Source organism: Lolium perenne, chromosome 4 (assembly GCF_019359855.2).
Source record: "Lolium perenne isolate Kyuss_39 chromosome 4, Kyuss_2.0, whole genome shotgun sequence".
Classification (NCBI taxonomy): Eukaryota; Viridiplantae; Streptophyta; class Magnoliopsida; order Poales; family Poaceae; genus Lolium; species Lolium perenne.
Window position 1 is genome coordinate 23,643,753 of NC_067247.2, and position 69,960 is coordinate 23,713,712.

Consider the following 69,960-nt stretch of genomic DNA (forward strand, 5'->3'; position numbering starts at 1 on the left):
ACTTGTTATATTGCTTTGCATTGACGACTATCTATGAGATATACATGTTACAAGTTGAAAGCAACCGCTGAAACTTAATCTTCCATTGTGTTGCTTCAATGCCTTTACTTTGAATTATTGCTTTATGAGTTAACTTTTATGCAAGATTTATTGATGCTTGTCTCGAAGTACTATTCATGAAAAGTCTTTGCTTTATGATTCAGTTGTTTACTCATGTCATTACCATTGTTTTGGATTGCTGCATTCACTACATATGCTTTACAAATAGTATGATCAAGTTTATGATGGCATGTCACTCCAGAAATTATCTGTGTTATCGTTTTACCTGCTCGGGACGAGCAGAACTAAGCTTGGGGATGCTGATACGTCTCCGACGTATCGATAATTTCTTATGTTCCATGCCACATTATTGATGTTATCTACATGTTTTATGCACACTTTATGTCATATTCGTGCATTTTCTGGAACTAACCTATTAACAAGATGCCGAAGTGCCAGTTCCTGTTTTCTGCTGTTTTTGGTTTCAGAAATCCTAGTAACGAAATATTCTCGGAATCGGACGAAATCAACGCCCAAGTTCCTATTTTCACCGAAAGCATCCAGAACACCCGGGAAGGACCAGAGGGGGGGCACTGGGCCCCCAGACCATAGGCCGGCGCGGCCCAGGCCCTGGCCGCGCCGCCCTATGGTTTCGTCGCCCCTTCGACCCTCCTGCACCGCCTCTTCGCCTATATAAAGCCCCTGGATCGAAAACCCTGATACGATTGACGAAAACCACAGAAACCTTCCAGAGCCGCCGCCATCGCGACGCCAAGATCTGGGGGACAGGAGTCTCTGTTCCGGCATGCTGCCGGAACGGGGAAGTGCCCCCGGAAGGCTTCTCCATCGACACCGCTGCCATCTCCACCGCCATCTTCATCACCGCTGCTGCTCCCATGAGGAGGGAGTAGTTCTCCATCGAGGCTCGGGGCTGTACCGGTAGCTATGTGGTTCATCTCTCCCATGTACCTCAATACAATAATCTCATGAGCTGCTTTACATGATTGAGATTCATATGAGTTTGTATCACAATTTATCTATGTGCTACTCTAGCAATGTTATTAAAGTAGTTTTATTCCTCCTGCACGTGTGTAAAGGTGACAGTGTGTGCACCGTGTTAGTACTTGGTTTATGCTATGATCATGATCTCTTGTAGATTGCGAAGTTAACTATTGCTATGATGGTATTGATGTGATCTATTCCTCCTACATATGCATGAAGGTGACAGTGTGCATGCTATGTTAGTACTTGGTTTAGTTGTATTGATCTATCTTACACTAAAGGTTACTAAAATATGAGTATTGATCTATCTTACACTAAAGGTTACTAAAATATGAGCATTATTGTGGAGCTTGTTAACTCCGGCATTGAGGGTTCGTGTAATCCTACACAATGTGTTCATCATCCAACAAAAGTGTAGAGTATGCATTTATCTATTCTGTTATGTGATCAATGTTGAGAGTGTCCACTAGTGAAAGTGTAATCCCTAGGCCTTGTTCCTAAATACTGCTATCGCTGCTTGTTTACTGTTTTACTGTGTTACTACTGCTGCAATACTACCACCATCAACTACACGCCAGCAAGCTATTTTCTGGCACCGTTGCTACTGCTCATACTTATTCATACCACCTGTATTTCACTATCTCTTCGCCGAACTAGTGCACCTATTAGGTGTGTTGGGGACACAAGAGACTTCTTGCTTTGTGGTTGCAGGGTTGCATGAGAGGGATATCTTTGACCTCTTCCTCCCTGAGTTCGATAAACCTTGGGTGATCCACTTAAGGGAAAACTTGCTGCTGTTCTACAAACCTCTGCTCTTGGAGGCCCAACACTGTCTACAGGAAAAGGAGGGGGAAGTAGACATCAATCCATATGCCTCAACTCATACTTTCCAAATACTTAATCCCATCTTTATAACCACCCATTTACGCAGTGGCGTTTGATGTAATCAAAGTACCCTTCCGGTATAAGTGATTTACATGATCTCATGGTCGAAGGAATAGGTAAATATGTATCGGAAGCTAATAGAAAATTGAACTAAATGACGTGATCTTATGCTACGCTTATTTGGGTGTGTGTCCATTATATAATTCATCCAATGACATAACCTTGTTATTAATAACATCTAATGTTCATGATCATGAAACCATGATCATCTATTAATCAACAAGCTAGTTATACAAGAGGCTTACTAGAGACTCCTTGTTGTTTACATAACACACATGTATCAATGTTTCGGTTAATACAATTATAGCATGGTATGCAAACATTTATCATAAACACAAAGATATATAATAACCACTTTATTATTGCTTCTTTGGCATATCTCCAACATGATGCTCCGGAGCTGGTGACGCAATACAGGCCTATAAGTTTATGCAATCTGATTTATAAAATCATCTCTAAGATGCTGGCTCTCAGATTGAAGGCTATTCTTCCTGATATCATCTCTCCCTTGCAGAGCGCCTTTGTGCTAGGTCGTTTCATAACAGAAAATGTTCTGGTGGCCTATGAAAGTATCCATATGATCAAAAATAAAAGGGTTGGTATGAATGGTGCTTGTGCAGTGAAATTGGATATCCATAAGGCTTATGATCGTGTTGAGTGGATTTTCTTGGAGAACATGATGAGAAAATTGGGTTTTGCGGACATATGGGTTTCCCTTATGATGGCATGTGTTAGATCCGTGAGATATCAAGTTAGATTTAATTCTGAAGAGACTGAGATGTTTGTCCCAACTCGAGGTCTCAGACAGGGGGATCCTCTCTCCCCTTATTTGTGTTGAAGGTCTTTCTAGTTTGTTGCTGTACGAAGAGGAAGTTGGTGGTATCGATAGGGTTAGGGTGTGCAGAAATGCACCGTCAGTTTCACACCTTTTATTTGCTGATGATTCCTTTATTCTCATGAAAGCAGATATGAACAATGCAACTTCACTACATCAAGATCTGAATACCTACTGTGTAAATTCAGGTCAGTTGGGGAGTTTGGCAAAATCAAGTATCTTCTTTTCGCCCAAGACTAATGCTTTACTGCGAGCTGAAATATGTGAGGCTCTCCATATTGACACGGAGGCTCTCTTAGATAAATATTTGGGGCTTCCTGCTCTGGTGGGAGCGGACAAAAATGACTGTTTTGAACACTTCATTGAGAGGATTATTCAACGAATAAATGGGTGGAAAGAGAAATTTCTATCTATTGGTGGTAAGGAAATTCTGCTCAAAGCTGTTGCTCAGCCTATCCCTGTTTATGCAATGTCTGTCTTCCAAATTCCAAAAGGCATATGTAAAGGAATGACTGATGCAACTGCAAAGTTCTGGTGGGGTGATTATGAGAATGATAAGAAGATGCATTGGCTAGCTTGGTGGAAAATGTGTTATCCAAAATGTGAAGGAGGCATGGGTTTTCGTGATTTCCATTCATTAAACATGTTTGGTGTTTGATTAGTGATCCTGATTCGTTATATGTGTGAGAGTCCTTCGGGCTAAATACTATACTCATGGTGATATTCTGAAAGCTTCCCTAAGGCAGGCTCTTCATTCACTTGGCAAAGCATTGTGGCAGGACTGTCCACTTTTAAAAGAGGATATATCCTGAGAGTTGGAACGGGTGACAATGTGGATATCTTCCAGGATCCTTGGATTCCGTCGAGTCCTGACAGGAGAGTTCTTACTCCTAGAGGCCAAATAAATCTGAGGAAAGTGAACGAGTTAATTGATCCGTTGACAGAGACATGTGATGAAGGACTTCTCCGCCACTATTTTTTACCCATTGACATTAATCGTGTTATGTAGGTCCCGCTTAAAATCCATGGGTTGGATGATTTTGTAGCTTGGAATTATAACAATAATGGTTGGTTTACGGTTCGCTCAGCATACCACCTGCAATGGAGGTATACTTTTGGCCATAACCCAGTTTGGAAGTAGCTTTGGCGCTTACAGATTCCAAGCAAGATCAAAATATTTGCTTGGCGGGCACTGCATGGTCTGATGCCTCTCAAATCCATCCTTGCAAACCGCCATGTTGGAACGAGTGGACAGTGCCCAATTTGTCAACAGGCCCCAAAGGACATTCTACACCTTCTTTTTCAGTGCCAGCCTGCAAGTGTACTATGGTTATCCTTGGGTTTGAATCACATCATTGAGGACACCATGTCTGTATGTCTGTGGATCGGGCGGGGTTGACGATTTTGGAGCATATTCTGAGAATGGATAACAACTCTCTCCCTGGCTTTGCTTTTGGCCTGAAGGAAACGATCATTATTTCATGCTGGTACTTATGGTGGATCCACCGTTGCAGAATGCATGATGAGACGGTGCCGCCCATGCATCATTGCAAGATGGCGGTGTTGGCAATTGCAGCTATTTCGGCTAAGGTTGGGAAGAAAAGAAGTCCGGGTGAAACTAAATGGTGCAAACCTGACATTCGGCAGATTAAAGTTAATGTCGATGAGGCATTCTATCCTGATTCCTCCTCGGGTTCGGTTGGAGCTATCTTAAGAGATCATTCGGGGAAGTTTATATCGGTGCTATCTTATTTCCTTCCTCATGTTTCTTCGGCGAGGGCAGCTGAAGTCATGGCGATGAAGGAGGGACTTGATCTGGCTAATAGGACGGGATGCTCTAACATTGTGGCGGAGTTAGATTCGACGGAGATTGTTGAAGCGTGTACTAGAGAGATGACTTGGTTTGATGAATCAGCTGCAGCCTTTGCAGACTGTGTGGATCTAGCTACCCTTATCGGCCAGGTTTATTTCAAGCATTGTCCTAGAGAAGAAAATAGGGCTGCCCATATGTTAGCTAGCTACGGCTTTTCTAGTAAATCTTCTTGTAATTGGTTCGATGAACCCCCTAGCTTCCTCTTACCGTCTATCCTGAACGATGTAACGATACTTTGATGTTGAGCCAGCAAGTTTTTGACGCACTCTTTTTCTCACCAGGGTACCTAAGGGGACTAGGAGGTTTTTAATGAGGCGGCTTGCTGGCTGGGTTATATATATTTAATATTTCAAAGAAAAAAACGAGCCGTCTGGCACAGCGTGTCTGAAGCCGGAGTTACCCGGATCGTGGTGCGTCTCGCCTGCGTACGTAAGAGATTGGCTGAACTTCCTTTAGCTTCTCCGACTCGGTCATATGGAGAAACAAATCATTTTTCCTTGGAGGAAATTAAAGATACTATTGATCATATGGAGAAAAATAAAGCACCTGGTCCTAATGGCTTTCCCATTGAGTTCTTTCAATCTTGCTAGGAAATCATTAAGCTTGATATCTTGCAAGTTTTCAATGATTTGTTTGACCACAAGATTGATCTTGACAGAATCAATTATGGAGTTGTTACTTTAATCCCTAAGTCTGATGATGCTGATGTCATTCAGAAATTTAGGCCCATTTGTCTGTTGCAAGTCTTTTTCAAGATTGTAACAAAAACCTTGACTGTTAGAGCAAATCCTGTTATGAACAAGCTTCTCCTGCCCTGCCAAACAGCCTTCATCAAGGGGAGATTTATCACAGATGGGGTGATGCTGCTTCAGGAAGTGTTGAGAGAAGAGAAATATAGGAAAAACCAAGGTGTGGTGCTGAAAATTGATTTTGAGAAAGCTTATGATAAGGTAAATTGGGGATTCCTGTTTGACTGCTGTAAACAAAAAGGCTTTAGTAGCAATTGGCTGACTTGGATTAAAAAAGTAGTTGCTGGTGGGACCCTCAGTGTCAAAGTTAATGACACAATGGGCCCATATTTTACTAGCCATAAAGGAGTCAAGCAAGGAGATCCCTTTGCCCCATTCCTGTTTAATATGGCAGCCAACAGCTTAGGAAAGATGGTTCAGTTAGCTCAATCCAATGGTTTGATCACAGGCCTGGCAGAAAATCTTGTGACCAATGGTATTGCAATCCTTCAGTATGCTGATGACACCATTCTTCTGATTCAGGATGTTGCTCAACAAGCTGTGAATTTGAAATTGTTGTTGTACATTTTTGAGGCTATGTCTGGTCTGAAAATCAACTTTGAAAAAAGTGAGGTGTTGATGATTCTGGAAGATGGTGACAAGCAGAATTTTTATTCAGAGTTGTTCAATTGCCAGAAAGGCACTTGGCCCATTAAGTACTTAGGAACTCCTGTTTGTGCCAGAAGAACCTCTGTTTCTGAGATGAAATTTCTGGGAGAAAAAACCAAGAAAAAGATGAGTGGTTGGATTGGCAACTCTATGTCTATTGGTGGGAGGTTAGTCAAGATTGATGCATGTCTGTCCAGTACTGCTGTATACCAGATGTCTCTGAGAATTTTGCATAAAACAAATCTAGAGCAAATGGACAAGCCAATTAGATCCTTCTTATGGGCTGGTAGTGCTGATAAGAGAAAGTATCATTTTGTTAAATGGAAGTGGATTTGCAGACCTAAACAGAAAGGTGGCTTGGGAGTCAAGGATTTGTTCAAATTCAACATCAGCCTGATGTGTAAATGGTGGTGGAAACTAGAACATAGTATTGGTCCTTGGCAGGATTTCATGAGAGCAAAGTATCTGAGAGGCAAAGGTGTGTATTATGCTAAACATAGACCTGGAGACTCCTCTCTCTGGTCTGATATGTTGCAAGTCAGGAGTATTTATCTCTGTGGCAGGAGAATGAGAGTTGGGGATGGTGAACTGACTATCTTCTGGGGTGATTCTTGGTGTAGCATTAGTCCTCTCAAGGATATGTTCCCAATTCTGTTTTACTGTTGCTGAGGCAGCTGATATGGGCTGGAGATTCACATACAGAAGATGGCTGACACCTGATTTGATCATCCAGGAGGCTGGTCTGATTCGTTTGATGAGTCAGATTAACTTATCACAGGAAAAAGATTCTCCCCGCTGGAAGTGGTCTAAAAGTGGAGAATTTACTGTGAAATCTGTGTATAAGCATTTGTGCAGGAATGGTTTGGATAGATCTTTTAAGCATCTCTGGAAAAGCAAGATACCACTTAAAATCAAAATCTGGCTTTGGCTAATTTGGCATAATGCCATTGCTACAAAAGATAATCTGCTCAAAAGAGATTGGTCTGGTAATCCAACTTGCCAGTTTTGCAATGCACAGGAAACAATCAATCATTTATTCTTTGGTTGCTCTGCTGCCAAGTTTGTCTGGAGCACTGTTGCTACTGCCATTAATTCTCCCACGCGCCCTGGGAGTTTCTCCCAATTTTTTTGGTGGTTTCCCCAATTTGTCCCTGCTAGCCGCAACACTCAAATTGCTGGACTTGCAGCTATATGCTGGTCCATTTGGAAACTTAGGAACAGAGCCTGCTTTGAGAATAAGCTTATTAGTTCGCCTGCTGAACTAATCAATTATGCTGTTGTCTTTATGAAATATTGGTCAGGTCTCCATGGTGAACAAGATGCTCTGGAGCTCCGTGCTGGTGCTGACGGCTTGCTAAGGCTTGCTACGTCTGTTGGAACAGATGGAGCATCTTCTGGAAGTGCTGATAATGGAAATCGCCTTCGTCTGGAGAATAGGAGCCCTGATGACAGAAACCCTGATGGAAATCATTAAGAAGATCCTCCTGGTGGAATTGCTGCTTCTGAAGTTGCTGTCTAGCTTTCTGTTAGCTAGCTGTTTTACTTTTGCCCTGGCTGTTATCCCTTGTGCTTTAGGCAGAGGTTTTATGTTCTGTAATACTTATAAACTTGTTCTAGTCTTTCGCCTGAACGCTAGCATTAGGCGGCGATCCCTCCCTGTGTGTGTCAGAACCTGGTGTATTTTCGTTATCTGATGATAAGGAAAATTCGATCCTTTTGGATCGTTTGAAAAAAAAAGCTTCTCCGACTCGGTCTCTGGCCTCTGAACGGTGGCTAGTTCCCCATCAGCAATACAAATACCTCCACCCAACCCACTTGTTTAGGGTCTGTTTGGATTCAGCCCACACGCGCCCTGCCAAATCCTGGGCATGCCAAATATTTGGCGAACGGTTTCGTCGCCGTGGTCTGGCCAAGCCACGGGCTGAAAAAGTAACGGGACGACCAAATAATTGGAAAGGCCAAGAAACATTGGCTTTCATCCAAACGAACACCCAGGTCCTGAGTCAACGCCAAAATATTGGTTTGGCAGTTGTTGGAAGCAATCCAAACATACCCTTACTCTCCACCACCGAAACAAACAAAGCAAACATACGCGGCTCCATCGATCGATTAGAGAAACACTCAACGAGCAAACCAACGCGAGATTTTTTTTTTGAACACGGAGCGCCCCGAAGGGCGAAGAAGCTTCATTAAAACAACCAGTGGGTGTACAACATATTACAAAGGACCCCATGAAATAGAAAAATTACACATAGGTCCCTGGCATTTGCAGAAAGGGCCTCACTAAGAGAAAGGAAAAAGCAATCGAGCCCTTCTCTTTCCCCACCGACGAGCAGGAGATCAGCCATGTCGCCGTCGAGCTCCGAAGCAGGGACAAAACCACTTGCTTCCAAGTTGGCGTGGGATGCGACCGCCAACCTCAGAAAGGGCCTCCGGAGGAGGTTGAAGATTTGCCAGGCTTCACTGGCATAGATAACGGACGGCATATTTACCGCCGATGTGGTGCTCCAACAAGGTGCTTCTATAGGACTCCGGCGCCACCTCCTCAGCACCGCCACTCTGCAGCCTCCCTTGCCCATCGCCACCATGACGCCTGGAGTTTGGGAGAGAAGAAGAGGAGCCAACGTTGAAGAAGCAGCAAGGCCATACCGAAACCACGACAGAAAATCGGGCTCGCCATCAAACCCGAAGGGCCTGCCACGGACTCGGGGAGGCGTGTGTTGAAGATGGCGACTTCGGCGAACCCAGAGGAGCTTATTGGGGAAGTCATCCTCATATCCTCCCCAATCTTTGTCCATCCACCATGGATGAGGTTGGAGAAGTGGAAGATCTGGACTTTGGTTGCTGCTCCAGCACAGCCAAAGCAGATGACGAGGAGGGAAAGGAGTGGCCTTATTTCTGGAGATGCCACGCCTCCCCTTCGCCGCCTGCCACCGCTCCTGCCACCATAGAGAAGCAGCGACGAAGAAGAAGACCTGGGCGGGCCAGATCTGGCCAAGAAGATCCCACCACCTACTCCAATACTCCACAAGGGTAGCAGAAGTAGAAACCCTAGACTACCATATACATCAGGCCAGGCGCCTCTCCTTCCTCCGCTCCGCGCGGCATCGCCAGCGAAGAAGATTCGGGATCGGGCCGGCAAAGGAGAAGAGGGCCGGTGGACTCTCAACGGGCTAGGCGGAGAGAGCGAGGAGAGAAAAGAGTGTTGGTCTGGCTGTTTCCAACGCGAGATCAACCGATCCAATCCAAAAGCAAGCGAAACAGCTATGGGGTGCAGCATGAGCCTTCTCGCCAAGGCCACCGTCGCATCATGGCCATCATGCCCGCGGCTGCGACCCGAAGCCAACACCTGCCGCTGCCGCGAGGGACGCTCCTCCGGCGACTCTCTTATTCCATGCTAAGTGTAGTTTCGTTTTTTATCGGCCACAAGACTGCTAAGGCAGTACAGTTCTTTGTGTATCTATGGACTTGGAAAGATGGATTCTTGCGTTCATCCGTCTCCTGTTGCTGCCATGGTTGATTGCTTCTGTGCATCTACACAGCCTGGGTTGCATTGCCACTGCTACGCTACACAGAATGTGTTGCAGCAAGGCTAAGACGCCGGTGCACATCGGTATCCAGACATTCTTGTACAAGTGTCAAGATGACCTTATTACCGAAACATGCTTCATTAACCGGGGAACCATACAGCACTGACAGAATCCCCAATTATACACTGAACCCTCACGCTTATTACTAACACCGCACATACTGGTGAACGCGCACCACCCACTTATTTCTTGTCTGGAATCTTCTCTAGCAGCTGACCGAGAACATCGAACAGATCACCCACGATCCCGTAATCTGCAACCTGGACAGCAGCCACGAAACAGGCTTACTAACTAGCAGTAAACATCTGGGCTGTTGATGCTGCTCGAAGCTCAATCGAGGCGAGTGGAATCGAACCTGGAATATGGGCGCGTCCGCGTCCTTGTTGACGGCCACGATGACCTTGGAATCCCTCATCCCTGCCAGGTGCTGTATCGCCCCGGAGACTCCGAAAGCAATGTAGAGCTCGGGCGCCACGATTTTCCCAGTCTGCCCAACCTGCAAGGCATTGTGACAGCGAATCAAAAAACTTGTATGTATGGTGTTGTTACCTAGCAGTACATAAGCAGTAGACAAGACCAGGACATTTTTATCAAAGTGCGCTCCAAAAGTTCGGTTTGATGCAAATATCAAGCCGTAATGCAGCAAGTTCGGATCTGAATCCATTTTAGTTGCAATTTGGTTATCCCACTACGGTAGACCTGAGGAGCTTACTTGGAGTTCATTCGGCACATATCCCGCATCGACAGCAGCTCTTGTCGCACCCACTACACAAGGAAAAAATATGTAAGAATTCCGAACGAAAACTGTGTGCAGAGAAAGGAATGAATTTACACGGATACTAATAATTTCAGTGCTAACTAGGTTCAACAGAGAGCAGGGAAGAGTGCAAACCTGCTGCCCCAAGTTTCTCAGCAAGCTGCTCCAGCAGTTTAAAATTCTCAGCACTTTTCAAACCTCTGCCTCCAGTGACCACGACACGTGCATTTGCAAGATCTGGCCGTTCGGTATCTTGGGAGGTAAGATTCACCCATGACGATTTGCTTGAGCTTTCTGCACGCCAAGGAGAAGAATTTTACAAATATGGTGCATAATTTAAGACCGTAATCTGTTATTGAGAGAGATTAAAAGAGCGCTAATTTCATTATAACATGTTGCAGATGCACACACACACAGCACCGCCAACACACCCAAGCATGAATGACTGCTGACAAATGAATTATAGATCCGTAAACCATAATAAGACCGTGGAAAAGAAAATCAAACAATAGCCAATCAGAGTCCTTGGGACTTTTACTGCTGAAAATCGGAATTTTATTCTGATAGATCCAGGTAGGTAATGCAAAATGAACAAGAACAATAATGTAAGGCATAAAAGGGTGTTAATAATAGAAGATCACCGTGGGGAAATTAAACAAACCTTCACTGAGGAAAGAGAGATCAACCTGGGTTATAGGCGCCACTTTAGTTTCTGACATAGACTCAGTATTTGGAGAAAATGATGTTGATCTAATACTCATCATACAAGGGTTTTCTCCAGTATATCGCACAGTGCACAGTGCATTTCCAGCATAAATTGGCCTGAAGAAAAGAGCATGTCTTAATAAAAACATAAAATCTCTGATGGGATATAGCATCGAGTTGGCTATGTTAAAACATCAAGGCATTATACAACGAATGAAACCAAATGTGCTCCTGACATTCTGGGCATTGTTGTCCATCACATATCCTTCATAAAATGCAAAGCACAAAAAAATCCCTGATAGAATATTGAACCTGACAAAGACCCGTGGCTCAGATATGGCAGTGACGTCCGTAACAGGGGAGACATCTAGAAGAGCCGCAGCACGTGGAAGCAAATTCTTCCCGAACGACGTCGAAGAGGCTATAACATGAGAGTATCCACCTTTCTTCTGAACAGAGTGGAGCAGCTCGGCCCAAGGTTCAGCTAAGGGATGCGCAAACACGTCTGAATCAGCGACAAGAACCTGCAACCCAAGACAACCAAATGATGAACGAAAGAGCATCCGCTTCCTTTTCGCTAAGTTATCTTCTCGTCCTCTGAACTGAAAATGAAGAACTACATGGTGGCACCAAAGGTAGCCAGTAGTAAAAGCACCTCATTGACCAATGGATGGCTAGACGCAGCATGCTCAGCGGCCTTGTGCAGCGCCGGTCCAGATCCAGCTAGAAGAAGAGAGACCTTGTTGTCTTTGGCGATGGCCTCGGCAGCCGCCAACGCGCTCAGAGACGAGGGCTTCACGAGTCCACCTTCATGTTCCGCCACGACGAGAGTGCTCACCTAGCAGGATAACACCAGAGTTAAGCTACAAGGAAAAAAAAATACCCAAACGATCCCTCGCTTTGTAGTTTTTCCTTTCTTCCCTACCACGCAATCGATCTTTTCCTTACTGAACAACTCTGGTTTTGTCGGACAACCTGGCTTCGGTCTTACAGGAAAAGTGCTGAATCCATAAGCTATTCTAAATTAGAAACTCTCACGTGCCGAGAAGACAATCAGAAACTTGTCTGGGCCACTCAATCCAGTGCTACCACCGGGGATTCAAATGGGAAGGTTCCAACACACAGGTAAAAGATTCAGAACTAATACTCAGCGTGACTAATGGCAGAAGGTAGGTTGAAGCTGTCAGAGTTCCGCTTGATGGATTCGACTGCGGTAACATCGAGCGCGGGATTATGACGAGTACATACATGGCAGGCATCTAGGAGGAGATGTACTAATAAACAGAAAACAATTGCAGGACTCCGAACCTAAGCCCGCAGGTTTGTGAGATGACATGCGCCGCTGAATTCTACTTATCTCGTTAGCTTATCAAGGTTTCCGGACGCAGCACAGCAGAGGCCGGGGGATTCGGCCTCCGTCTTGGCTGGTCGATACAATGGCGATCGAATCGACTGGCTGCCTCAGAATCAGAAATTAGGCTATCTATGCACCCGCCCGCAGGCAGGCTGCCTCGGCTGGTCCTCGCTAGCATCTCGCCGCAGCTAGCCTGCCTGGCTGATTTGGGCTCTCCGACGGTCCGACCTCCCGTCAGACGGCGGCCGAGGTGGACGGATCGAACGCGCAGGGAGGGCAAGGAAAGGGGAGGGGAACTCACGAGCCTACGCAGCGCCTCCCCGGCCACGTTTCGCGCGCCGCCTGCTCGCCCCCGCCGGAGCGCTCCGGCCACCAACGCCGCCGCCATCGCCATGCTCTATCTCTGTCTCAGAGGAAGAAGAAATGCAGGGAGAAACGTAATACAGTGAGGAGAGCGGAGACGTGAGGGAAGTGAACTGGATTTGGATGGAGAGCACACGTGTAACAGCGTCACCAGGGCCGAGATTGAACCAACACGTCAGCATCGTACGAGGCTAGCTCACCAGACTTAGAGATTTTGGCGCGCTATACCTCCCTTCCGACCCGCTGTAAACGTTTCCGCGCACATTGCACACTTTGTCCTGCCGGATGCGTCAAAATGCAGCTCCTGCACGGGCGGTAAAATTGGGCCTCCTTCGGACGCTCTAAATACAGCGCACGCCGCCACGCGAACAGCTAATTTTTTTTATATCGTTTGAAACGGATCAAACAAATCAAATAAAATTTCGAAAATTTAACTGAAATTACGAAATATATTAAAAGTTCGACAAATACCGACATTTTATTTAAACTAAACTAAACTAAACTACTCGGAGTCCTCCCAATCGAAGTCCGACGATCCGCTAGTCGGAGTCGTGTCGGACACCGGAGTGGTCGTCCACTCAAAGGAGGAGGAGGAGGTCGGCATGTTCGTCGATGGTCCGGCACCTCTCTTCTTCTCCTCCGCCCTCTTCGCCCTCCGCGCCGCCTTCTCCGCCCTCTCCGCCTTCCTCGCCGTCGACTCAGCGCGGCGCCTGTCGCGGTCGGCCTTCTTCTTCGCGGCCGCCTTCGCCTTGGCCTCCTTCTTCTGCGCGTAAAATGCCTCCGTGGCGGCGACGTCCTCCGGGAACACGCGCGCCCACTCGAGGCGCACGCGCTCGTCCTGCTCCGCCACGCGCAGACGCTGCTCGAGCTCGCGGCGCGGCGCCGCTGCTCGGTCGTGACGATCGGCGACGGCGGCGCGAGCATCTCCGCCGCTCGCGCGTCCAAACGTCGTCAAAGTTCATGTGCCGGCGGGGACGGCCGATGCGCCACACGACGGCGTCGTAGGCTCGCGCCGCCTCATGCGCGGTGTCGAAGGTTCCAAGTCGGATCCGCTCCTCGCCGGAGCGGATCTCCGCGTCAGCGGCCGCTCGCCGCGGCCGCGCGGACGCCGCGGTAGCCGGAGGCGCGGAGGCATGGCGCCGGAGGCAGAGGCGGACCGGAGACGGAGGCGGACCGTCGGCGCGGAGGCAGAGCGCTAGGGGAGAGAGAGCGAGGCGGAGCGACACGTGGAAGTTTCAGGCAGTTGGCGCGTTCGCGCGTGTCGCGTTTATAGCGCGCGCGGCAAATTTTTTTACCACGCGCGCCCTTTTCCGCGTCTGCTGGAGCTTCGCGCGGGCGCTCGCGCGCGCCAAATAGGCGGTTTTTTTTGCCGCGCGCGCCTTTTACAGCGTCTGTTGGAGATGCTCTTAGTAATCAACTCTCAGCCTTTCAGATTTCATAGATCTTTATACTCTCAGGCTTCAGATTTTGATTTGAGAAACCAACAGGGACGGAGAAGAGAATTTCAAACTTTGTGAATGAAACCCAGCACTTCATTAATCATCATTAGTTAAAAGAAACAATTGTGAGAGGCACTAGTTACATTACACTTGTCTACATATCCATCAGGTTCGTTCGACACACTAGTTTCTGCTGCTATGGCTGTCAGTAAAACACCAACCGATCCTTCATCAGGATTCCTGGCGTCTGTGGTATGCGCCGGTGTCCGACGCTCGAGCAAATCGATGACTTGATGACGATGAACCAACATTGCAAGGCTGGTCGGCGCTCCGGCCTGGCATCAATCTCTTGCGGTAGATGATACTAACTGATTAGAGCCGAAACAACGGTCAGTCAGTCGCGTTTCCACAAATCACAAGGTAACTCTCAGACAAAGCAAAAAATTGCTAGTTGAGTCACCGACAAAAGAAAAAAGACCGTATTTGCCTGGATGGCTTGTTGAGTCACCGACGAAAGAGAGGACTAGAAAGCCAAGTTTGCCGAAACAAACATGCAACACGCTAGAACAAATCATCACATACCATTAGTTTCTCGTTTGCACATGCAAGCTGAACCTGCAACGTTCTGATTGTCTCGCTTTCCAGTAGGCCTCTTTCCTAGTAGTACACGATTACAATAGATACCCATTGGTCAGTTGTTCAACAGCTTGCAGGAAAAAGGAACGCGACAAGGATACCTCGAGGGCAGCGACTCTACTCATAGCATCCTCTAGCTCGACTCCGTATCTTCTCGCGACTTCTTTCTGCTTAGCCATGTCAGCCATCAAAGACTGCGCCTTTGCTGACTGGTAGTCACGGTCTTGCCTGACCGTTTCGATCTCATTCTTGAGACGGTTCACCTCCTCCGCTAGTTCGCTTTGTTTGGAAGCTTCCTATGATCCAAGAATTTCATTGAACATTAAATTAGACACCAAAGTAGTTGACATAGGTAAAGAAAGGAAGCACGCACCCAAAGGGATTCGTCACGGAAAGAGCTTACCTTGCAACCTTTCAGGCTTCTGCCCTCCGCTTCTCCAGAATCCATGTTCTGCTCATCTCCCTCAACCGTCTCTACAAGAGCTGCCATTGTTTCCACATGCTGCAAAACACATAACGTCGTCATCGTCATAAAATAGGCTGTGACACTAAAAGTTAACTGCGCGCATTTTAGCAACAAAATACTAAAAGTAGCAAAATGTATATGAAGTTCCCACAGTTTTGTCAAGTCTGTCATTGTTTAGCACCTGCTGTGATGCACTTGATCCTGCCTGGGCCAATAGTTCCTCTACATCACATACCAATTAGGTTAGCAAGACAAATAGGCACCGAATTATGAAGTTGAAATGTTTCACGTTGCTACCATTCTCCCCATACTGCTTCTTTGTTGATTCAATCAAACTCCTGAATTCCATGATTTCAGCCTTGTCTGCACCATCCTTCTCCAGAAGCCAGGCGCAATCTTGCAGCTTTTTAATCTTTTCTAACAGCTTGTCCTTTTTCATCTAAATAACCACAATTCCAATGCATCAGAGTTGAGAAATGTAAGTATGACATTCAAAATACCAGTCAGCCATTTACAGGGCTGCTTGACATATAAAAGCTAAAGGGTGAGGTGAGACTGTTTGATTGTCGACTATTATTTAGAACCATGTGAGGTATGACATTCAAAATACCAGTCTTCTAAATAACAGCCATTTACAGGGCTGCTTGCTATATAAAAGCTAAAGGGTGAGGTGAGACTGTTTGATTGTCGACTATTATTTAGAACCATGTGAGATACCCATAAAGACTTAACTATTTACACAGTAACTGAGAGCTCCAAATATTACCGGTTTGCAAATATGTTGGCAGTTCAATCAGATTCTCTACTGAACTTAATACCAAAAGGCAAACAAAAGAAATAGACTGAATGCCTTTCAACCAGTCAAGTGAAAGAAATCATCTAGATAATACAACCAGCCAAGCACTAACCAAACCAAAATCAAGCTATTCCATACCTCCCTCATTTGTTTTTTAGCTTCCGTCCATACTTGTCTTCTCATCTTCTTGCGACGAGCACTTCTGCTTGGAGCCTGATGAGTAACAGGAGATAGACAGGTAAAAACAGCTGTGGCAACTGTACACAGTAACATTGAGTTTCATCTCAACCTTTAAATGTTGGTCGCACTTTCTAATAGAACATGCTGAGATATCGAGGTTTTGTTTGATAAAGTAGAGAACAGAAGGAGCATGGAACTGTTCATATAAGATGTCCGGATGGTAGACAAGTACCACGTAGAAGGATCAACCCCCTAAACAGGCCTAAAGAGGGAAACTCAGAAGAGTGAATCAATACCTTAAATTTGTCCGTGTTACAAGAAATATATGTACCATAAACGTGAAAGGGCAATGGTGCAAAAATCAAGAAAATAGAAGGGACAGATTAACTTCGATAAGCCTATGATAGTGTACAATGATATCTTAAATGCTTTCCCTTGGATATTTGTTCTACAAGCATGTAATATGTGCAGTAAACGTCATTGTAAGTCTTCCCAAGTTCCTAGCAAATAAGTTGGTTTGTAGTGAGTGGTATAGCAGATTTTTTTCAGAGGGAGTTTTAATGTCAACTGCCAACAGTACCAAATGATTCGCAATGAGGTCATAACCACATAGCCTCAGCAAGAGATTTTGATGTCAACGTCAACTGCATCAAAACGGCTCCAAAATTGAAGTAAACAGAATCATCGATGAATTTTCACTGATAAGTGCAATTTAACTTTCTGGTCAATCTAAATACTGCCCCCTATTTTCATTCAAACTGGTATCACAACAATTTCAAAATATGCACACATACACAACAGGACATCTTTTTCACCTTGTGGTCACTCTGGTTTTTTCCATCCATCTTCTCACTATGCAACTCCAGCTCATCACCCCGGACTGCAGGATCAGGTGTCTTCTCTACTGCACCTGATGAAGTTTCTGAGTGCTGCAAAATGCAATGCAGCCATGAAAGGAAGTACTTCCTCCGTTTCTAAAAAAGCTTGGCATCTTTTTCTAGATACGGATGAATCTATAGCTAAAACATGTCTATATACCTTCGTATCTAGACAAAGTTAAGAAGCTTTTCTGGGAACGGAGGGAGTAGGTAAAATGAAAAAAAACTGCAACGTTGAGAAGAACACCTATGTGTATGCACATTGTACTACTTTTAGACTAGTCACAGTGGGAAGAACACCTCCATAGTGGGTAGTAATATGTGTGGTGTCATGCAAAGTCATATTCATTAGGTGTAGACTCATCTAGTCTTGGGAAATGCGATGTTATGGTAACATAGCTAGTTACCACAATGCTATGTTTCCTCAATTAATAACATGATATGTCATCAAAATGATTAGTTGGCATTGCATGTAGTTCTATGTTACTACCCAAGTTACTCATCGTTGACCCTGCTCAGATTCCCTCGCCAGGCAAAGAACAGGGGCGGCGGTGGTCGGGGTATTCTCTTGGGTATTTGTTCTACACGATGTAATGTGTCAGTAAACATCATTGTCAGTCTTCCTAAGTTTCCAGCGAATAAGTTGGTCTGTAGTGGTATAGCGGAAATTTGTTTACGAGGGAGTTTTAATGTCAAATGTCAACAGTACCAAATGATTTGCAATTGGGCTATAACCATGTAGCAGAGATGCAATTGAGTTTTAACGTCACTGTCAACAGTACCATAATTTTTTCCATGTTACAAGAAATATATATACCATATAAAAGCGAACAGGTGAGGTGTGCCTATTTTGATCGTTTACCATTTAGATCCATGTGAAACATCCATAGACTTCACAATTTCACAGTAACCTAGAGCTCCAAATATTACGGGTTTGCAACTATATTTGCAATTCAATCAGGTTCAATAATGAACTTAATATCAAAAGGCAAACAAGATACATTGATTGAATGCCTTTTGACCAGTCAAGTAAGTGAAATAAATCGTTTACATGATACAACCAGCCAAGCTCTAGCCAAACCAAAATCAAGCTATTCCATACCTCCCTAAATTCTTTTTTAGCTTCCGCTCGTATCTGTCTTTTTATCTTCTTGCGACGAGCACTTCTGCTTGGAGCCTGACAAGTAACACGATATAGACGATAAAACAACTATGCACAGTAACATTGAATTTCATCTCAACCTTTGAATTTTTGTCGTATACTTTTTAATAGAACATTCCGAGAACTAGCATGTAAAAGGATCAACCCCGCTAAACATCCCAAAAGAGGAAACTCAAAACAGTAAATCAATCAATACCTTAAATTTGTATGTGCTTCAATAAGTATATACGCAGCAATAAACGTGTAAAGGGAATAATGATATGTCGAATGTTCTCTCTTGGTTATTTGTTTGAAAAGCATGTATTATGTTTGTCACCTTGTCGGTAAGCATCATTGTCAGTCTTCCTAAATTCCTAGCAGAACAAGTTGGTCTGGAGTGGTCTAGCGGAAATTGTTTAAGATAATGCTTTAATGCAACTGCATCAAAATGATTGGCAATGGAATTCTAACCACGTAGCATAGACAGTTCCAACTTCCAACGAATCCAAAACTGAAGTAAACAGAAAAACCGTGAAGCGCAAATCAACTATTTGGTCAATTTAACAATTGCCCCTGTTTTCATTTAACCTGACATCAGGGCAGCTTTGAAATATGCAGCAGGAGATCTTTTTCACCTTGCCATCACTCTGGTTTTTACCATCCATCTTCTTGCTATCCAACTTCTGCTCATGCCCCCTGATTGCAGGATCAGGTCTATTCACTACAGTAGCTGATGAAGTTTCTGGGTGCTGCAAAATGCAATGCAGCCATGAAAGGAAGTAGGTAAAAAAAAATCAGCAACGGTGATAAGTGAAAGCACCTACACATTATCTCGTACTTGATTATAAAAGTATTACTATGGTACCAATTGCAAGGAATCACCTATTATTGCTAAGAGTTCATGAAGGATGTGCATGCACGCTGTATGCAGCAATTTCAGTCTAACTCATTACATGAATAAAAAAATCAATCCTCTCAATGCTAGCAAACTAAATCAAAGTGGGCAATAAAATCTGGTGGTAGAAACATGCCTAAATGAAATATATATTACGAAAATAAATCAACAAGAGCATATCATATAGGTTTGTGCAGCACGGAAACATCATCATATATAAATCCCTAAGGCAAATCTTTGAAGTACTCTGAATTTTAACACTGAAGAAAACCTGCACCTTGCACGGCGGCGGTGACCTCGATCGACGCCGAACACTGAACGACGGCGGTGACCTCGATCGACGCCGAACTTTGGACTTGGGCGGCGGAGGCAGCTCCCCTGTTCGGCGCCTACTGCTAGGCGGAGAAGCCGGTTGCGGGCGGCGGCTATCCGAAGCGGGCGGCTCCAGGGGGCGGTGTCGCTTGGGCGCGCGGGACTCGACGGCCGTGTCCCGCAGCTTGAGCTGGAGCAAGGGAAGAGAAGAGGGTGAGTGGGGACGGCGGGAGAAGCAGAGGCAACCTCGGAGATTGAGAAGAATGAGGAAGAGGAGAGCTTACGCTTGCGGGCGGCGTCGGAAGAAGCGGCGGGAGGCCTGCCATGGCTGCGGCGGCTCGCCGGAGGAAAGGACGGCGACGGCTGCGGCGGCTCGCCTTCTTCACTCCATGGGCCGTTCCCAGAATCTCTCTTTGCACATGGGCTGTTCTCCTCGCCGTTCAAAGTTACTAACTTGAAATTTTCCATAAAAATATGAAAGTTTTCATCTTCCCTAAAACAAATGAAAGATTTCCTCTTCCCCCTAAAGAAAATAAAGGTTTGCTCAAATATCCTCTAAATTTTTTTCCCTCAACGTTTACAAATGAGTAGGGATGTAAAAACACTACGAATTAATTTCCATTCCGAATCCGACTATGCATCCGTCTTTTTTGAGGTAACATATACGGATTTTGGCCAGGGAGATATGGTAGCTTATATGGTATTTTATATTATTGGGTGAATGGGGATTACGCGTGAAATAGCCATAGATACAGATTTTGGCCAGGGATATATGGTAGCTAAAATGGTATTGCTATCGCCATTAGCAACTTCCCTTGTGGCTCGACTAGGTGCGAGATAATGATTTCGTCACCGGCTTTGTTATCATGTGGGCAACCATCAAAGTTTATGTTATTCCAACCATCCTCATCATTTGCCACTGCGTGCCCGTTCACGTCATAATCATCCACCGGAACATTGAGCGCCTCTGATGGCTGCTCATCGTCGACCACACTTGCTATGTCTGCAACCTCTGCTTCTTCCTCCTCGTCACTAGCAGCAACATCAACAGCTACATATTCATTCTCCACCTCATCTTCCTGCTCCTCATCGCCATCATCAAGGTCACTACAACCGTCATCAGACGTAAGCAAGCTGAAATCAGAGTCAAATTAATATAATCACTGTACTGTGAAATCATGGGCCAAGTGGATTTCACATGCTTAACTACACTACTTTTGTGAACAAAAACTGCTTGCATCCACTACACTTCGTATTTAGAGCACCAAGTCACCAATAAGCTGAAATCAGAGTCAGATTAATATAATCACTGTACGGCGAAATCATGGGCCAATCGATATGGCTCGGTAACGGATAGGACTGGGGGGCACATTGCAGGTTCGGTTTTGACGGCATTTCACTATATATTATGAACAAGAATGACAGGAACATCAAAACTTGGACTTGCTGATTGCACATGTAAATGGAATGGTCAGGGTTCCATTTTCCATGAAAAAAAAGAATATATATTCTACGACGGAAATATAAAGTGAAGATCACCATTGCAAGAAGCCATACTACTTTAATTATGAGTCGAATCTAAGTTGTAAAAACTTGATCTAGATGTATGCCTAATTGTATAAATCCCCACAGTAAACATTGGTTGAATCCAAGTTGCAACTCTCATTTCTCTATACAGATATGTGTCTACAAAAATGACCCCTATCGTGTACATCTGATTTTCCTGAAAAGGGGAATTCCTCGGCGTCTGCAATCGGTGCACATGCATGTGTCATCTCATACATTTGATCCACTCCTCAGAAAGCCAAGGCTGGGTAGTTTCCACCTTGTGCTTCCTTCGCTCTGCGAAAGTGTCTTGCGGTTCTCCTAGAATGCAAAGAGAGCAAAATTAAAATCATCGAACAAAGAAGCACAATAGCATAATATGTATAACCAGACATGAATAAGAGAGCACAACGATGTGATCATCTTTGTCTTAGCACTGTTGAAGTGTATGGTCAAACTGAAACCATACCTGGGTTTCCTCTACAGTAGGCTTTGATTCAGCTACTGACGAGATAGTTTCCATAGTTTCCAGAGCTAGAGGAGGAGGCGGCGGAAGCTGCATGGAAGTAAGATGCAAGAGTAGGAAACACATAAACCACAGTCAACAAACGAGGATTATGGATTCAAATTGTATTAAAGCTAGAACATGACACAGTCTTTACCCTTCTAACAATATTCTCCGACGAGGATCCTAGTGCTGGAACGAATGATGAGATCTAAAAAGTTCGAAATAGTTTGCCAGAGTAAGAATCTAGAGGTACAGTGGTGATGGAACCACTAGCAAATCATGTAAGCAACAGGCCATTAAAGAGTCACATAGGCTATGCAGACTTACCTGACGAAAACTGCCCCTCTGGGAGTGTTCCATTTGTTGGCCAAACCCAACCAGGGCTTCAGTTGCACGCACAGTTCGATCCTGGGTGTCCTCGATACTGCAAAGCCTTGACCCCTACATATGCATGATAAATGAGTGACCCTTAGCTCATAGACATAAGGTATGAATGTGTTTCTGTACAAGGCACCTACCCATATTTCAACTGTACGATTCACTTCTTGTAGCTCCTTTTGGAAACTACTGAGATTTACATTGATGATTGAGACCTACAAGACAGTAAATTAAATATTGTCATTTCACTACGAATATACCGGTACCAGAAAATAGAAGATTGATATGGGACCAATGTCCCAACCTCATCTCTTGTCCCTTCAATTATTTCTTGCGTTTCATCGAGAGTGGCATCTACCCGGTCAATCCTTCCAGATAGATGTTTTTTTGTAACCTGAACATTGAAAAGCAGAAAAGGATGGAGGTATAACACAGTTCTGGAGTGTAATTGGAAGCACAATAGTCCAGGGAAAAGAGTTAATTACATGGACAGTGTCAGAAACTTCATTTAATTGGTTTCCGACTACACTGCAGGCATCATTCAGCCCGCGCTTTGTCACCCACATGATATCACTGATCTTCCAACCCTGTTAATTAATGCACAAACTTTAGATACTAGCAGAGCAACATCAATAGTTGAGTAGAGACGTTCATCATGATTTGCGGTTGTAGATATATGGCTTCAGAATTAGAATGGCATAATAAACACTGGCTGTATCTAGAACAGCAGAAGAACCAAAGTTTACCTTCCACCTAATATATGCGTAGCCGACAAGCCCTGCAACAACGACCGCTGTTACAGTATATGCACCAGCCCCTACAAAAGAAGAAGGTAAGATAAGGATCATTCGCATATTCAGGTCAGAACTGTAAAGACTAAAGGAACGGAACAATGTGTACGTCTAAAGGGGGACATTTGCATAGAATTGACATGGTTTGGAATCTAGATAATAGAACAACTCGAATCTGAAACATCAAGAGGTAGTTTTGAAACATCTAGGTTCTGTAGGTTCACCGGGAACTTTGCACGACAGGTCATTCATTGCCAAATATGTAACTGTCATCTCGTCTAAAACAGAACTTGTTAGTGTGAAGTATATGCTTTGTAAGAGCCCTATTTCTATCACGAGCGAGTAACTAGAAATAGTGTGCAGCATGAATGCAAGTCATTACTAAAATCCATTAGTATCCGCAAGCCACGCAGGAGACAGAAACAACGACCAAGCACCGACCTGATCTATTATCGATGATTGTAACATCATCGTCCCTCTCGCGTAGAGCTCGTCGAAGTTCCTCCCTGAGACTACTGACCTGAAAGGTTTAGCCGCGCATAGAATTCAGCATCACTTAAAGTTTTAGCCGCGTACAGGATTGAGCATGGATGTCCAACCGGTGCGGTAGGCACCAAAGCAAAAACGACAGGTCCACGAGACCACGAACCTGAGACATCAGCTGGTCTCCACTGTTCGACGACGACGACGTGTCCTTCCCGTCCTTCCCAACGACCTTGGCAAACTACAGAAAGCACGCAAACACATATGGAGTTACAGTGACCGTTGCCTCGGCAAAGCATATCATAAGTTCAGGTTAAGGGCCTGAAGGCAAGGTAAAGGGTGGCAGCAGTTACGTTGGCAGCCGCGGAGAGCGCGTCCCCGATAATGGGGACATTTTTGGTGCTGTCCGGCTTAAGATGATTCCACAGAAACCCTGCAAACAAAAAAATTGCAAACCGTTATACTTGCCTGAATCAGGGTTTTTTTTTTCGCAGAAAGGTCAACAGAATTGTTGTTGGTAGAGATACATCATCTAGTCTCCCTGGCAAACAAAAATACAAACAGGGAAGCTGCAAGCTCTACTTGAAAATTTTCCTCTGAATGACTGAATCTGCTGGAGACTACACAGGCACGTGGCGACGGCGGCGCTGTGGGAAATTGTACTGTTGGCACGATCCACACGGGAGAATGCCCTGGTCTAGGCATCCGATCGAGAAACAAAAATAGCAGGCAGCCGGGGAAGCGAACAAAGAACCCTACGCAACGAGGCTCAACTAGCTAAACCCCCAGCGTAATTAATCAGAGAGACAGACGGAGGGATTCGGAACGACACGGCGTCGCTGCCCGATCGAACCCGGCGAGACGTTGGTTCAACTGGCGGCGGCCGGCAGTAGAGAATAGATGGGGTTTACGAGAGGCGGGGCGTGACTGACCGGAGCCAAGGACGAACGCGATGGGGCCGAGCACCATGGCAGCCCAAGCCTGCTTCCTCGCCCCTTCCCTTGCCTGTACTCTCGCCTCTACTCCGGCACCGGAAAACGATCTGCGGCGGCGACGGCGATCCCGCTCCACTCTTCGTTCGACTTCTTGTTATTTTTTGTTTATTCTTCGCCGTGCGTTTTGTTTGTTTATTCGGTTGGCAACTGATAAAACCGGAACAGAATCTAGTTTATATTTTGTGCATCTTCGTATCGGAAGTCGCCTCCTTCCAATTTGTTTCCCAAACTACCCTCGAGAGGCTTTCACGCGAGGCTTCTGCTTGCGCGCCGTTGGGTTTTGGATGGACGCCCAGGATCGGATTGAGCCTGATGGGTAAAACGGTAAAAAGCGCTTCTACTTGGATATCTTGTCTTATCGTAGCACGACGCTTCGAGTAGAACAACCAGTCGAATTTGCTTACCAAAATGACTCTCGAATATTAATTTTTTTTTGCGGGTTCTCGAATATTAATTGCATCAATGCTTTCTTGGATAGCAAGATCAATATATTTATGCCGACACTAGGTCGGTGTCATACATAGATAAACATACTGTAATTGGTAAACCCTACGTTTTTTATATCCACTAAGTATTTAGGATCAAAACTTTAACTCATAATTCTAGCGATAAAAAATAAGTTATATAATACCAAGATCATATCTCTGGAAACATCATTGAAATATGAATCCGATGGTATACTTTTGGTAACACATAATACATATTATGTTGGTCAAAATGTTAGTCAAAATTCTACCTCGAAATACGTTGTGGCTTTATATATAAAAAAAGAGGGAGTAGTTCATGATCTTCACCCACCAAAATTGTCCCTCCATACGCGACCTCGGCATAGCGCTGCTAGATGGCGGACACGATGACGACTTGGCGAGCGTCAAGGAGCAAACGGCGGAGAGTGGGGAACTACGGGTGGCGGCGGTGTTGTGGCTGGGGGCGAGGCGCTGCTAGGGTTTGGGGCTAGGAGGCGGCACCTCGGGGAGGGTTGGAGGTGGCTCGGGAGCGGAGCTATGTTGGGGGGGGGGGGGGGGTGAGGCGGCAGGGACATGATGGGTGATTTTTCCGCTTCGTACGTCTCCGGGATTAGCGTGTGGGGGCCAAGAAACAAGGGTAAGATGGAAAAAATAGTCGCGAACTCTACCTAATCGACATGCCTGCGAATTTACGCACTAAGCATGGGAACAAAGGGAGTAATCATATTATCTTGTCCACACTAATGAATCTAAAACATCTATTTATAAATGATGAAGGGAGTAATATGCTTGGACATAAAAGAAAGAAGATGATCAACTATCAGGGGACATGAAATTTCAGCCACCATTGGTCAACACTCCTAAACATTTTTTAGTACATCGATTTCAAAACAGAAGCTTTCATACATGTACCCACTGTTATTCTCGGTCTTATGATATAAAATCATGGTCATGGGAAAGTTATGAGGCGAATACTTGATAGGCATCTGTTCTGATTTAGTCTATATTTTCCAAATTTTTATTCCATAATAATCTATATATTAGCTTTTGGTCAACGAAAACACAGTAAACGAAGCGGTCCTCCTCTGTGTATTGGATGTCTCTACTTTTAATGTGGCTTGAATTGGTTGAAATATTACTGATAAATACAGTAATAGTTTGTCTGATTTTTTCTAGGATGTAAACCGAATCAGAGGGAAGGGAGTACATAGAAAGTTGGGTATGCACGAGGGAATATATAGCATGTTTGTTTTGCTATGATGATCCTAGGACAGAGGGGTTCACGACGATGACATAATCGGGGTGTACTTCTGCTGGTGCGTCTCGTGTGTACGATCTACATCGGCCGTCCCGGAGTCTCGTGTCCTGAAATCTTTTGTGCCGACAGTCGTAGAGGACGGATCTTCTCGTGGGCCGATTCGTCCTTGGTCGACGCTAGTTTGTTGCCACCACAAGCATCCTCGACACCTACTACTGCACCAATTTCTGTTGATCCGTGTCCTTGTACACGTAGTCAGAGTCGTATCTTCCATCCACATGAGCATACTTTCCATCCACATGAGCATACTGAAGGTATTGTCGCATGTCTTGCAGCGTGTCTGGCTCATGCTACTGCTGATCCTACAAGTAAACCTCGTAGTTTTAAGGATGCTATGAGTAAGCCACACTGGAGTGCCGCTATGGAATAGGAATTTCATGCTCTACTGAAGAATGATATTTGACAATTGGTACCCCCTTTTGGTGTAAATACTATTGATTCGAAGTGGTTTTTTAAGGTCAAAAAGCATGCTGATGGTTCCATTGAGAGGTAAAATGCACACTTGGTTGCTAACGGTTTTAAACAACATTATGGTCTTGACCATGAGAACACATTCATTCCTGTGGTCAAGCATACCACCATTCAACATCTGCTCTCTTTCGTTGGTACTCGAGGCTCATCTCTCCGTCAGCTAGATGTTCAGAATGCTTTTCTTCATGGAATTTTTAAATAAGGGGCCTATATGTGCCCCCTATGTTTGTTGATCCTTCTTGCCCTAATCATCTATGCGGTCTTTGTAAAATCTCTCTATGATCTTCAGCAGGTTCCTCGTTCTTGGCATGCACGACTTGGTTCTGCTCTCCACGTGCATAGTTTCACTAACTGATACATCACTGTTTTTCTGTTAGCGTCTTGAGGTTATTATGTATTTTCGGGTCTATGTTCTGTGTATGTTCTCGATTTACTACTGTTGATCGTCTGGTTTCTGCCTTGAGGTCACTCACACTGATGGTGGTTTGACTCTCACGCAACATAAGTATTCTCTAGATCTACTATGGCGTGTAGGTATGCTGAAGTGCAAGACATTCACTACTCCTATGACAGCCATTGACACATTGCCCACTTTTGATGGTGATTTGCTACCTCCGGATGATGCCAATGAGTACCGCAACATTATGTGTGGACTATACTACCTAACGATACACCTATATAAATATATGGTGGCCACACCCGGTTTAGGGTGCCAAGCTATTCCCCAAAACCCTAACTACTACGTCTTACAATATATCAAACATGATACTAATTCTTATCATGTTGATCCTAATGCAAATAATCGAATAGTATTATATGATTGCAATTTTTTTATCTCCATAGCAACGGACGGGGAATTTGCTAGTTGCATTATACAAATCAGAAAAGCTAGATAAATCAACATTCATCTTGATCATTCTTACATCAAGCATATAAAATTCGAGGTGTTGCTCCAAGTTGGAACTACATAGATGATAGATCTGTAATAATGAGATCGGTTGGAAACTGAGATGTAGCGCGGACTAGTCATAGCCTCACCAGCGCAGGCAGTGCGAGCACACACCACATCTCTTTGTCAGCTGGTATGTTACATGCAGGCTTAGGTGGATTGCGGTCGTACAGGTCCTGCACTTTGCGTTGCCTGCCACGGACTCTGGGCTTGCTCTTCTTTTTGTTGTTGACATTAGCATTTGATGGCGTGGCAGGGCTGTGAACAGGCGCCGCATTGCAAGGCCGCGGCCGACGACTCGCGTACTTGGTGGCATCGGCAGCCGTGGGACGCATCATCGTGGAAGTTTGATCATGGTCAATGTCCGTGGCTGGACAGGGCGGATCATCCTCGTTAGCGACGACAAGCGCCGGCTCAGGTAGCTGCCATCGACCATCGTTTAGCGAGAGCTTAGCCACGGTGACTTGCGTGCCGTGGGAGCCGCGTGAGTACCGGCCCTCCGCGGTGCAGACGAAGAGGCCCTCCGCCACGTACTTGGCCAGGTAGTGGCGGAGGAGCCGGTCGTGGGCCTGCGGCACGCCGGGGTGCCTGCCGAGGATGAAGGCCGAGATGACTTCCTCCGACGCGCTGCCACGCAGCGCTTCGATAGCCTCGCCGATCATCTGCCATGACATGCGTTCTTCAGTTAATCTCAGATTGCTAATAGATGTACAGCAGAACTGTGTGTAAACCATGCAAGATTTGTTGTACCGAGGAATAAGGTGGGTGATCGGGCGTGGGCTCCCGGCGAGCCGAAACGGCCGCCGTCTCGGTGGTCGGCGCCATTGCTGCCTGAGACATGGCAGAGTGGGCAGGATCGTTGCGCAATGTCTATCTAGCCAAATTTGAAAAGGACTAGCCGAAATCAAGGCAGAGAGTAGATTGGCCTTCTCATTGGTGCGGTTTGTTTTGTATCCGACTTGTTCTTCGATATGTATCCCGTCCCGTACCTACCGGATGATGCCGAGTTTGAACCGGCAAGGATTAGTAGTTGTTGATAAGAAGCCGGCATATATTGAGATCGGATATGCGAAGTCCTGTTACGATTTATTTAGTTTTCTTAGTTGTAGTACAGGACTAAGGTTGTATTATACGAATACATACGAGTCTTTTGTTGATCGTGGCTAGTTTAATTTTAATCGATTCAGGAGAGCAAAAGCTAGCCGCCATGGAGGCCGCGCCGCCGGCGATGCCAGAGCTGGCCGACGATACCACCAGCATCCCCTCTTCCCGGGGCGAGGGAGACCAGAGCCATCATCCTCGCACCCTCATCCGTGCAATCGTGGGCGCCATCGACGCGCACGATAAGAAGCGCGTCGTGGTGGGCGGCTGGGTGAGGACGGGCCGCAGGTCGTCGAGCCTCTTGGCCTTCCTGGAACTCAACGACGGCTCCTGCCAGCAGAACCTCCAGGCCGTGGTGAAGGGCCAGGTGTACGGCGACCTCCGGCGCCTCACGCCGACGGGGACGTCCGTGCTCTTGGAGGGCGTTCTAGAGAAACTCGACGGAGCCAAACACAAGCAGCTGATCGAGCTGCAGGTGGAGAGGGTGATCGACGTCGGCGAGGTGGACGCCAGGGTGTACCCGCTGCCCAAGACCAAGCACACGCTCGAGGGCCTCAGGGACATTCCCCACCTCCGCCCACGCACAGACACGGTAAGTGTTTCTTCCTTGCTCTCTAGCACAGACACGGTAGTACTTCTATGTCGATCATGATATGATTACGCTGCCATTAATTATTGACGTTAATGATCGATCTGTTGCAGATAGCTGCAGTTGCTAGGATCAGGAGTGAGCTCGCCTTCGCAACACATAGTTTCTTCAGGGGTGAAGGTTTCTTGCACGTACACACACCAATAATATCAACAAGTGATTGTGAGGGTGCCGGCGAGATGTTCCAGGTCACCACCTTGTTCAGCCAGGCCGACAAGGTGGAGAAGGAGCTCAAAGAGAATGGCGCCGCACCGTCAGAGGCCGACATCGAAGCCGCGAAGCTCGTTGTGCGAGAGAAGGGAGACGCCATTGCACGGCTTAAAGCAGCAAAAGTAGCTGGCAAGCAAGAGATAAGCGCCGCTGTTTTGGAGCTTGAAAAGGCCAAAGAGATTGTTTCCAGCCTTGAAGCAGAGAGGTTGAGACTGAGACCAGGGATTCAACGCAAGGACGACGGAACTATCTCTTTCGAGAACGATTTCTTTAAGCGCCCGGCTTATCTCACCGTCTCAGGCCAGCTTCAGGCTGAGACCTATGCGTGCGCTCTCGGCAAGGTGTATACCTTTGGACCAACGTTCCGGGCAGAGAAGTCACACACATCAAGACATCTGGCCGAGTTCTGGATGGTCGAACCGGAGATGGCGTTCGCCGACCTGCAATATGATATGGACTGCGCAGAAAGATATGTGAAACACCTCTGCAGGTGGATACTTGATCATTGCCGAGAAGACATGGAGTTCATGGTCAACCATCATGATAGGACTGCGATTGAGCGTTTAGAGCTTGTTTCGGAGACGCCTTTCGAGCGCATTTCATATACCAAGGCGATCAAGATATTGGAAGATGCAGATAAGGAGTTCGAGAACAAGGTTGAATGGGGAATCGATTTAGCGTCCGAGCACGAGAGGTATGGGTAACATATAGGGTACTGTACTGATACACTTGTTTTTACTATTTCATCTCTTGACAATTTCATTTTTGTATATTTATATCTTTTTTTTTGTCATGAAGGTATTTGACTGACGTAGTATTTGAGAAGCCAGTCATTGTTTATGACTATCCAAAAGAAATAAAAGCATTCTATATGAGGCTCAATGACGACCAAAAGACAGTAGCTGCCATGGATGTTCTTGTCCCCAAGGTATACCAAAATCTGTCCAGTCTTGATATTCAGTCCATTTTACTCTATTTATATAATTTAAAAAGACATGCATGATGATGCAGTGCCTTTATTTCGTTTAAACATTACTACCTCCATCCTGAAGTTTAAGCCTTATATTATTTTTAGAAAGTCAAACTATGTTAAGTTTAACTAAACTTTTATCAAAAATCATTAACATGTAAAATATAAAATTAATATCATAAAATATATAAAGAAATAGTATATTTTTGTATGGTATCTACAAAATATTATATTTATTGATAGATTGTTCTAAACGTTTGGTCAAATTTTACTTTGACTTAAAAAAGCCTTAAGCTTTGAAATGGAGGTAGTAGTATACATGGTTGTGTACACTTTTGTGCATATGCCGGTAGAGATTATTAATCTTCCATCATGTTAGAAAATCATTCTTTAATTATGAAAGTGTGGCTTTGTGTGCAGTAGGTTCAACCTCCCTCTTTTCAAAACTGAGTTTGTATCATTTTGTAAGTATGAATTTGGATATCTACCCAGTACGTTCCACCTCTTTTGAAAATTGATTTCCTATCTTATCTTAGTTATGAAAGTGGTTTAATTTGTGCCCAGTATGTTACACCTATTTTAAGAATCGATTTTCTTTTGCCTGTATGTTGTCTTATTTTCTGACACCATCTTTGTAGGTTGGTGAATTAATTGGTGGAAGCCAAAGGGAGGAGCGTCTAGATATTCTTAAACAACGGTACTGGTGCTGAACTTTTTAGTGAACATATTATGTTGTTTTCTATATTTTTTTTCTCGGAGTTGAGTAAAGATCTGGAAAATGAATTTGCATCGACCGCTTGAACATGTACTAATTTTCTGTGGCACAAATAGCTGTTAGAACAGTTGTGGTGGAGTTACTACTTACTAGTGCAGGACTCCACCAACCAGGATTCAAAAGTTGGTCTGGCTTTTATTTTATATACTCAATTAGAATTGCGAAATTGTGTAAAGGAAAAAAAATGTTGAATTAGTTATGGTAATGCACGATTCAGTGTCAACTAGACGAATAGTAATTGGATGACTCTAAACATCTGTTATGTTTTTTTTTTTTTCTTAGTATTTTGAAATCAATTTTACATTTATCTACAAAGTATAAACATCTTGTTTCGAATCCTTCTTTTCAACATATCCGTCATGGATGTTGCTGTGTGAACATCCTAACATATATCATTTTTATATAAAGCCTAACATATATCATGAATGACTATTCAGCTGACTGCTTAACATGTTGTACTTTATAGGTTAATCGATGGAGGTTTGGCTTTAGGGCCATACGAGTGGTACCTGGATCTTCGACGGTTTGCAACTGTCAAACATAGTGGATTTGGCATGGGCTTCGAGAGAATGCTCCTTTTTGCTACTGGCCTCGACAACATCAGAGATATCATCCCCTTCCCAAGATGCCCTGGGAAGGCTGATCTTTGAAAGGCTGCCACGTCTTCTGTTTTATAAATATGCATGGTCACCTGCTCTCTCTCCTGTCGCCCCCTCCAGGCGACGGGGGAGGGAAACCCTAGCCTCCCGCCGCCACCTCCCCACCTCCTCTGCCCGCCCCCTCGTCGCCTCCCGAGGCCGCCGCCGGCTAAGCCGTGCGCCGCCAAGGACGGGGGCGGCGAGGATCTATGCCTCTCGGGCCCCCGCATGGCCGTCTCGGAGGGAAGCCGCCATGCCGGTCCCGGAGGTCGCCGTCGTCCGCGCTGGCTCCGTGCGTGGCCCGCCGCCGTCCTGCTCGCTGCCGTCCCCTCGTCGCGTGTGCATCGTCCACGGCGGCGGGATGCTGGCCGGCCCTGGCGGCGGGATGCTGGCCGGCCCTCGCGTCTGCATCGTCCAAACCGGCCCTGGCGGCGGGATGCTGGCCGGCTGCGGCCTCTGCCGCTCGGCAGCTCGTCGTCCGGCCTCTCGCGCGGCCCCTGCAGCTTGGGATGGCCGCGGTTTCCGCCGGGCACGGCGCTGCCTGGTGCGCCGCCGGCGCTCGCGCGCGGGGCTCTGTTCTGCGGGCTCCCGCGGGCTCAGATGGGCCCATGCGGGCTCCTGCGGGCTCAGATGGGCCCCTGCGGGCCCCGATGGGCGCCTCCCAGATCCGTTTTTCTGTTTGGTGGACGGCTACAAGGCACCCTGCTCGGCGGGACACCTCTTCTGCCAGGGCCTACGTTGGGCCCGACGACAGACGACATCGCTGACACTCCAGGCGAAAGCTTCGCACCATTGGTGCCGATGTTGGCGGTGCTATTGGGTACCGTTTTCCCTGTTGAGGGCTTCATCGGGGAGCTTGGTCTCCTGTTGTCGCGAGTTCTTGCGTTCTCCGGGTGAAAACCTCTGCTCCTTGGAGCGGGCGGCGGCGACACACTGTGCCGTTACCTTCTTGAAGGCGCCGCTTTTGGAGTCCGTAGTCCTCGTGGTGTGGTAGATGTGTGGTTGTTGTGCTGCTTGGTTGCCTTGTCGTCGAGGGTGGTGGATGCCGGGGCGGCGGCCCCGGACGGTTGACGTGCGCCGAGGCGGCGGCCTCGGATGGTCTTGCAACGATGACTCCATGGGGTGTGGTCATGGTCTTGCAAGGCTTGGGTGGCGTGTTCGTGCTACGTGGGTAGCGAGCTCGTCGGCCCGGCCTACGCGACGGGGTGGTCGGTGTGGCTGGCAAGTCGGGGCGGCGGCCCCGGATCTTTTGGCGCGGCGTTCGTGGTCTGCGGGTGGTCGCCTTGGTAGCTTGGGCTACAGGTCGTCCACACCGTGCGGCGTTGCGGCTCGCCTCCGAGCAGGGGACGTCGGAGCAGCGGCTCCGGGTTTGGTGGTGTGTGTTTGGTCGTCGGCGGTCTCGTTTCGTGTGGGCGATGAGGCCCCGACTTTTGTGCGGTTTTTTCGGCCGGTTTCCCTCATAAACTCGGCCACTCTGTATGGTTTTTGGGCCCGGTTTCCCTGATTAACTGAGCCAAATCTTCTTCTATTAATATATCGAGCAGCTCACCTGCCGAATTCTCAAAAAAAAAAAAAAATATGCATGGTCACACTCAAACCAATGTATGGCTTGTGGATCCTTTTTTTCTTTTTGTGTGGTTGTACATATTTCATGTTATCCATGAGATTGTTTCATTCGCGTGTGATTCCATCATCATCTTGGCGGTGCAGTTTATTTGGTTGGAGAGGAGCAAACCGCCCCTGAGAGTAAGCTAAGGATGACTCTAACATTGGTTCAGTGTCACTATTTGCTATATTTTTTCTATTAAACAAGATCACTAATTTATTTCTATTTAGCCAGTTACACATCACCTTTTGTGGTTAGGATCGCCACCCCGAAACATGGCATTTACTTTGGAGCGTTTGTTACAGTACATTGTTTGGATGTGGCACGGTTTATGCAAGCAATATAAATACTAGAAGCGTGTGCATTTAGTTTGGGTTTTGTAAACGATTTGTGTGCTTTGTAATGTTTTTGAACGGTTATGTGCATTCTAACTATGCAGAGGACGTGTGTAATTAATGTTTAAACCTTTTCAATAATAAAGTATCCTTTATCGAAAAAGAAGCGTGTGCGTTCGGCGAAAATGTAATAGAACCCTTTGAGCGTGTCCGTTAGGGGCACACCCTCTCTGACTGATCTCACTAATTCCCCGCAAAAAGATCTCATTAATTAATATAATTGGATAGTCCTGACAAAGAGGGGGTGGCTTGGGTGGAAACCCTAGTTGCCGCATGCCCCAGATCATCCTCTCTCGTCTCCCCGCTGTGGCCGGAGGATGCGGCGGTCCAACCCTCCGGTTGACGGCAACGGCGGGGAAGTTTTCTTGCGCAGCGGCTTCTCCCCCGCCGGGAGCCCTTCGGTCCTAGGAGAGGAGGGCACTAGCGTGGTCCTGTGGCGGTGGCGTAGAAGCGTGACCCCGCATTGACAGCGTGGTGGTGGATCACCTCCGGCGTGCTCGACGTCGTCAGGCTTCGGGCGGCATTGGTCACCTCCTTCGCTATGTACCGACCGAACCTTCGGGCTGCCGATGGGCGTTGTGGCGGTCAGTCCCGAAGGGAACCTGCAGGCGGCGTGGGGGCTGCTGGATTGGATCTAATAATGGTGGTTTGGCTCTACTATTCTTCTTGCGGTAAGTCTCCGGTCTGGGCCTCCTCCATCTTGCCGCCGACAAGTTCTGATCTTACTCTTGGAGATTTCCGCAGTTTGGCGCAGAGGGCTGTATATCTAGAGCGGAATCAAAGCGGTCTTGCGCGCCCTTTTCTTGATCCAGTGTGGCTTCATTTGGGCGAGGCGCGAAGCTTTGCCTTCTTGTCAACTGACATGGGACACATCTTACTAATTTACTATAGATTTCCATGAAACAGACATAGATGTAAAAAAGTCATGGTGGCGATTAGAGGTTGATAATGGCGGAGATGGTAGTGGTTGTGATGAAGGCAATGCCACACATGTTCTACCATTATGTCGGGTGTTTGTCGACTTGCAACAACAACTTCAGCAAGCGGGGTGGCGGCATAGGTGGACTGCATTCTTGATGCTGCTTCTCGAGTATCGAGCCACGATTTTCAGGTTAAAAATTCAAGGTATAGTCTTCAATGATTGTACCTGGCAATGGTCCTGGTGAAAGTATTGTTTTGTAAATTCGTATTTTCTCTAGGGTGAAAATTCAAGATCTTCGATTGGACAACGACAACGCCTTGTGCATTGTTTCCATCTTGAAGGTGTTGCTTTTGGAGATATCTTTTTTAGTCCGTGTGTTGTCTTCCGCGGTGTAGAGTGCTACCGTTGGAATTGGTTCAACACAGCGATGAGACCTTTGTTTTCCTTTTTTTTTTCACTTGGTTATATGCATCCTTAATGTTTTCGCATATTTTGTTGGTGCAAAAGCTGGACGTATCTTCACAATTTAATATGTTCTGTTTATCAATCTTCTTTTTAAAATTACGTTGAGCCTAGCCTTGGCCCCGACGGATGAACGGCAAATTGAGAGCATCTTCAACCGCGTCCCTTAAAGCGTCCCCCAAATCGCGCAGGTTGAACGTTTGTGGGACACTATTTATTAGTGCTGCGTTTGGGGGACAACGCTTCCTAGTCACGTCCCTCAAACAGAAATTTGAATTTAATCGAAAACAGTCGAATGCATTCAAACTTGCTATATATTACATGGATTTGAACGAAATTCGATGAAATTTAAACCTAAACCCTAAACTAATAGTACTTGTGGCGCCCAGAGGCGTCGTAGTACTGGTGGAAGTTGTACATGCTCTCGTGGACGACTTCCTGCTTGCCGCGCTCGTCGGGCTCGTTGGCAGGCTCGTCCTTCACCGCGTCGCTGGGCCCAAATTTGTCGCCGTTGGTGAGGTCGTCGACTGGCATCCCCGCATTGTGGATGGACATGGCGATGACCGCGTCGACGTCACCCCTCCAGGCGTCCTTGTCGTTCATGGTCGCCATGAACCCACGTGCAACCCTAGGCAGTCCTCGGGGTCATCGCTGCTAGCGATGAGGAGCTGCCGCCGCTCGTACTCCGCTATCTACGCGGCCTTCACTGCATCCTTTTCATCCTGATCCTCCTTCAACTTCGACTTCGGAAGAAGGAGGGCGCTACCGGCGCGCCTCTCCTGGTACCGCGCTAGCTCGCGGATGGTGATGCTACTGCTGCCGCGCCTCCGAAGCAGCGCGGGCGGCGTCGTGTACTCGGGTTCCTCCTTCACCTCGCGCTTCGGCACTGTGTACGGCGTGGCGCGGTGCGAGGAAGGCGTCGACCGTGCCGGCCCTGACAAAGAAGAGTTCTAGGAGGACGAGTACGTCCTCCTTGGCTACCAGCGCACCGAAGCCCGAGGAGATGGCGACGGGGAAGGTGGCATCTCCAGACTCATGGTGCCGTTCTGGATGCCGGTGACGACATTCAGGAGGGTACGCCCGGGAACGCCCCAGAAATGGACGCGCCCCGCCTTGTTCCATGTGTTCCTATGGCCAACGAGGCCGTCGATGTTGTGCATGTCAGCGTCGTACAGCGCCTGGAAGAAGTTTGCCCACCAGGCATCGCTGTCGGTGGCGTCTCAGGTAGGATCGGCCCGCTCCTCAGCGCTGAGGTGCGCGCGTTGGGTTCTGATCGTGTCCCTCCAACGATCGCTGCCCTGCGTCGGCGGCGGCGGGACACCGATCCTGTTGACGGGGACCTCCAACCGCCGCTGCTTGGCAGGCGCATGTCCGGCGGGATGGGGTACCACACATGGTACAACGCCCACGCCTCCGACACCGTGAGGCTGGCGCGTCCGAAGCCGTTCGCGGTGAGGATGCTCTTGCGGGAGGACGACGACGCGGCAAGAGGACGGAAGGAGGCGCGGCGAGAGGAAGGAAGGAGGTGCTGCGAGATTGGAATGGGGAACGTGGCGAGGGGAAGGAGGGGCGCTCTTTACTGTACATCAACGGTAGGCGAGGCGGTAGCGGGGCGTTAGCCGCAATAAACGCCGATGCGGATGGCCACACCGCCATGCACGACGAGACGCTACACTGCGTCGCCCGGGAACGCTGGGCGCCATTAACGTCGCTTGACCAGGGGTGGGCGACGGGGTTTTAGACTTCCGTGTCACTGACGCGTCGGGCCCAGCACTCCTCGCCTCGCTTTTCGTTGTGTCCGGCATGCCCGAAGCGTCCCCTGTGACCGGGGACGGACTAAGGACGTGCCAGAACCTTATCACTAGTAGAGAAACCCCCTTTAGTACCTGTTTTGGAACCGGTACTAAAGATTCGGTACTAAAAGCCTCACACCTTTGGTACCGGTTCCTTACAAACCGGTACTAAAGGTGCCTCCACGTGGGCACGGAGGAGCCCGCGGGGCTGGAGACGAACCGGTACTAAAGGCTATTTCGTTTAATTTTTTTATCCATTTTTTCTAATTATTTTTCACTCCCTTTTTTATTTTATTTTGTTCACTCTTTTTTTTATAGAATTTCTAGTATTTCCGTTAATCTCTAACTACACTTAATCTCTAGTCAAATTATTTACCCGTGGTCAAACTTCCCGATCGGTTACCCATCCTCACACTACTCCAGCACTAGCACGCTTTACTTCCGAGTTCCTTCCCGTCCCACTTCCAAGTGCTTCGCGCGCGTGTCGTTGATAGTAGTATCATAGCAATCCTATTAACATGTTAGTCGATGTCACACTTCTCTATTGTTTAAATTCCAAATATTTTTTTAATAAATAAAAGTAATGATGTAATAATAATATTGAATAAATAAATAAAAGTAACTTCTTCATTTGTATTATTTTTAGTTATTTTTTAATTTTTTTGCCAAACCTAAAACCTGAAAATTTGAAAATATTATAATTTGCTAAAAGTAATAGTAATATTCTGGGATTCAAAAAATCTTATAATTATTAATTTTAATTTTAAAAAATTAAAAATATATGAAATTCTAAATTTTTGAAAAAAACTAAAATCTTTCTGCTTTCATATTTTCATTTGGAATTTTGAGAATCTAAAAATGGGCTAACCGGGTAAACCCTTCCCATTATACGTTTTTTTCCGACGTCGTATGCAAAACTTAATGCGGTTTTACCTTTTTCAAACTTTTTTTGCAAAAAAAGTCAAAATTCGAATTTCTTAATTTCACGGAATAGTAGGTTGCATAATATATAGGAATCTGAAAATATTTTATTTTTAAAATTTTCTATCATTTTCATTTGTATTTTACAAAGCAAAAAAGGCGATCCTCGCCCGGGGGGGGGGGGGGGGTGGAGGTGCGTGGGGAGCAGGAAAACCGGTACTAATGCACCCTTTAGTACCGGTTCGTAAGGAAACCGGTACTAAAGGCCTGGATGGAAGCCCCTTTTTCTACTAGTGTATTGGGCCACGCCGGATAGAAAGAACCTTTGCGGTGCACGACTGGGAACGAAAAAAATGTCCGACGCGCCCTAAATATCTTTGGGGTCGCTTTAGAAAACGAGGTTGAAGATGCTCTAAAGTTCAAAAGCGTAGAATCGGCAAGGGGAATCCTAATTTGTATACACATCATGCTTGGCGGAATGTGTAATCGATACGTCATCTCAAGTGATAGTGTAGTTCTCCAGTTTTACTTCATTGAATGTCTTTTTTTGGACATCTATACCTTATTGGATGTCCAGACGTGCACACCAATTTTTTTACGGAACAAATCGTGCATCACATGGACGTCGATGCAAACTAACAACAGATTGCTGGAGACGTGCATACCTCTGTTTCTGCACCGTGCAAGAGTTGGCGACAAATAAGTACCTTCTGTTCTCGAACTGTTTGGAAGCTGAATATCCATCGATCATCATAATCGATTCTCATGGCGTCCTGGCTTGACCTCCCACAGGATCTCCTAGACCTCGTTATCGCCGCACTCCCTGACCCAGCTGACCGTGCCCGCTGCCGTGCCGTCTGCCGTACATGGCACTCTGCCGTCCGCCGCCGTGGCCCCCAAGCACAACAACTACCATGGATCGTTCTCCGGGATGGTGAAGTCATCGCTCCGCCTAATAACGGTTCGGAATACCTCGCTTCAATCCCTGACAATGCATATTGCCAGGGCTCAAACAACGACTGGCTGCTCCTTGGAACCCGCCAGCAAATCCGGGAGGAGGGACAATCTTACTGCTACGACAACTATGTTTTACACAATGTTTTCTCTGTTGAGAACGTCCCGCTACCCGAGTTGGGCACAACCCTCCACCGTGCGTACTATGTCCGCAAGTTCCTGATGCGCTCTACCGTCCATGATTTTATTGTCGTCATCACCACGAACATGAATACTCCTTTCATGGTAATTCTACCAGGAAAGGGTGTGTGGCTGCCAGAACCAGGATCATCACCGTATATATACATCGTTGATATCGCTTTCCTTGGAGATAAACTCTATGGCATCACCAAGGCAGAGAATCTCATCCCCTTTGATCTAGGATTGGATGAGGATGGAAGTCCCATGGTTACCATTGGAAGGCGTGTCATACGGCAACCACTTGATTATGAAGGTTATGAGTGGTGGCCCGCGTCAGATGATGATAATAGCGACCTTGAAAGTGAGGAGGAGGAGGAGGAGGAGGAGGAGGAGGGAGAGGAGGATGACGAGGAGGAGGAAGAGGTAGCTGTTGGTGTTGCTGATGATGACGAGGAGGTTGCAGATGTGGCAATTGTGTCTGATGATGAGCAGCCAGCAGAGGCGCTGAATGTTCTATTGGATGATTATGACGAGAACGGGCAAGCAGTGGCAAATGATGATGATGATGGCTGGGACAACATCAACTTTTGCAGTTGCCCACATGATGACATATCCGATGACGAAATCATTATCTGGCACCTAGTCGAGTCACGAGGGAAGCTGCTCATGGTGAAGATATGGATGCATGAACCTCGAGACTTTTCCACGCCGTCCATTCGCAAGGTTGAAGTTTTCCAAGCCGATATTGACACGGGCAAATGGGTACCAATGGCTAATGGTCTAGGTCATGGTCAAGCGCTCTTCATCGGTCGAGACTTCTCCAAGTCTATTTCCGCACCTTGTGGAGATGTGGCTGAGGGTGACATCTACTTTATCGAGTCGGGCGAGGTGTTGAACATAAAGACTCAGTTTTCAAAGCTAAAAAGATTTTGTAAGCCTTTCTGTCGGGCAACATTCAGATTATGGCTCATTCCTCGAGAGTTAGTGCTTTGATAATAGAGGAACATATTTATTTAGGTCATGGATGATTAGATGTGGTAAACTACATGTCTTTATATATTTTTCATGGTACAACCGTGATGATATGTGTATTTTTAGGTAACTGCAGGACAAATACGATAGAAGCATTTTTATTTGTAGTGACAATATGGTATCAAATAATAATCTTAGCTTTTATTTGAGCGTGGACAACCTTTGGTGCAAATGACCCCATAAGCCCTATAGCACACCGGTCCTAAGTTCTAACCCTCGCCTACAGCAGACCGACCCTAACCCTCCCCGCTGCTCTGCGTCGCGGTACCGCGTCTCGTCGGAGTGTCCAGCGCCTCCTCTGTTAGAACTAGTAAGTGTGCACTTGCACGCACGTCTCGACTCGTGTTGATAACATAATTTTAGCGATAAAATTAATATACGACATGTTATAGTAATTTGACTATACAATCATATGATCTTTTGTAGTAGTTATTACAATTCCCTGCATTAAGTCTAATTTTTAGGTAATAAGTTATCTTCTTTGATGAAGATAAAGCTAATTTTTCTATTGTGTCCCATTCTTTTTTCTTTTGCAGAACACTGCATCTTTGTCTTTATTAACTCAGAACACAACCATTACAATCAACATTAAGACAGTTCTATAGGAAAACTGGGCTCACGTCGATCCAATTCCCAGCCACATTCTTTAGGCAGGCACATGTATGTCCTAAGTAGTTGGTCAAACGCCTAGCAAAACTAACAGAAAAAACTCAAAACCTCAGCTTAGCATATTGACTTCTTCAAGGAGATGGGTAATCACTGGCCGATTCCTCCTCCTAGTATCCCATAGCCTCGCCAGCTCCGAACAGTCAGATTCGATGACAATCCACCGGAAATTGCGATCTTGAGAAAACAAAACAACATCATGTAGCGACAGAGCTGCTACTATCAACGGGTCTATGATACCCGAGTACGCCTTACCATGCGCCTCTGGAAAAAACCCTGGCACCATCCCTCGCAACACCACCACTTCCAGCCACATTCTCTTGGTTGTTGATCGCACCGTCCACATTCAGCTTAACCACATCTCTCTGGTCTATACCACTCACTCTTTGGTTGAATCCCAGCCTAGGGAATATTTGATTGAGGGAGCTGTAGCTCTAGCAGCTTATCCTGAACTGCTTCTACTGCAGTTGCTGGATCAAAACCCTTCTCACCATGCATCCATCTGTCACTCGAAGACCAGATATACCACATCACCGTGATCACCTTTGCTCTCTCCTCCGTTGACCACCAAGATTCAGTCAAAATGTCTGTCGCCCATGTCACCGGGAGTAGATTTGGTAAGTCACTTGCCCCTGTCCAAAACAATCTGGCATGATAACATTCAGATAGAGCATGGAGTAGTATTTCTGAGGTAGATTACGCACCGAACAAGTGCTATTATCTCTAACATGCCGTCTAGTGAGGGTTGAGTAGTCCGACACAATGCCTCGCATAACCAGCCACAAAAAAACTCGCACTTTTGGTACTACCTTCAATCTCCATAATTCCATAGATCTCCATGACCCTGTGAAGACGGAAGTCCTCCCGTTACTTGCTCCTCTCGTGAGCGAGATACAAGCATATGGTAGGCACAATTTACGTTGTAAATACCTGAATTTTCATGGGTCCAAAGCCAGTCAATCTTCATCAGATGCTAAACGGAATTTGAACAATGTATTCAATGTCAACCTGACAAAAATTGGCAGCTAACTTCTGCATATCCCATTGGTTAGTGTTCTGGTTAATTAGCTCACTCACCTTCTCAGCTGGGGCAGCATTTGGTTGAAACAAAGTCGTCCCATTCTGTGGACAGTGGTGAGGGCCTAACCTGAGGTAGAAGGAGGCTGCAGGGAGGAACTCTCTCTTTTTAGGGTTACAGAGATAGAAGCACCTTATATAGGCCAGGACTGGGCTGGGCCAGATGGGCCATAACAGAGAACAAGAAGACAGCCCAACAGATACGACACCAACAGTTATCCAACACTCCCCCTCAAGATGGGTGATAAAAGTCAATCATCTCCATCTTGGCATAGGCAAGATTACACTCCTTTGATCCCAGCCCTTTTGTTAAACAGCCTGCCACTTGTTGTCTTGATCTCACATAAGCCAATGAGATAATCCCTGCATCAATCTTTTCTTTAATAAAGAATCTGTCTATCTCCACATGTTTAGTTCGCTCATGCTGGACAGGGTTGTTTCCTATGTTTATGGCAGACATATTATCACACCACACTTTTAAGCTCCCTTGTCTTAAAATTTTCAGCTCTCTTAGAAGGTTTCGTACCCACAACATTTCACCCAGGCCCTATGACATAGCTCTGTACTCTGCTTCGGCTGTTGATTTCGAGACAACCGATTGTTTCTTACTTCTCCATGACACCAAATTTCCTCCAACAAAAACACAATATCCTGAGGTGGATCTTCGATCATCTAAGCAGCTAGCCCAATCTGCATCACAATATCCATCTACATTTAGGTGTCCATTACTTTTAAACCACAATCCTTTTCCCGGAGTGCCCTTCAAGTATCTCAAGATTCTTTGAGCTGCTTCCAAGTGTCCATCCCTTGGGTCATGCATATAGCGACTTACTACACTCACTGCAAATGATATATCTGGTCTCGTGTGGTATAAGTATATTAGTGTTCCAACAAGTCTTTGATATTTCTCCTTATCTATGTGTTCTCCTGACTCTGCTGTGATTTTATTATTTTGGTCAATAGGTATTGAAGCCACTCGGCACCCCAGCATGCCCATATCATCTAAGAGATCCAATGTATACTTTCTTTGAGATAGTGATATCCCTTTTGACGATCTTGCAACTTCTATTCCAAGGAAGTATTTAAGTTTTCCCAAATCTTTCACCTCAAAAGCTTGACTCAAGCATCCTTTCAGTTTTGCAATTTCCACATCATCATCTCCCGTGATAATAGTATCATCAACATACACAACAAGGATAGTAATTTTCTGCTCAGAATGTCTGTAAAGTAAGGTATGGTCTCCATTGCATTGACCATATCCCATGCCACACACCACTTGTCTAAACCTGTCAAACCAGGCCCGTGGAGATTGTTTGAGACCATATAGAGATTTCTTTAGTCTACATACCATTCTTTTAGTTTCAGGTCTGACAAATCCTGGAGGCATCTCCATATACACCTCCTCTTGAAGATCACCATGCAGAAATGCATTTTTGACATCAAGTTGATGCAAGGGCCATCCGAAATTTGCTGCACAAGAGATCAATATTCTGACAGTGCTCTAGCGAGGCATACCTCCTTCGTCATCGTTGGGCGGCGGATGGCGGCGTGGGGGCATGTTCATCCACGTCGAAGAATAAAGGTGGCGGTTCTAGGATTCTTCTCGTACCAAGTTTGAAGATCTGTCGGATGCATGTTCCTACCAATCTAGGTGGATTGTCGTGTTCCGGAAGGCCCTGCCGGCGAAATTCATTGTGTAAATAATGCCTGAAGATTGCTGGATTTAGTGGTTTCGGTCGTGCGCACCCTGGCCGTTTGGTTTCAGCGGGGGCGTTTCGAAGCTCCGCTGGCTGTTAATATCATGTAGCTCGTTTTCTTTCCATGGTGCTAGCGGAGAAGGTCATCAAGCCAAAATCGGTGTAATAGCTATTCGGGGTGGGCATTCGGTCATGATCGAAAATCCGGGTTTTGTATTTCGGTATATTTTAAATTCGGCCAGAAAAAAATAATGACCGGAATATACTTGTTAGTTTTACTACCTGACAAATTCGGGTACCCAATAATTCGGGTTCGGGTTCGGTCACGACCGAACAGTGTGCCGATGTTATCAACACAAAACTTAGACATTATTTAGTAAAAGTTTGGCAACATTTTAGATGTTTTTTCATTGCATATATTATTATCAATTGGCGGGAATAAACGTTCAACCATCTAAATAAAAATGTAACAATGCTAGAAAAGTTTGATCAACATTCAACAATACCACATCACACACACATCACAAAATCTAAAGACTGGGAGAGTCTCACGTAAAATTCGATCAGTTCGGTCTTTCGGTTACTCGGAACAAATGACCGAATTGACCAAACTAAATTCGGTCTATAAAAGTTTCTACCCAATTTTTATCGGTCATTTCGGTCTCGGTCTTTTCGGGTTTGGTCTCGGTCTTTTCGGTTTCGGTCTTCGGTTATCGGTTTTTTTGCCCACCCCTAATAGCTACGATGGTCGGATCTTGGTGCTGAGGTGGAATTGGCTTGGCGATTCATGACTTGTAACAACGACTGGTATGTGGGGGCGACTGCACAGGAGAAGTTCAGAGTCTTATCGTTCAGGGTGAAAATCCAAGGTCTGGCCTTAATTGGTTGTGTGGCAATGTTCTTGTTGAAGGCATTGTTTTGAGAGAGATGGCTTTCTTCATGGTGAAAACCTAAGATATATGATCGGGCGACGATAGCGTTTGTGCACTATTTCCTTCTTGGAGGCATCGCTTATGGAGAAGTTGAGCTTCCGATGTTATTTTGTTGTTGTCAGTGTTGTTGTTTCAAGTTATGAATCTCTGTAACGAGACCTTTCTTTTTTATAGTTCTTTTTTCTTTTTTAGCTGTGTGCATCTTTTATGTCATTAGGGCATGATATTGTTTCATAGGCTGAGTGTAATTGGTATCTCTACGATATTAGTATATATTTTTTATCAAAAATAAAATCTACACTGCTGGAGAGCGTCCTGGGCGGAGCCTGCGGATGGGCCGCGGGGGCTCACACATCAGGCTACTGCTCACTGCTCGGTTAGGTAATGAAATGCTACGCAAATAAGAAAAAGAAAATCCTGAACGAAGCCCAGATGAACCCAGACCATTAGCGATTACAGCCCATAGAACCCAGCTCGGTTCCCTCGTCCTTCTCGTTTGCTTCCTAAGAAAAATCTTGGTCTATCTCACATTGGCCGCTCAATTCCGTTAATATCTTGTTTGGTACTAGTGTTTAGTATTTTAGTGGGGATTGGTGGGTATAATCTGCTTTAAATTTTAAATTCTTACTTATTTTAAATGCATGTTTTCTGCTAGAGTATTGGCGAGTTTAATCTCCACATATCCCTATTTATTTTTTAAATTTTAGTGTATTTTTTAATCCCCAATACCCTACTTCTACCTAGTGAATTGGGGTTGAAGTTTTATGAGAATTATGTGACAGCAGAGATTCAACTAATACTTTAACGTATTATCTCCACTAATCTTCACTAAAACTCTAGTATCAAATTCGGTGGCCGACGGTGGGATGATATTCACCATTCAAACCAGTACTTCTGGAAAATGTTGGCACGCACTGACCTGATCATTTACACACCAGTACCAAAAATTGTACTCCCTCCGATTCATATTAATTGACTCTAATATTGATGTATCTAGAACTAAAATGTGTCTAGATACATCCATTAGTAGCAAGAAAATACGGAGTACTAAGTCCCTGCAAGAAAATAAAAACAATAAATTATAGGAAGGTACAAAATCTGAACTGTATTTGGCGTGACGAGGGTGCACACACACATAGAGATAGAGTAGTCCGAGTGAGAGTGACAGGCGGGTACCACAAGTTTTGGAAACCTGACAAGATGAGGGATCCATGAGAGCGATGGCCACCATCGTGAACAGTAGGCTGTTGTGCATAGATTTTTTTTATACTTCTCACGGAATAATAGGTAGGCAGGCAGCAGCTGTGGCCACCTGCATGGTGGACACCATGAAGCACGAAAGTTGAATTCCCTCAAGAAAAAAAAAGGAAGAACCACGTAGGTGTCAAATAATTGCACGCCACGCTGACCGCATTATGGTGAATATGTACCAGTATCATAAAAAATATTCTCATGTGTTCAAAATGAACATATCACTTCATAAAACATTTTACAATGTCATCGCACGTAATTATCAGTGCTTTGATATATCGCACGGAGTACTTATTCCACTCCATCATCTCCTTCACCACATGCAGAAATAAAATGAGGACACCAAATCCTACTCCCTTCGTACCTTTTTTACAAGTTTTAGAGTGGTTGATATTTTTAATAATCATCCATCCACCCCGATCCGATGGCGGTAAATAGATGGAACCAAACTAACGGAACTAAACTAACGGAACGAAACTAACGGAACTAAAAATATAGGACCGGAACCTCAAATATATTTTGCGAACATTATGAAAAACGAACGTCCTTTTCAGCGGCCAATGAACTACACAAATCTTAAAGCAACAATTAATTAGGCATACTTGCACACATCTTAAAGCTACCATCAATTGTGCATATCTCTCCTGGGGCGACGGAGGGGAGGAGCGGATGCGGTCGTGGGTGGCTGTCGCCCACCGGTGCTAGGAGAGGGAGGTCAATCTTGTCGACACGCCGCCTCCGGCGAGCCTCAGGCCTTCGAATTGCTTTCCTGAAGAAGAAGAGTGCCTTTTCTGGGATGATTTTGTATGTTTGCTGCCTTTGCGCTCGTGGCCCATCCCGGCCGGGGGGAGGGCGACACCGCCGACCACAAGCTGTAGCTGCTCTGTGACGACGGAGGGGGCGTTGGTCGAGCCCGGCGAGGGGAGGAGCGGAGGCGGCCGTGGGTGGCTGTCGGCCACCAGTGCTAGGCAAGGAAGGTCAATCTTGTCGACGCGCCGCCTCCGGCGAACCTCCGGCCTTCGAATTGCCGTGGGAACATGCTCATGGAAGAGCCTGAGCAGCTCGCCGTCGTGGAAGGACAGCGGGTTTGAGGACGACTTTTGGGCAGACGCTAGCTTCATCAGAACCATCAGGTCAGGGATGCTCGTGCCATTCAGCAGCAAGTCCACGCCACTGCGGGCGACCAAGAAGAAACGGCTGCATTTCAGCCTTGCCACCGACGATCAGTTGCTCGGTGCTTGCGCTACATTACACCAACATATGCCGGTAATGTGCTGCTCCCACGGGAATGTGTTGTTGGTGCAGACGTTGTACTTTGCCAATCGGGAGAAGACGGATGCTTGTGATCTGCGAGCTGCTCGTCGGCCTGAACTACATATGCCGGTACGAGCAGCGCTGCTCAACTGCGCGAGCAGCCTCGACTTCGACAACTGTATGGAGTGGCAGCTGTAGAATTACAACTTACACGGTCAGGTTTCTGCTCAGTCTGTTTGTTCCATAGTACTCTTTTGGGGCAAAACAGAGGGTGTCTGACCTTGTAAGTTGTTCCAATACAAGATACCATGCTATCTTTTGTAAGTTCATTACAAGTTATAGCATGAACTGACAGTAATTTAACAACTAGCAAGTTTGAGAGATCATCCGCAAGCTACGGTTTAAGTTTTATAAAAATGCAGTGTGAATATGGAACGATACCAATAATATAAGCAGTTAAGCACAAATACTATATTTGTAACTCTGACACATCTTATGATGAGTTTTACGGTCCGGTGCGAAACCCCCTCCCGAAAGAAACCCTCTCTCTCTCTCTCTCTCTCTCTCTCTCTCTCTCTCTCTCTCTCTCTCGCGCGACCCGCGCCGCCCCCCCGCGGCGGCCGGGCCCGCGCCTCTCCCGGCCGGCGCTTCCTCCCTCGCGCTCCCCCCTTGCCGCCGCCGGGCCTTGCTCCGGTGCCGGCGGCGGCGGGGTCGACCTTACCCGTGGCGGCGGCGGGGTGTGGTGACCTTGGCGGGCGGCGGTGAACTTCGGCGGCCAGCGGTTTGGCGCAGCGGGGTGGAACCCGTGCGTCAGGTGGTGTGGAGGAGCGGCGGCGTGGCCATTGGCGACGGAGCTGCGCAGGTGGACGGCCATGGCAGGGCCTGCTCGGCCCAGTTCGGGGCCCGGAGGGGCTGGGCGGGCGGGCTGCGCATGGTGCGCCGGTGGTGCTCCCTGGAGGTGGAGTAGGTGCGACGGCGGTGGTTGGGTGGCGGCGGCGCTCCAGCCGGCCTGCTGCAACGTGGTAGTGGGGTATTTGCGGGCCCCTTTGGGCCCGGCCGGGCGGGTTTGACCTTGCTGCCATGTCCGGTCGGCTACCGCGAAGGCGGTGGAGGTAGTTCCCTCCCGCTCGGCTGAGGTGTTGCTACCCCCGACCCGGCTGTCTCTCGTCTCTACGTCTAGGCCCTGCTCCGACGACCACAGCGCGACAACAAGGGTGGCTTCAAGATCGCGGTGGCGCGTGCTGGTGGGCGACAAGTTTGGTGGAGCACGTCGAATCGTCCGGTTTTCTGGGTTGGTGGACGGGAGAAATCTTGTCGGCAGGCCCGACACTGTCGCGGTGACGCATGCGGGTGTCGCCTTGCCTTCCTGAAGGGTGGCGGTAGTCCCTCCTCCCCAATCCCTTCCGCGTATCGGGGGAAACCCTAGGACTAGTCCGGGCGGCAGTGGCGCCGTCGTCACTTACCTTGTTGAAGGTGTTGCTTGATACGCGGCGCTTCGGCGTGCTAGGAGTGTTGTGGCATTCTCCGGAGGGCGCAGCGGTTGCGAGTTGTTCTTGTTCTTGTCAAGCTGCCGGTGTCGGCTTTGTTTTTTCTTGTTTTTTCTTTTTGGGCTTGGTTGTGCTGCAGCCCCAGCGTGCTTGATGTATCGGTCGGTTGCTATATTAATATAGCGGGGTGAAAGCCTATTTCGAGGAGGATGAGTTTTACATGTTCCAAGCTGCGTAGGAGCTGACTTGCAAAGTCTTAACTTAATGGCAATGGGAGAAGCAACTCATCATTTTCATTTTATCAGAAGCAATGGCAGAATATGCATAGCAACATGTGCAAGACACTGGGCTAAAACAGAATCACATTCATACATCTGTTACAACACCAAAGCAGTCCACTCAAGTCTACACCTGAAAGATTCAGAGTTCATCCAAATTTCAGTGTCCTTACTATTCTGGGACAGCATGCAGCTCAAGGCAGATGACAACATCAGCCTAACTAGAGGGTCACTGGAACTCTGTCGAATAAGGGTCATCACGCTCCTGCCTTGTTTCTATTCTGCCGGAGCTGTACTCCATGTTTATAAATGGTGAGTTGTTCTGGTAGTCTAGATGCCCGGAAGCCCCGCTATGCCACCAGCTACCATTGTCACCGTCAAAGACGAAGCCCCCGTGTCGGTCATCGTTTAGGTCACACGATGATTTCCTGTGGCCGTGAATTACCGCCGGCCTCCTCTGCATCGTTGTAAATCAGCTTCAGCCCTTGCGCCACTTCGCCCGTAAAAGGCTGCTGCGATGGATCGTTGTGAACCCACAGCGAAGGAAGTAGCCACTGTTGAGAACATTGACGCTGATGCACAGTGGCGAAGGACGGAAAAAAATTGAGGTCGGGCGAAATTTTAAACGTAAAAAAAAATGACGCAAAAGAATAAATTGTCTCAACACATTAATAATTTATATGATGGGAATCATAGTTACCCGGTACTATGGTAGTAGCAACATATTCAAATAAAAATATAACCTACAAAAGTACCGATAATAAAACTTTAATGTTGTCTAGAAGTTCTAGGTAATGGTAAAGCTTTACATTTCGTTTGAAAATATTTTTTAATTTCAAGAAGATCAAAACTTTCAAATATTCTCTCGCTCGATGTAGCACACCATTAAATTATTAAGCCAACCATCGAACATCTTGTTGCGCAACTCTGTCTTGATAATAAAATGCATTAGTAGTTTGTTTATGTTACCGAGCTCACAATTCACAAATTTAAAGTTTTAAACTTAGGCGTGTGATTTAGAGGAGGAGCGTGCTGCCTGGCCACGGGGGAGAGGGGGGTGGGGAGTTGGAGGGATCTCGTCGGGAGGAAGCAGGCAGGGCACGAGCAGCCAGCAGCGCAGTGAAACAATCAAAGGCGAGTCCTGGTCTCCCGAGTAAAAGTCACGTCTGGCGTGACTTGCCTCGAAGATGAAGAGACGAAACTGACTCACGATCGTTTTTTTTCCTTTTTGACCTGGACTCACGATCGCTGGTTCTTTTCACGAACGAACGAATCGCACGACACAGACAGTTCATTTCCGTTCACCACACGCGGCCCAGCTAGCAGAAGTCCAGTTTGGTTGCTTACGTGATTGTTCTTCTCCTGCCGGCCCAACTCATCTTTTTCTTTTGTTTTCCCTTCAAAAAATGTACAAAACTAATAGTATATCCACATATGCATATATATACTTGATTTTTTTGCCAAAAATCAAGGTAGGGCAAGTGCCATACCTTGCCCAAAGGGGAGCTCCGCCCCTGCTGATGCAGCGCTCACCAAGCTAGTTGACATTGATCTGCCACCTATGTATCACACAATAAGTTAGGTTCTGGATAATTATAGAAGTAGTTTTAACCAACACCAGAAGCATAATATGGGATTGTAGATCAATGATTCATGCTTAGGTCCCAACTATATATTGACTACCAGATCATATTGAATTGTGATAATATAGCATAAGCTCTTCACTTTTACATGGCCATGCGACGCCTATTGATAGTGAGCTCATGCAGTGCTGAGCACACAACAATTTAGCAGGACTTGGTATTTTCTTTTGAAAGGAGTACACCTCGATTAGCCACTAGGAGATACGAATTCACAAGTACTGGATTTGATTCGAACCTAGTTGCAGATACTGTCCTATTAACCTTTCTTTTAGGAATCCAGTAACAAGCAACTGATGGATCACAGAAACATATTTATGGATATCTTCTTTTGGTTGCACACCTCATCGAGCGTTGTACTAGAAAAGAAGAAATCAGAAGACTAAGATCCCACGGGGGTGTCCCCAATAGTGTTCAACAAACAGACCTTGAGGCAGTGTCGTCTGATCCCGCGGGCGAGGAGGAGGGCGGTGGCTTCCGACTCTGATCCCGCTCTTCAGGCTGGCGGCTCCGATCCCGCCATTAAGCAGAGCGGTGGCGTTCCAGCGTATTGGATCACAGGTTAGGCGGCGGCCAGGATCTCGCTGATAAGGACGGGGATGGCGTTCAACCTAGTTGTGGCTGCGGCCGGGATGCACTGATGAGGAGGGGTGATAACCCACAAGTATAGGGGATCGCAACAGTCTTCGAGGGAAGTAAAACCCAAATTTATTGATTCGACACAAGGGGAGCCAAAGAATATTTGTAAGCCTTAACAGCGGAGTTGTCAATTCAGCTGCACCTGGAAACAGACTTGCTCGCAAGAGTTTATCAGTAGTAACAGTTTTATAGCAGTAGCAGTGGTGAAATATCAGCAGCAGTGTAACAAAGACAGCAGTAGTGATTATAGTAAACAACAAGATTAAAATACTGTAGGCAAAGGGATGGATGAACGGGCGCTGCATGGATGAGAGAAACTCATGTAACAATCAAGGTAGGGCATTTGCAGATAAAAATAAAACGGTATCCAAGTACTAATCAATCAATAGGCATGTGTTCCATATTTAGTCGTACATGCTCGCAATGAGAAACTTGCACAACATCTTTTGTCCTACCAGCCGTTGGCAGCCGGGCCTCTAGGAAATCTACTGGAAATTAAGATACTCCTTTTAATAGAGCACCGGAGCAAAGCATTAACACTCGGTGAACACATGTGATCCTCATATCACCGCCTTCCCCTTCGGTTGTCCCGATTTCTGTCACTTTGGAGCCTCGGGTTCCGGACAGCAATAAGTGTATACAACTTGCAGTAAGATCATAAAGCAATGAATATCATCATAAATTGATAACATGGTCAGATCTGAGATCATGGCACTAGGGCCCTAGTGACAAGCATTAAGCATAACAAGTTGCAACAATATCATAAAAGTACCAATTACAGACACTAGGCACTATGCCCTAACAATCTTATGCTATTACATGACCAATCTCATCCAATCCCTACCATCCCCTTCAGCCTACAGCGGGGGAATTACTCACGCATGGATGGGGGAAACATGGCTGGTCGATGGAGAGGCGTCGGTGGTGATGATGGCGATGATCTCCTCCAATTCCCCGTCCCGGCGGAGTGCCAGAACGGAGTTTCTGGTCCCGAGACGGAGTTTCGCGATGGCGGCGGTGTTCTGGATGTCTTCTGGCGATTTCGTCTCACCCCCGTGCGTTTTTAGGTCGAAACCTGTAAGTAGTCGGAAGGGAGGCGTCGGAGGCTGGCCGAGGGGGCCACACCATAAGGCGGTGCGGCCCCCTCCTGGGCCGCGCCGGCCTATGGCCTGGAGGCTGTGGGCCTCCCCCTGGCCTGCCCTTCTGGCTCCGTGAGTCTTCTGGGAAAATAGGCCCTTCGACATTAATTCCGGGGATTTTCCTGAAAGTTGAGTTTCTGCACAAAAACGAGACACCAAGGCAATTCTGCTGAAAATAGCGTTAGTCCGTGTTAGTTGTATCCAAAATACACAAATTAGAGGCAAAACAATAGTAAAAGTGTTCGGGAAAGTAGATACGTTTTGGACGTATCAACTCCCCCCAAGCTTAGCTTATTGCTTGTCCTCAAGCAATTCAGTTAACAACTGAGTGCGATAAAAGAACTTTCACGAACACATTTGTTCATATGATGTAAATATTCTCATGATATGGGCAAGTACTTAAGCAATTCATAATAAGATACATGCAAATAAAATCATCTAATAGCTATGTCAATCATGGAAAAGGTACCAACAAATTAATAATAAGCATCATGAATCATGTCTATCAGCAGGATTGTAATGTTCATAGAAGGATATGATAAAGTGGTATCTCGCTTGCCCGTATTTGTACAACAAAACATAAATGCTCGGGCACCTTTGAAGTTTATGGGAAGACTGTAAGTAGAGATTATCAAAGATAAAAGCATCAAAGTTATACACAATTAATCGCATTTTGGGACAAGCATATTATATTAAGAATGACAGTTGTGCTCTCAAGAAGGTGCTCAAAGAAAGGATAGAGACTCAATGTAAAAGTAAAAGATTGACCCTTCGCAGAGGGAAGCAGGGATTAACATGTGCTAGAGCTTTTCATTTGTAAAACAGGAGTAAAATTATTTTGAGAGGTGTTTGTTGTTGTCAATGACTGATAGTGGGTACTCTAACTACCTCGTCAACCAGAATTTCAAGAGCGGATCCCATGAAGGACGTTATCTCTACCAGCAAGGTAAATCATCCCTCTTCTCTTTTGTTTACACATATATTTTAGTTTCATTATGGATGACACTCCCCCAACCTTTGCTTACACAAGCCATGGCTAACCGAATCCTCGGGTGCCTTCCATCAATCACATACCATGGAGGAGTGTCTATTTGCAATTTAAGTTGCTTACTGATAAATCAGGGCAAAACATGTGAAGAGAATTATTAATGAAAGTTGATTAATTGGGGCTGGGAACCCCGTTGCCAGCTCTTTTTGCAAAATTATTGGATAAGCGGATGTGCCACTAGTCCATTGTGAAAGTCTGTCAGGAGTAAATGACAAGATTGAAAGATAAACACCACATACTTCCTCATGAGCTATAAAACATCAACACAAATTGAGAAGCATTTTGAAGGTTTAAAGGTAGCACATGAGAATTTACTTGGAATGGTTTGAAATGCCATGCATAGGTATTTATGGTGGACACTCTGGAATAACTTGGTTTTCAGGGGTTTGGAAGCACGAGCAGCGTTCCCGCTCAGTACAAGTAAAGGCTAGCAATAGACTGGGAAGCGACAATCAAGAGAGCAGTAACTGTCATAATCATGCTTGCGACAAAATAAATTAACGGAGGCATAAAAGTGATACAAGAACTCTGAGGTAAAGTAAATCATCGATACTTAATTAACGGAGGCATAAAAGTTGATTCAAGTGAATTATTCAGAGGAGGATACCACAATGTCATATCTACCTATGAATAAAACAATGCAAGCATATATTTATGACATGCTACTCATATTAATAAATTGGAGCTAAACATGAGAGATCATGAACTACTAGACTTTCTTAAATGACATATACCTCACATGAAGCAACTAAGCATGCTCACATGGATGAATATATGTACAAAAATGAAAACAAATAGAGTTCATACCAGCCTCTCACCACAGTTGGATTGTCGTAGATCGTCATTATTGCCTTTCACTTGTGTAGCTTGAATAATATGGAATGAGAGCCAAGCTCCAACCACCGAAGACCGCTGAACTCCATAATGAACTTTACAAAACCAAAGAAGAACATCAAATATTTTTGGTGTTTTCGGATTGGAAACAAGAACAAAAGGAAACAAGCAAACAAAGCAAAATCCTTTTGGATTTTCTTATAGCAAACCAACGATAGCAAATAAAGCAAAATAAGAGCAAGAAACCAAAATAAGCAAATGGTAAAGAGAAACAACAGAAATATTTTTGGTCTTTTTGTGTTTTAGGAAATAAACAAAGCAAAAATAAGAAAATGAAAACTAAAAGAGTCGCATAAACACAAAGCAGCAGAAATTCGTCAAACTTGACAGCAGTACAGTAATCAATTTTTAAGAAATTCTTCCGCTGCCCAGCTCGAAAAGTGTTCAAGTAATGAAAGTTAGATAACAACCTGGGGAACATGCACAAAAATTGGCTTCGCAAAATAACGTTCTGGCTGTTTTTGAGAATTTTTTTGATATCAGTCCAGAATCTATTTTGAATCAGCACTTCCCCAAATATCATCTCCCTCTTATTAGGAAACCACTTTAAGAAGCTAAACAAGTATGTACAAGTATCCAGCAATTATAATATGCAATGAATGAGTGATGCCGGTATACCTCTCCCCAAGCCTAAGTGGAGATCAACCCCAGCGAGGGTCAGGGTTCCACGCCGGTGGATCATACATGGCGTGATCATAATAAGGTCCCGGTGCAGAAGAAAAGGGTGAAGGCTCCTCATGCCCAAAATGTTGATGCGAAGAACTCGCTGCATCGGATGACAAGTAGAGGTGTTCCTCGGCCTCCTCCGTGCCATCCCTTACATGATGGCCTTCCCCTTCTATGTATGCATTCAGTTCCCCTTCAGTGACTGACCAATCCTTCCTGGAATCAAGGTTAAACAAAACAGGTGCAGGTAATCCTACTAGCCTTTCAATTTTCTTAGTTGTTCTCCAAGTTTTCTTGTAAAATGTTATCTTGTAAGACAGGTTACTCAAATTAGACAAATCAGAAACAAAATCATGTTTAATCATGGAGACAATGTCAAGTTTCTCCATGGAGAGCTGAATATCAAGATGATGAGGTTCTACACCATGCATAGATAATAAACGAGAGGCGATGAGACCTCCACAAATTCATCCCTTCTCACGGTTAGTAGCAAGTCTATAGGCTATCAAAGCACCTAAGTTATAAGTCCTATCGCCTTGCAATGCAGCAGCTAGGAAAGCCAAATCATCCTAGATAGATAACTTATTTGCATTCTTTCTAGCAAGAACGCACTTGGTGATGAAATAAGCAAAGTAGCGAATAGCTGGGAGTTGAATACTACTGATTTTACCACTATCGTCTGAGAAGCTTCTCCCTTGACAAATCATCTTGTATAGACCCAAGAGCTCCTGCGGTAGTCCCCTAACCTTCTCGCATGATCCCCATGTGGCACTCTAATTGCTGCACAAAAATCATCAAAAGGCAAGTTGACAGTTTTATTATAAATTTTGTATCGAACCATGGGGTTAGTTTGGGACCAAATGAATTCAAAATCCTGCACTACCGACATGGTTAGTTTTGCATATTGGCAAGGTTCACCAACAACAAAACCTTCCAACCCTGCATTAGCAATCAGATTTTGAACATCCCGCAGGATTCCTGCACTCCTCATAAAATCAACACATGGGTAGTAAGAGGGGTATACTCCCTCTTCGCGGTGAACTCTCATAACCTGTTGCACCTCCAATTCTTGTTGGTTGAGTTGGTGCCTATTCCACTCCATTTTCTGAAATTTTTCAACAAACATTATAAAAGTTGATTTGGAGACATATAAATGAGGGAAACTACTATAGGAACTTGGTAGAGTACTAAACATGCATCAAAACTAATTTTTACAACATAGAACAAGCATGCAAACTCACTAAACATGTTACCTACAGCAGCAAAATATTCAAGATATACTCAACCAAACAAAATTTTATTTGGATAATCGGAGGAGTCACATACCGGAGAGCAAATGTGCCAAATTTCAGACAGATATCTGGGCTGAGCAAAGAGATCGAGAAATCTTGAGCTCTTGAGCAGAAACACGAGTGAGAGAAAGTGAGTACGAGTTTTTTCGGGAGAGAGAGTGAGATGGGAGGAAGAGATGAATAAGTGGGGCAAGGAGGGGCCCACACCACAGGGTGGCGCGCCCCCCCTCCTTGGCCGCGCCGGCTGGTGGGGTGCAGCCCTGGGGTGCCCCACTGGTCATCCCCAGGTGCTCCAAGGTAGCTCTTCGAAAAATAAGACAAACAGTATAATTTTTGTAAATTTTTGAGAACTTTGAAAAATGCACATTTCTGGGTGTCAAAATTATTATTACAGGACAGAGAAAGATTTTCAAACCTCTAAACAACTAAAGCATTTTGCAAATCAAGTGGTGCTACAGCAAGTAAAGCAAGTGGAGGAAGAAAGAAATGTTGCTTAGCTCTTCTATGCATATAAAATGTACTTGTTAACAAGGTTGATCAAGTCTTGCCACCAAATAAATCTTACATGTCATAAGAAGAAATAAACCTCAAATCAATCATGTTACCTTATATTGTATCGATATGGATCCAATCACAAGAGTTTGATATTCTTCTTTAGGCTCATATATTGGACAATCAATATCTCCCACTTTGATAGATCTCAAATTAGAAATTGTATTAACTCCATATACTTTATCAATCCTCTTGGGAAAATAAACAGTATGTTCCTTGTCATCGACATTGAAAGTGACTTTTCCTTTATTGCAATCAATAACAGCCCCTGCGGTGTTAAGGAAAGGTCTCCCAAGAATAATAGACATATTATCATCTTCAGGCATTTCCAACACAACAAAATCAGTTAATATTAAGCAATTATTAGTAACTTGAACATGAACATCCTCACATATACCAACAGGAATAGCAGTAGATTTATCAGCCATTTGCAAAGATATATCAGTTGGTATCAACTTATCTAAATAAAGTCTCTTATAAAGATAAAAAAACATAACACTAACACCTTCTCCCAAATAACATAGAGCAGTTCTAACGTAATTATTCTTGATGGAACAAGGAATAGTCGGTATACCTGGGTCACCAAGCTTCTTTGGAACTTTGCCATTGAAAGAGTAATTAGCAAGCATAGTGGAAATCTCCTCATTAGGAATTTTCCTTTTGTTAGAGACAATATCTTTCATATACTTTGAATAAGGAGGCAATTTAATAGCATCAGTCAAAGGGATTTGCAGGAACAAAGGTTTCATCCAATCACAAAATTTATTATAGTGTTCTTCTTCCTTTGATTTTAGTTTCTTAGCAGGAAAAGGCATTTGCTTTTGAACCCAAGGTTCCCTTTCATTACCATGTTTCTTAGCAATAAAATCTTCTTTAGTATACTTTTTATTTTTAGCATGCTTTTCAGGTTCATCTTCAACTTCTTCTTTATCAGAAGCATCATTCTTACCATTATCTTTATCATGTTCATTACCACTTTCAGTTTCAGCATCAGAAATAGAAATACTATTAGGATCATTAACAGGCTCAGAGGATTCTACAACAGTTTTATGTTTCTTTTTCTTAGAAGGAGCACTAGTTTCAGTTCGTTGAGAATCTTGTTCAACTCTTTTGGGGTGCCCTTCAGGATATAGAGGATCCTGGGTAGAAACACCGCCTCTAGTTGTTACTTCATAAGCATGTTTTTCTTTAGAACTATTTTTTAACAAGTCATTTTGCACTTTAGTGAGTTGATCAATTTGAGTTTGAACCATATGAAAATGTTTAACAAGCATCTTAACATCATTGGAGGTTCTCTCCACAATATCATGCAATTTACTAATAGCGTGAGAATTTTCCATTAAATGAATCTCTACTCTCATATTAAAATTATCTTGCTTAACAATATAATTATCAAACTCATCTAAGCATTGTGCACGAGGTTTTGAATACGGAATATCTTCCCTAGTAAAGTGTTGAAGAGAGTGTACCTCAATCATGGATGAAGGGGGAGTTATCTTGCATAAATCTTCTATGGGAGGTAAATTCTTCACATCTTCGGATTTAATACCCTTCTCTTTAAGAGATTTCTTGGCTTCCCTCATATCTTCACCATTTAATTTAATCATACCCCTCTTCTTCAATATTGGTGTCGGGGTTGGTTCAGGTGTAGCCCAATCATCATGATTCCGGCCTATTCTAGCCAATAATTCTTCAGCGTCGTCTGGAGTTCTTTTCCTGAAAACACAACCAGCACAACTATCCAGGTATGCCCTAAACTCAATGGTTAGTCCACTATAAAATATATCAAGTAAATCATGCTTTTCCAGATCATGTCCAGGCCGAGCTCTAATAAGAGAGCGAAATCTCACCCAAGCATCAGGCAATTTCTCTCCATCTTCCTGGTCAAAATTATAAATTCTCTGCAAAGCAATATGTTGAGCACTAGCAGCAAAGTATTTCCGAAATAAAACATCAAGCAAATCACTTGGACTATCAATAGAATCAGGTGGCAAACTATTATACCAAGTTTTAGCATCATCCTTTAATGAGAAAGGAAAAATTTTAGCAACGAAATAAGTACGCTTCTTAACATCATCAGAAAACAAGCTACTCAGAGTAGACAGCTCAATCATGTGTTCTACAACACTTTCTTTTTCAGTACCACAAAAAGGTGTTTTCTCAACAATAAATATATGAGATAAATCAAGAGAAAAATCATAATCCTTATCCTTAATGTTTATAGGAGAAGTGACAAATTTAGGATCAGGAGACAGTTTATATCTAACAGTATGTTGTGCAAGAAGCTTTTTAATATTAGTTGTACCAGTAGTAGCATTGCATTTATCAATGAAATCGTCATCAAGTTCTACATAATCTTAATCAAGATCATCACTAGAGTATTCAACAGACTCAGGTGAATTAACAGGTGTAGCAGTATTTTCATTGGGAGTTTCAGTACTTTCAATTTGTCTAGACCTAGCAATTGTAGCATCTAGAAAAGATCCTAATGAACCATCATTATCAAGCACAGCAGAAGCATCATCAAAATTATAAGAGGAATTTTCAGATTCAGCAGAAGTACCAGCATGTGAAGCTTGTGGTGGTGAAACAAGTTTACTTATCACAGATGGTGAATCAAGAGCAGCAGAGGTACTCAGAGTTGTACCTTTTCTTGTAGTGGATGGTAATATGGCGACTTTAGTATCGCGAGGTTTACCCATGATGGAGAATTTACAGCGAACAATATCAATCTAAGTGAACTTGCAAATAAAGCTATGCTCCCCGGCAACGGCGCCAGAAAATAGTCTTGATAACCCACAAGTATAGGGGATCGCAACAGTCTTCGAGGGAAGTAAAACCCAAATTTATTTATTCGACACAAGGGGAGCCAAAGAATATTTGTAAGCCTTAACAGCGGAGTTGTCAATTCAGCTGCACCTGGAAACAGACTTGCTCGCAAGAGTTTATCAGTAGTAACAGTTTTATAGCAGTAGCAGTGGTGAAATATCAGCAGCAGTGTAACAAAGACAGCAGTAGTGATTATAGTAAACAACAGGATTAAAATACTGTAGGCACAGGGATGGATGAACGGGCGCTGCATGGATGAGAGAAACTCATGTAACAATCAAGGTATGGCATTTGCAGATAAAAATAAAACGGTATCCAAGTACTAATCAATCAATAGGCATGTGTTCCATATTTAGTCGTACGTGCTCGCAATGAGAAACTTGCACAACATCTTTTGTCCTACCAGCCGGTGGCAGCCGGGCCTCTAGGAAATCTACTGGAAATTAAGGTACTCCTTTTAATAGAGCACCGGAGCAAAGCATTAACACTCCGTGAACACATGTGATCCTCATATCACCGCCTTCCCCTTCGGTTGTCCCAATTTCTGTCACTTTGGGGCTTCGGGTTCCGGACAACAATACATGTATACAACTTGCAGGTAAGATCATAAAGCAATGAATATCATCATGAATTGATAACATGTTCAGATCTGAGATCATGGCACTTGGGCCCTAGTGACAAGCATTAAGCATAACAAGTTGCAACAATATCATAAAAGTACCAATTACGGACACTAGGCACAATGCCCTAACAATCTTATGCTATTATATGACCAATCTCATCCAATCCCTACCATCCTCTTCAGCCTACAGCGGGGGAATTACTCACACATGGATGGGGGAAACATGGCTGGTCGATGGAGAGGCGTCGGTGGTGATGATGGCGATGACCTCCTCCAATTCCCCGTCCCGGCGGAGTTCCAGAACGGAGTTTCTGGTCCCGAGACGGAGTTTCGCGATGGCGGCGGTGTTCTGGATGTCTTCTGGCGATTTCGTCTCACCCCCGTGCGTTTTTAGGTCGAAACCTTTAAGTAGTCGGAAGGGAGGCGTCGGAGGCTGGCCGAGGGGGCCACACCATAAGGCGGCACGCCCTCCTCCTGGGCCGCGCCGGCCTATGGACTGGAGGCTGTGGGCCTCCCCCTGGCCTGCCCTTCTGGCTCCGTGAGTCTTCTGGGAAAATAGGCCCTTCGACATTAATTCCGGGGATTTTCCTGAAAGTTGAGTTTCTGCACAAAAACAAGACACCAGGGCAATTCTGCTGAAAACAGCGTTAGTCCGTGTTAGTTGTATCCAAAATACACAAATTAGAGGTAAAACAATAGCAAAAGTGTTCGGGAAAGCAGATACGTTTTGGACGTATCAAGGGGCGGCGCTCGCCACGGAGGGAGAAAAAGGCCTCGATCCCTAGGATACAAGGAAGAACTGGATGACGGCGGCGACGACGGCTCTCATAAACTAAGAGAAGGCAAGGAGGAGAGGGAGACTACGATGGTCGATGATCTCTGTGACTCCTTTTGATTTCGATGAACTGATGATGGCCATAGATCACTTTTAACCTCTTCAACGCATGTTTTGAATTGTTGAAGCATTATAGAAATTACAGAAAAAATATCTTTGATTTAATCAACGGTCATGAAAAATTAGATTAGACGAAACCTAGATTCGATTAGACGGAGCCAAGGTTCCATGTCAATCACCGTAAAAGAGCTCACCATTTTTTTATCGCATATTTTAATGTATCTATATATATTTTGTGCATAGATACATCTAAATCCGCAACACAAATGATGAAACGGAAGGAGTATCAAACTAGACCGAGGCTTCATGAGGGCATGAAGGTCCATGGTCCATCCTCATCACGGCGCCAAAACCAGCTAGCGGCAGCAGGACCTGACGGAATTCACCGGCTAGGATGAGGGGTGTATGGCGGTTAGGGTTCTCGAGAGAATATAACTGACTCAAATAGTTAAATAACTAAATACAGTCCTAATCAAACTAACAAACCACACCAACGGAAACACGCTTCTCCTTTTTTCCATTTTAATAGCTAACCAGGGGCAGTTACTTTAGCATAATTAGCAAGTGGTAATGAATAACGTTGAGACTCCTCTTAGAGCATCCCCACTCGTTGGCGCTCCCCACGCCCAAATCCGGTGAAATTTTCGTCCGGATTGGATGAAGATTTGGTCTGGGGAGCGCCGAAGTTCCAGCCGTCCCCCCGGCAGGAAACCCCCAACCTCGACCATTTGACATATTTCAAACAAATTCAACATAAAATTTAACAAGTTCGGCGAGCAATTGGAGGAAAATTGCTGAAACAAATTCGGCGATAATCAGTACAATATTTAACAAGTGCTGAAACAAATGAAGCACACAATTTCACAATTTTTCAAACAAATTATGACAGACTAGTTGGCGTCGGCGTTGGCGTAGGCCGTCGTCGGAAAACAGGCCGGCTGAGGAGCAGCCAGATAGACCGTCGTCGAAAGACGGCGGAATATAGGCAGGTGGGGGAGAAGGGGCGGCGGAATCTGGGCAACAAGCCGGCGGGGTGGTGACGGCGGCGAGAGAGATACGAGGGGTGGGGGAGATTTTGAGCGAGGTGGCGGTGGGGTTCGTGTGTTCAGTCGCCGACAGAGCGGGCCCTTCCCCGCTTTTCACTCGTCCGGACTGCCTGATAGATCCCCGGGGGACCGGGGTTGGCGTGGGCTCGCCGGATGGATGAAGGGACAAATCCGGACGAAAACGAGGAACCGGAAGCGCGACTGGGCAGAATTTCGCCGTTCGGATACAAAAAACGTCGCTCGGGGGCTCGTCGGGGGCATGAGTGGGGATGCTCTTAGACAGATCGGAGCTGAATTTGATCCGTGGAAGTGAGCCAAGCTGTGCGGGTCATCGGAGATATCACGTAGTAATTAAGTGGAGTAGTGAGTTCAGAGATATGGCTCTTTTTTCCTTTCTCGTGGATGGAAAACAGACCATTTTGGTCCTGGGTTGTCTAACCCTTGTAATATATTTTACTTCTACCTTAATATAGAAGACACGTGTTTCGAGTGTTCTTGAAAACGAAATACAGTCCCTAATTAAACTAAGAACAACATAAAAGAGTTTGTGCTTCTCTCTTTTCCATTTTAATAACTAACCAGGGGATTTTTTCTTGAGTAAATTCCAGGTTTTACCCCCTAATTTAACATTGTTGACGCAAATTACTCTATTTAGCAAGTTTTCATTTTAACTACCCCAGTTAGCAAAAGTTGGGCCAACTTTTACCCCTTGTAAAATTGAGCTAGCGTAGTATAAAAACCTATCCCTTCTCTTGTGTGATTTAATGTTCTATTTTCCCCCTTCATTTCTCTCACAGTTGTTTAGATTTACTTGGATAGTTGGATTCATAGTAGATGAATCGGCCATGATTATTTTTACCAATTGTGGCGTATCACTAGAATTTCGGCTAGCTTAAGAGTGCGACATACGATCAAGCTGGTTCAGTGGAAAAATGTTGAACTCGTTCATGGTGGTTTCTGCACGAAACAAAAGAATAGAAAAACTTTAATTTGGCATGCTAAGATGTACCTTACAATCGGGAACCGATTGTCAAAACTCTCATAGAAATTTAGAAAAGGTAAAAATTAGCACAAGTTTTGCTATATAGGGTAATTAGGATGAAGAATTGCTAAATAGGGTAATTATTGTCAAAATTATCAAACCAAGAGGTAAAAACTGGAATGTACTAAATTTTCTTTAGCAGAATTAGCAAGTGGAATTGAGTAGCGTTGGGACTCCTCTTAGGGATGTTTTGGAATTATTCGAGAAACGAATTAACACGTCGCCTCTATTGGTGATGGATACATGTACCTGCCTACAGCTATAGGGTCCAAGCACAACACAGTGAGCACGATCGATCTCACTGCACCTGCCGTGACGAGAGTGCATTGGCCACACACACACACACAAAAATTGAAAATACTGACCGGCAGGTCCCACGAGATTAGGACCAGATGTGGGGCCCAAGAGAGTGATGCGACGGGATGGCCACCATCACCAGCAATAAACTATTGTTATTGCCTTTTTTTCTTTTTCTTTTGCGACTGGTATCGTTGCTTTCTTTTGGGAACAATATCGTTACATTTTGGAATCGTTGCCCCGCGAGTGGATGATAGGCATAGATATGCAGCTGGGCAGCTGGCCACCTGCATGGTGGACAGCACGAAGGCCCTCAAATCATTGCACGCCACGCCACCCTCCCTGCCTTGACTGATTACCTACATTATTTATTCATGAATACTTTTTTCGTACTAAATTGTAGGACGTATTTGATTTAAGTCGTGGAGTTAAAACACCAAAAAAGATAGCAAAGTATCATAGTACCAAAAAGTTCAGTCTATTGTAAATACTACTAAGAAGGAATTCCCAAAGAACTCCGCAATAGTAGTAACGTACGTTAATGATCCACGAACAAATGAGTGCGATAAACCATGAGAACCAGGAACAGCCATAGGTATACTACCTGATAAGGGGTGGCCCGATCTTCTCAGTAAGCAACGGTGATGATGATGATCACGGGTGATAGCAGCGGAGGAACACGACGATGAAGTGGATGATAACTTGTATGACGCAACGAGATCTCTCGATTGGTCCCTGTCGTCAATGCAACAGCTCTCAACCCTGCAAGATATTCGCAACTCCACACACTTGCGCACGTAGCCGCCGACCACGAAGCGGTAAGTTGCAATCGTCTAATTCCCAATGGAACAGCAGATCACACAAGACTTTTTCAGGATCTACACAATATCAAGCAATATGGTGTAGGGAATTCAATAGTTTTGCAGAGCAAACAACTAAGAACTAGGGTTTATCTTAAACGTGGTCTAAAGCAGCTAGGGTGGTCGTCAAGGCACTTATATAGGCGTCGGGACGAGTTCTGGTCGAAAAAATACAAGTAAAACCGACCCGAATAGATGCTGTCGAGACAGACTCGGACTGTCCGGTCTGGAATCCGGTCGACGGGCTGTGGACCGGCCGGTCCGGTCGGTGGTCGATCAACCGGTCGGCAACCGGAAGCTGCGAAGTTTCCGGTTTCTGCCTCGATGCGATGCGCTCCCTCCGGTTGGCGGCCGGTTGGCGGCCGGTCGATCGGCTGTGGGCCCGCGGCCCGGCGTGGGGGCCGGTCTGACCGGGAGCTGGACCGGCCTGGACTTCTTCTTCTCCTCTCGCGCATTCCTCCCGCTCCTCCCTCGCGCGTCCATGAGATATCTTCATGTCCAGCTCCTTGTCCATCTTCACGTCCAGCTGCTCCTCTCCTCCTCGTGCGATGCTTGTCTCCTCTTCATACCTGATGACACATAAGTAATAGGACTTAGGTAGTATAAAGTTCTCATCAATCAAAGTATCGTTTAGGAACAAGTTCACCTGTTGCTTAAGTAGCTTCGCACGAGCTCGTGTCATTGGTCCAATCCTAACTTCATTGGACTTGAGCTTCACAGCAGGTTCATCTTCTGTTGGTAATGACGGAGGTAGTAGTGAGGTAGGGATGTCCTCATCATCTCCCCCCCTTCAAAAGGCGTCGACCCCGACGCTCCAAGGTCTTCTCCGTCATATGGTGTCAAATCAGCAACATTGAAAGAATTACTGACACCAAACTCATCCTCTGGAAGATCTATCGAGTATGCATTATCATTGATCTTGGCAAGCACTTTGTAAGGACCAGCACCACGAGGCTTCAACTTAGACTTCCTCAACTTCGGGAACCTATCCTTGCGAAAATGTACCCAGACCAAATCACTAGGCTTGAACAACATCTCCTTGCGCTTCTTATTCATCCTTGCAGCATTGCTCTTGCCTTTCTTCTCAATCAACTCTTTAGTCTTCACATGAATCTTCTTCACAAAATCTGCCCTCTTTGATGCCTCCATATTGACTCTCTCATGTATGGGCAAAGGCAACAAGTCAAGTGGAGTAATGGGTTTGAAACCATACACCACCTCAAAAGGACACAACTCCGTGGTAGAGTGTACCGCCCTGTTGTAAGCAAACTCCACATGCGGCAAACACTCTTCCCACTCCTTCAGGTTCTTCTTGATTATGGATCTCAACAGTTGTGACAATGTTCTATTCACCACTTCAGTTTGACCATCAGTTTGGGGATGACAAGTAGTGCTGAAAAGCAGCTTTGTCCCCAGCTTTCTCCAAAGCGTCTTCCAGAAGTAGCTCATAAACTTCACGTCACGATCAGAAACAATAGTCTTTGAGACTCCATGTAGACGTACAATCTCCCTGAAAAACAGATTAGCAATATGCGACGCATCGTCGCTCTTGTGGCAGGCAATAAAGTGGGACATCTTAGAGAATCTATCCACTACCACAAATATAGAATCATGGCCTCTCTTAGTACGCGGCAAACCCAACACAAAATCCATACTAATATCCTCCCATGGTGTAGTAGGTGCCGGTAAAGGAGTATACAAACCGTGAGGCTTCAGCTTGGACTTGGACTTGTTGCAAGTAATGCATCTCCTCACATATCTATCCACGTCCCGCCTCATCTTTGGCCAATAAAAGTGGTCAGCTAGCATGAGTAGCGTCTTCTCACGCCCAAAGTGACCCATCAAACCTCCAGCATGTGATTCCTGCAATAAGAGCAAACGCACAGACGATTCTGGAACACATAGTTTGTTAGCCCTAAACAAGAAACCATCATGTATGTGATATTTTTCCCATGCTTTACCAAGAGCACATAAGCGATATGGTTCAGCAAAATCATGATCAGTAGCATACAAATCACATAGTATCTCTAAACCAGGAATTTTAACATCAAGTTGAGTTAATAGCATGTTCTTCCTAGATAGAGCATCAGCAACAATATTATCTTTTCCCTTCTTATGCTTAATAATATATGGAAAAGACTCAATGAACTCAACCCACTTAGCTAGACGCTTATGCAAAGTAGATTGGGCTTTCAGATATTTTAAAGCTTCATGATCAGAATGTATGATAAATTCTTTTGGTCACAAATAATGTTGCCAAACCTCAAGAACTCTAATTAAAGCATACAATTCTTTATCATATATAGAATAGTTCAACTTAGCACCAGAAAGTTTCTCAGAAAAATATGCAATCGAACGACCCTCTTGCATCAACACACCACCAATTCCAATACCACTAGCATCACATTCAATCTCAAATTGCTTATTGAAATCAGGAAGTGCTAGCAACGGTTCAGAAGTTAACAATCTCTTAAGTTCATCAAAAGCATGATCTTGGGCTGCGCCCCACTCAAAAACAACACCCTTTTTAGTCAAATCATTCAAAGGTGCAGCAATAGTACTAAAGTTGGGCACAAATCTCCGATAAAACCCAGCTAGACCATGGAAACTTCTTACTTGACTCACATTCATGGGAGTAGGCCAATTTTGAATAGCTTCAATTTTAGACACATCTACTTCTACTCCATGCTTAGAGACAACATAACCCAGAAATATGACCTTATCTTTGCAAAATGTGCACTTCTCAAGATTACCATAGAGTTGATTATCACGCAACACTTCCAAAACATGTCGAATATGTATAGTATGATCAGATTCATTGCGGCTGTAGATTAATATGTCATCAAAGTAGACAACCACAAATTTGCCAATAAATTCACGCAAAACATGGTTCATCAGTCTCATGAAAGTGCTAGGTGCATTAGTTAACCCAAAAGGCATTACTAACCACTCATATAAACCAAATTTTGTTTTAAAGGCTGTTTTCCACTCATCCCCTTCTTTCATCCTAATTTGATGATAACCACTACGCAAATCAATTTTAGAGAACACAGCAGCACCACTCAATTCATCTAACATATCCTCTAAACGGGGAATAGGATGACGATATCGAATAGTAATGTTGTTTATAGCTCTACAATCTACGCACATACGCCATGTACCATCTTTCTTAGGAACTAGAATAACAGGAACAGCACAAGGACTAAGGCTTATGCGGATATAACCTTTGTCGAGTAGCGCTTGTACTTGCTTCTGTATCTCCTTCGTCTCTTCGGGATTAGTGCGATATGGCGCCCTATTGGGCAGCGATGCTCCGGGAATCAAGTCAATTTGATGCTCAATACCTCGCAATGGTGGTAGTCCTGCGGGTACTTCCTCCGGAAACACGTCGCCGAATTCCTGCAAAACACTAGAAACACCAAGAGGAAGAGGGGTCATGTCGTTAGAAACCAAAACCGTACCCCTGTACAAAAGCACAAGAGGCATGGCTGTAGGATTCTCACTAAATTCTCTCATGTCTTCTTTGGTGGCTAATGAAACTAAGGAATTCACTCTCTCACTCTTCGTTATATCACTCACGACATTACAATTCTCTCGCCTATCTAGAGGTGCATCCTCCAAATTCACTTCAATCTTCTGACGAGACTCATTGACAATTTGTTGTGGTGATATAGGCTGTAAGTTAATTTTCTTGCCCTTGTACTCCAAGTGATATGTATTGGCTCGGCCATTGTGTTGCACAGAACGGTCATAGAGCCAAGGCCGACCCAATAGTAGGTGACAAACCGTCATATGAACCACATCAAAGTCAATGCAATCCTTATACGGTCCAATTGCAAACTCAACACGCACCATGTGGTTTACCTTCATCTCACCATTGTCGCTCAACCACTGAATATAATATGGATGCGGGTGCGGTAGGTACTTCAACTTCAGCTTGGTACATAACTCCTTGCTTGCTAAATTGCGGCAACTCCCGCCATCAATAATGACCTTGCAAGCCTTGTCAGGACCAACTAAAGCTTTGGTTTGGAACAAATTGCAGCGCTGAGTAGATGCACTAGGCAACACATTAAGAGCACGCTGCGACACAACAATGGTACGAGCATCAGAAGGATATGCATCTTCACCATCAGTGTCATAGTCATCATCGTCTGGAGCATTTGGATCAACATCATCTCCAGTCTCATACTCATTGTCCTCATTGATAATCATGACTTTGCGGTTAGGACAATCTCTCTTGAAGTGACCCTTGCCACCTGATGGCGTGTATTTCACACGTTCGTTGGGCAACCCCAAGAGGAAGGTATGATGCGCACAGCAGCAAGTTTTCCCTCAGAAAGAAACCAAGGTTTATCGAACCAGGAGGAGCCAAGAAGCACGTTGAAGGTTGATGGCGGCGGGATGTAGTGCGGCGCAACACCAGGGATTCCGGCGCCAACGTGGAACCTGCACAACACAACCAAAGTACTTTGCCCCAACGAAACAGTGAGGTTGTCAATCTCACCGGCTTGCTGTAACAAAGGATTAACCGTATTGTGTGGAAGATGATTGTTTGCAGAAAACAGTAGAAACGATGTGCAGTAGATTGTATTTCAGTAAAGAGAATTGGACCGGGGTCCACAGTTCACTAGAGGTGTCTCTCCCATAAGACGAACAGCATGTTGGGTGAACAAATTACAGTTGGGCAATTGACAAATAAAGAGAGCATGACCATGCACATACATATCATGATGAGTATAGTGAGATTTAATTGGGCATTACGACAAAGTACATAGACCGCCATCCAACTGCATCTATGCCTAAAAAGTCCACCTTCAGGTTATCATCCGAACCCCTTCCAGTATTAAGTTGCAAAGCAACAGACAATTGCATTAAGTATGGTGCGTAATGTAATCAACAACTACATCCTTAGACATAGCATCAATGTTTTATCCCTAGTGGCAACAGCACAACACAACCTTAGAACTTTACATCCTTTGTCCAAGGTGTCAATGCAGGCATGAACCCACTATCGAGCATAAATACTCCCTCTTGGAGTTACAAGCATCTACTTGGCCAGAGCATCTACTAGTAACGGAAAGCATGCAAGATCATAAACAACACATAGCATAACTTTGATAATCAACATAACAAGTATTCTCTATTCATCGGATCCCAACAAACGCAACATATAGAATTACAGATAGATGATCTTGATCATGTTAGGCAGCTCACAAGATCCGACAATGATAGCACAATGGGGAGAAGACAACCATCTAGCTACTGCTATGGACCCATAGTCCAGGGGTAGACTACTCACACATCACACCGGAGGCGACCATGGCGGCGTAGAGTCCTCAGGAGATGATTCCCCTCTCCGGCAGGGTGCCGGAGCGATCTCTGGATCCCCGAGATGGGATCGGCGGCGGCGGCGTCTCTGGAAGGTTTTCCGTATCGTGGTTCTCGATGCGGGGTTTCGTCACGGAGACTTTTTATAGGCGAAAGGGCAGGTCAAGAGGCGGCACGGGGCCCCACACCACAGGGCCGCGCGGCCAAGGGGGCCGCGCCGCCCTAGGGTGTGGCCCCTCCGTGGCCCCTCTTCGTCTCTCCTTCGGACTTCTGGAAGCTTCGTGAGAAAATAGGCCCCAGGCTTTGATTTCGTCCAATTCCGAGAATATTTCCTTACTAGGATTTCTGAAACCAAAAACAGCAGAAACAAGAATCGGCACTTCGGCATCTTGTTAATAGGTTAGTTCCAG

General features: G+C 45.3%; 6 protein-coding genes across 9 annotated transcripts; 2 read left to right on the forward strand and 4 right to left on the reverse strand.

Annotated features, from left to right (window-relative positions):
• Positions 1-9,740: 9,740 nt before the first annotated feature.
• Positions 9,741-12,963, reverse strand: LOC127291919 (electron transfer flavoprotein subunit alpha, mitochondrial). Its single transcript, XM_051321235.2, has 8 exons — positions 12,799-12,963; positions 11,799-11,981; positions 11,456-11,667; positions 11,100-11,260; positions 10,574-10,732; positions 10,394-10,446; positions 10,037-10,177; positions 9,741-9,941 (listed from the first exon to the last, which is right to left on the reverse strand). Exons 1-8 carry the CDS (start codon positions 12,889-12,891, stop codon positions 9,864-9,866), a joined length of 1,080 nt encoding a protein of 359 aa, XP_051177195.1. The 5' UTR covers positions 12,892-12,963; the 3' UTR covers positions 9,741-9,863.
• A 1,415-nt stretch (positions 12,964-14,378) lies between these two features.
• Positions 14,379-20,046, reverse strand: LOC127291920 (kinesin-like protein KIN-14N). 4 transcript variants are annotated; one of them, XM_051321240.2, is made up of 13 exons: positions 19,888-20,046; positions 19,624-19,793; positions 19,569-19,587; positions 19,032-19,145; positions 18,358-18,432; positions 17,193-17,306; positions 16,336-16,410; positions 15,699-15,840; positions 15,553-15,623; positions 15,339-15,437; positions 15,037-15,231; positions 14,882-14,956; positions 14,379-14,667 (listed from the first exon to the last, which is right to left on the reverse strand). In XM_051321240.2, exons 1-13 carry the CDS (start codon positions 19,927-19,929, stop codon positions 14,641-14,643), a joined length of 1,218 nt encoding a protein of 405 aa, XP_051177200.1. In that variant the 5' UTR covers positions 19,930-20,046; the 3' UTR covers positions 14,379-14,640. The 4 variants fall into 4 exon arrangements, with proteins under 4 accessions (XP_051177200.1, XP_051177199.1, XP_051177196.1 ...); XM_051321239.2 differs by having other exon boundaries at positions 15,583-15,623; positions 19,569-19,793; XM_051321236.2 differs by having other exon boundaries at positions 19,569-19,793.
• Positions 20,047-21,029: 983 nt separating this feature from the next.
• On the reverse strand, positions 21,030-24,438 carry LOC127348268 (uncharacterized). Its single transcript, XM_051374351.1, has 12 exons — positions 24,241-24,438; positions 23,662-23,741; positions 23,475-23,549; positions 23,267-23,345; positions 22,781-22,851; positions 22,520-22,621; positions 22,339-22,428; positions 22,175-22,249; positions 21,984-22,097; positions 21,811-21,864; positions 21,618-21,704; positions 21,030-21,469 (listed from the first exon to the last, which is right to left on the reverse strand). Exons 1-12 carry the CDS (start codon positions 24,275-24,277, stop codon positions 21,380-21,382), a joined length of 954 nt encoding a protein of 317 aa, XP_051230311.1. The 5' UTR covers positions 24,278-24,438; the 3' UTR covers positions 21,030-21,379.
• Positions 24,439-27,585: 3,147 nt separating this feature from the next.
• LOC127346616 (uncharacterized) lies at positions 27,586-28,333 on the reverse strand. Its single transcript, XM_051372900.2, has 2 exons — positions 28,259-28,333; positions 27,586-28,170 (listed from the first exon to the last, which is right to left on the reverse strand). Exons 1-2 carry the CDS (start codon positions 28,331-28,333, stop codon positions 27,586-27,588), a joined length of 660 nt encoding a protein of 219 aa, XP_051228860.1.
• LOC127291921 (asparagine--tRNA ligase, cytoplasmic 1) lies at positions 27,986-33,420 on the forward strand. Its single transcript, XM_051321242.2, has 5 exons — positions 27,986-29,201; positions 29,312-30,162; positions 30,267-30,396; positions 31,077-31,135; positions 31,680-33,420. Exons 1-5 carry the CDS (start codon positions 28,716-28,718, stop codon positions 31,861-31,863), a joined length of 1,710 nt encoding a protein of 569 aa, XP_051177202.1. The 5' UTR covers positions 27,986-28,715; the 3' UTR covers positions 31,864-33,420.
• A 5,224-nt stretch (positions 33,421-38,644) lies between these two features.
• On the forward strand, positions 38,645-40,077 carry LOC127348269 (uncharacterized). Its single transcript, XM_051374352.2, has one exon. The coding sequence runs from the start codon at positions 38,716-38,718 to the stop codon at positions 40,075-40,077; it is 1,362 nt and encodes a 453-aa protein (XP_051230312.1). The 5' UTR covers positions 38,645-38,715.
• The last annotated feature ends 29,883 nt before the right edge of the window (positions 40,078-69,960 follow it).

What these genes read in the sequence shown, in the direction of transcription:
- LOC127291919 (XM_051321235.2), bottom strand. Translation starts at nt 12,891, where the DNA reads ATGGCGATGGCGGCGGCGTTGGTGGCCGGAGCGCTCCGGCGGGGGCGA. An exon ending in GGGAGGCGCTGCGTAGGCTC is followed by an intron (nt 11,982 to 12,798) that starts GTGAGTTCCCCT and finishes TTATCCTGCTAG; the next exon opens with GTGAGCACTCTCGTCGTGGC. An exon ending in ATGTGCCGAATGAACTCCAA is followed by an intron (nt 10,178 to 10,393) that starts GTAAGCTCCTCA and finishes AATGCCTTGCAG; the next exon opens with GTTGGGCAGACTGGGAAAAT.
- LOC127291920 (XM_051321236.2), bottom strand. Translation starts at nt 19,929, where the DNA reads ATGGCAGGCCTCCCGCCGCTTCTTCCGACGCCGCCCGCAAGC. An exon ending in TTCCGACGCCGCCCGCAAGC is followed by an intron (nt 19,794 to 19,887) that starts GTAAGCTCTCCT and finishes CCCTTGCTCCAG; the next exon opens with CTCAAGCTGCGGGACACGGC. An exon ending in CTAAAAAACAAATGAGGGAG is followed by an intron (nt 15,841 to 16,335) that starts GTATGGAATAGC and finishes GTGGTTATTTAG; the next exon opens with ATGAAAAAGGACAAGCTGTT.
- LOC127348268 (XM_051374351.1), bottom strand. Translation starts at nt 24,277, where the DNA reads ATGGTGCTCGGCCCCATCGCGTTCGTCCTTGGCTCCG. An exon ending in CGCGTTCGTCCTTGGCTCCG is followed by an intron (nt 23,742 to 24,240) that starts GTCAGTCACGCC and finishes TTTTGTTTGCAG; the next exon opens with GGTTTCTGTGGAATCATCTT. An exon ending in ACGCATATATTAGGTGGAAG is followed by an intron (nt 22,622 to 22,780) that starts GTAAACTTTGGT and finishes ATTAATTAACAG; the next exon opens with GGTTGGAAGATCAGTGATAT.
- LOC127346616 (XM_051372900.2), bottom strand. Translation starts at nt 28,333, where the DNA reads ATGGCGCCGACCACCGAGACGGCGGCCGTTTCGGCTCGCCGGGAGCCC. An exon ending in ATCACCCACCTTATTCCTCG is followed by an intron (nt 28,171 to 28,258) that starts GTACAACAAATC and finishes ATGTCATGGCAG; the next exon opens with ATGATCGGCGAGGCTATCGA.
- LOC127291921 (XM_051321242.2), top strand. Translation starts at nt 28,716, where the DNA reads ATGGAGGCCGCGCCGCCGGCGATGCCAGAGCTGGCCGACGATACCACC. An exon ending in TCCGCCCACGCACAGACACG is followed by an intron (nt 29,202 to 29,311) that starts GTAAGTGTTTCT and finishes GATCTGTTGCAG; the next exon opens with ATAGCTGCAGTTGCTAGGAT. An exon ending in CTAGATATTCTTAAACAACG is followed by an intron (nt 31,136 to 31,679) that starts GTACTGGTGCTG and finishes TGTACTTTATAG; the next exon opens with GTTAATCGATGGAGGTTTGG.
- LOC127348269 (XM_051374352.2), top strand. Translation starts at nt 38,716, where the DNA reads ATGGCGTCCTGGCTTGACCTCCCACAGGATCTCCTAGACCTCGTTATC.